This window comes from Lissotriton helveticus, chromosome 8, assembly GCF_964261635.1.
Source record: "Lissotriton helveticus chromosome 8, aLisHel1.1, whole genome shotgun sequence".
Taxonomy (NCBI): Eukaryota; Metazoa; Chordata; class Amphibia; order Caudata; family Salamandridae; genus Lissotriton; species Lissotriton helveticus.
This window is the reverse complement of record NC_136069.1, coordinates 1273094403-1273166491: the sequence shown is the minus strand read 5'-3', so window position 1 is coordinate 1273166491 and position 72089 is coordinate 1273094403.

The window sequence follows — 72089 nt, the reverse complement described above, 5'->3', positions numbered from 1 at the left end:
AGCCAAAAATGTCATATTCTGTTTTGTCACAAACCATACCATCATGTATAGAAACGGCTGTGATGTTCACCGATAACAAGTCTCTTGTTTCACGATGGGATGGTTTGTGTGGCTGGAGAAGTAAGTTTACTTTTTTACTTCCTGTGTCCATTTAAATATATCTTCCATTTATCAGCATACCCAGAGTTATTACTAGAGCTAACCAAAGTAGAAAGAAAAATATTGCCAAAACAATCCATAGTTCAATTCATGGGGAAACCAGATAAGTCTTTTTCAGAGGATGAAAAAAGTTTTTTGCTTGGTCTTTGAAAGATCTTTGTGCTGGCGTCGTTTAAGGTACGCTGGGATCCTCAGAAAATGTATCAAAGTTAATTAAATAGCCAGAGGCAGAACTGTCAATGCTTGGAATTGCATCAGGATTCGTTGAAATCGCTGGAACCACTTGATCACTTGTTACTTTGTTGTAGACAGGTGTGACGAACTGTTATTTGGGTCTCAAGAGGTACAAGTTCCATAGCTTTGTTGCTTAGTCCTTCATTTCTCACTGTAGAATCTTTAAATGTGATGAGTCTGTCAGTTTGAACCTCTTGGATTGTAGCTAGAGGAGTGCATCTGCTACATTGTCGGAGTCCACTTTGCCTACTGCTTATTATCGGCCACATAGTGTGGTTTGATTAGGTCGATGGATACAAATCTTTTCTCCTGTGTACCAGAAAGGGGAGGCACAAGTACTGTTCTTGATCTGTGTTTTGCTAGAACAGGTACTGGTTGTCTGTAAGAAGGCCAAATTTCTTCTTGTCCACGATCTTTTATCTGACTAGATTCCCAAGCTTTGGGATCCAGACAGGCCTTGCTGGGACGGCCGTATATTCACCAGTGGTGGTTGACTTCAGACACACATTGCTTTGTTTCGTTCTTAGTTCATTTAAGTCCTGTAAAACAGCCAAACGTCTATGATATCAAATTGCTTATTTTCCCCCACTGTTCCGTGGCAATCAAGGTCTGGTAACAAACATTCTTTTTTTTTTTTTTTTTGTAGAGTTTTACATAGCGCAAACTAGACCCGAACCGAATCAGGTATCAGAGCGCTTTACATAGCACAAGTTACGTTTTTTACATGAGGACACACACTTTCATTTTTTTTTAGATGATTCTAGTCCCAAATAGGACCTCATATGGAGTGACACCCCCTAGAGAACTTCTTGGCAAATTGTTTAATGCACGTTGGACTCCATAAAGATGTTTGACCCACCCATCACCCAAACCTACTACCCTAGCTGTTATAGACTGCTTTATGGCCCGGTGTTTTCTTTCCACAACAGAATTTCCCTGAGTATGGAATGGAGAAGAATACTGCAATGCTACGCCCAACCTGGCCATGGCCTCTTTGTCAGCTCGAGAGCTAAACGCAGGGCCCTGGTCATAGTGTAGTGTGCCTACTGCGTATGTGCCGATAAAGACTCGCAAATCTTTTATAACAGTTTGAGCGTCAGCCGAGCGCTGAGGCCTCATCCACAGGAAGCTTGAATTAGTGTTTGTGGGACTGCATTCGTCCAAAAGGACGCCTGCACGTAGATAATCTAATGCTGTCTAACAATGGCGTCTGTACTGGGCTGGCTAGGCTGTAGTCAGGTATCTGGTGGAGTTCTGTACTGAGATTTCTATTGCAGTCTTTGCAGGTATTGATGAAGATGTGAATCAGTGTATTCATCCCTGGCCACCAGTACATCTCTTTTAAAGTTAATATTGTTTTAGAGATCCCTGATGTATTAGACCCTCTCCCAGATGTGCTTCATAAATCAAAGCTTCTCTTCGTTCCATGTTTGGAATTACCCTATCCACCACTCCAGGAATTCGAGCAAACGGTACGCTGTTCGCATCTATTATATATGAGTATTTGAGTCGAAACTTTTTAGGTAACGCTACACCGCTGCCTTTGCTTGCAGCATTGACTGACAGTAATATTTCACTGTCTATTTTCGTTTTTGAACGAGTGATTGCAGCTACGGAAGCCGTTTGGACAGCTCCCTTCCCAGCTTCATCAGCCAATGAATTTCCTTCAACGTAAACGCCATCACGTTGATGACTCAGCGTGTGTATCACATGAGTGTTTTGTAGTTTGTCTCGCAACTGAACTACTTGTTCCCAAAGCATTTTGTGCTTGATTGTGCCACCTTTAGCATCTTTGAAACCGTTTTGAAGCTAATTCTGTAAATATTCATTATATGATTGAACACAGTAAAAAGAATCCCACACTATGAGCGATCCGTATTTTCAAGTTCCATTATGAATACTTGTAGTTCAGCTCACTGAGCTGTACAATCTCCTAGAGATTGCGTGTTTGTGACCATAGGTCTGAATTTGTTATCGCGCATACAACCTTTAACGATCGCGCATGCTGCACTATAAGCTTGTTTCCCCCCCAGTAGCGGGTTGCGTAGATCCGTCAATATAAATTATAAATTCATACTGGTCAAGAGGGAGAATCTCAGTAGGGAGAGGATGTATGAATGAAAATTGCATTTGTATAGCGCTAAACTACCCGGAGGCCTCGCAGCGCTTGTGACTGAATACTCAACGCGAGCCTCGGGCAGTTCAGCAGATTTTACTATACAGGTGCGTTTTCAGAGCTTTCATGAAGGACATGTGGTTAGTGTTACCTCGGAGAGATAAAGGGAGGGTGTTCCAGAGCTTACCAGCGGTATGGGAGAAGGAACGGCCGCCCCAGCGGGCTTTCCTGACTCTGGTGAGGGTGGCCAGCTGGAGCGTGCAGGAACGGAGGGAGCGGGACGGGACGTAGGGTGTAGCCAGAGGATGAAGAATTACGGGACCTGTACGATGAAAGACTTTGTGTAAGATACACATAGCCTTAAATTGTACTCTTGCTCCTATAGGGAGCCAGTGGAGCTCCTTTAGGGCATTCCTCGCTGACTGCCAGCGGGGGAGGTTATAGAGTAGACGGGCCGCACTGTTTTGTGTCACTTGGAGTTTCTGAGTGACGGAAATCGGAGCTCCTATATAAAGAGCATTTCCGTAGTCCAGGCGGGAGAGTATGAGGGCCTGGACCAGAACCCTCCTTGCCTGAAATGGGAGCAGGGGGAGCACCTTCCGCAGCATCCTCATAATCCCAAAGCAAGTACAGCGAGGATATTTGAGTTCGTATTGCGGGAATGCTTGTGTTTTCAAATAAGGATCAAAACATATTCAACATCAGTTGCAGCAGGAGAATTAACCCACTGTATCCATTTCGGATGTAAAGCTTTTGCGTTTGGAATGCTCACTTTTGTAACTGCCTCTAAAGCTCGTACAGGTGTCACAACCATTAAGCGTTTTTCCTGTGCTAGGGCTCTTTCTTATGCTACAGCGGTTTGAACTGCTGTCAGAATTTTTTCTGTTGATGTAAATTTAATTTCTGCTTGAGTGTACAAATGTGATTTGTAAGCAATTGGTACTTTTTCACCTTTTTTAAAAGTTAAGTAAGTGAATCTGCATTGACCCAGAATGATTCGGATCACTAAGTTGTGTACGTTTACGCGTATTTATAAGGGTTTAGTTGCTAACATGTCAGCTTGAAGTGAACGCAAAATTTCTGTGTGTTCTTGTTTCCAATTTATTGTTTTAAAATCAGGTTTGATTCATTCGTAGAGAGGTTTAATCCTTTTTGTGTAGTTTATAATGTAAGTTCTTCCAAAATTCAGGAAACCTGGTAGTGACTGTACGTTTTTCAGCGTTTTTGGAGGTTGGAGCAGCGCACACTTTCCAAAAAAGTTGCCTGCCAGGCTTTTGCCTTCACTTGATAGCTCATATCCTAGGAAAAGGACATTGAGATGGGAAAGATTTTTTTAATTGAATTTGTAACCCTCAGAGGCGAAGCTAAGTATGATGGTGTTCACCCTGTTGAAGTGCCTAGTCAGGTCATCATCTGTCAGATAGATATCATCGACATATGACAATGCCTCATCATCATAAGTTTGTAGTAACTCTGTTACCCTTGCTTAGAATAACCCTGGGCTGTTCTTGAATCCTTGAGGGAGTCGATGGAAGTGACCCTAGGTCCCCATTATTGAGAAAGCGGTCAAATACCTACTCTCAGGTGCAATGTTTTGACAAAAGAAACCGTTTGAAATATCTAATGTTGTTTTATATTTTTTACGCACAATGTAATTCATGAATGCTGTACTATGTGCCTTTTGCACTGCAAATGTTTTGCAACAAGAGTTTAGATGTCTGTAATCCAAAACTAGATGATATGTATTGTCTGGCTTGGAAACAGGGAACAAAGGATTGTTCATAGGTGAGGTGCATGTTCCAATCACCTCTTGGTATTCAAGTTGATCTAAGATCTCCCTGACCTGTTGTTTAGCTTCTTGCTTAATTGGGTACTGCCTTTGTGCAGTTGGTTGATTTTTTAACTGGATTTTGTGGTGAGGTGAATCCTCATCCCATCCGACATGATTTTTATATAATGCTGGGACTTGGGCTACTGCCCATTTCCCGGTATACGTATATTTTAAATGTACTGGAACATGGTTGGAGAAGGCTGGCATAATGATGCATTGGCTATGTGGGCACTCCCTGACAAATTCTGTTGGCCAGTCCTGTTCTGTTAGAAGTATATCATAACCCTTTGAAAGTTGCTTCCAAAAGAGTGCTTTTACTTTTCTTGGTATGTCTCCCTCCATCCGGAGTGTTATTTCATATAACCTATGTGGCGAACTAAGCCTGGTGTCTGCAGTCTCAACTTGAATGTCTTCATTCAAGTCCACTGTCTCCAGAAGTCCATTCAGGTTCTGGCGAGCTATTGTTCCTTCTGCTGCACTGTCCAGCATTTTCTGAGCCCATTCTCCGTTCTTGAGTTGTGTCCTCAGAATCCTCTGCATGTCTGATCTGCAGACCTGCTACCTTCTTTTTGGTGAATTGAGGTTTTGGTTTGTTTTTCTAAACGTGTTGATCGTTTTCGGACTTCACACTTTCTTCTTTGTGGTCTGACCGTCCTCTTCTTTCAGATGTCTGTGACGATATCTGAAAGGTACGAGAGGAACGTGTGTCAGTATCTTGTTACCTGTCAGGTTTTCTCAAATTATCCCTATTCCTGAGATTGTACCTACTCGGGAATGAGAACGTTTTTCTTTTGAATTTTGTTTGCTATTATCCCACTTCTTTTTAGAAGAGGAAGGAGTGTGTTTAACTGAGTCCTTCTCAGGACTTCCAGACAGTTGTGGTTTAACTGGTTTCCCACCAAAACTGTCTCTGCCTAATTCGTCATAGAATTTTTCAATTATTCTGGCTAGTGCTTGTTGTTGTTCTGTAACATTAAATTCCCTTAATTTCTGGTGGATCGCCACTGATGCTGCTTCTCCTTTGATATTAGATAATATTATTGTTGAGACCTGGTCGAAAGTTTTCAGCAACTTCATACCTAAATTCAGAGCAGGCTCTGCCCCGTATTCGTTTTTAATCTTTTTCAGGACATCAGGTATTAAGGCCATGGACAGAACACCATGTGTTTTAGTGTAGATTACAACAAAGACTGTACCCCAAGAGGTGCAATCTTCCAGATATGGTGTGATCCCCATTGGTAAGCAGATAGTTAAGATTCTGTGTTTCTCAAAAGGGCTAGTATCAGGAAATACAGCTCCGATTTGAGCAATTTTTTTAGCTATCCAGAATGAAATTTGTTCACGTTTTGCGGGCAATTTACCCATGACTGCGTGTAAAGTCTGTGAAGTGATTTTTAATGTATTCTCATGGTGAGAGGTTTGTTTTGGAATAACTGTTGGAGGTTGGACTCTGAAAGTCCGCATGACATATTGGACCAATTGTCTGTAGATTTTGATTAACTCTTTGAGCAAGTAATTCTACGTCGGTCATGTCTTCGATTTCAGGATGAGGTGTGTAACCTGCTAAAACCAGACCTGCTAAAACCAGCCATGTTGCTCTTGTTCTACCTAGTGGACTAAGCCTGGTAATGTGATTTAAATATTTTAGGGTACCTTTAAATTAGAGCTTATGCTCCTGGTATGTGAGTGGAATTTCAATATCCTCAAAAGGAATATATTCCTCTGGTGGATCATCTTCTTTGTAGAAGTGAAACATTTTAGTTACTGGATTTGATTCAGGGAATACTATCCATGAGTAGAATACCTCTGTCTGGTGAGATTCATGTGCCTCTATCACAAGAACTGCTCTACTACCTCTTGGTGTTAGACCATGCCTTATAAGTTTTAGAGTGATGGCTCTCCTTAAATTTTGAGGAATGATTATAGCATTCTCTTACATTCCATTAAAACCTGTAAAGTTAAAAGCTGCTGCTACATCGTCGGGTACAGCTCGACCGGTTTCGGGGCTGTTGCCGTTTTCGGTCACTGTTTAATGAAAAATGCAGAGCAAGTTTTAAGGGAACAAAGATAAGGTGCACAATATTTTGGAACACTGTATCCTTCAACGTTGAAAAAACCAAACAGCTAATACATAGGATTTTCATCCTTCTCAGCTATGGTGAATATCATCCCTACCCACTCCAGACGTCTTATGGAGTATTATGAGTAGAGGGTTTCTGAGAAAAGCACGACTGAGTTAATCCAGTATCTAGCGTTAAATTAGTGCCTTACCAGACCGATGGGTGCCATGTAGTGTATTTCCTATATCCCTAATAGGCTCTGCACATTGGAATAATATACACTATAGTTTTGACATAGGACAATTCCCTTTGCCCATATTTAGGCATAGAAATCCTACCCTTATTGAGGCATTATCTATGCTAACCAAATACAGGCATGGTCACCTATGTCAGTTTAATGTACCTCTATCGAGTACATTACGCTTAATTACTTGTGTGTGCCAGCTAACTCAGAGGTCACTAGAAACTTCTCGAATGAACAAGAAGGGATTAGTCTCTGACAACTGCATAAACATGACAACTTTGTTTACCTTAGAATCAGAATACGTCTCAGAATCGTGGAAACAATAGATAACAGTTTCACTCAGCTAATCATGCATGCTTCGTTTCTACAGAGTTACACAGAAATAGAGAGACGGGCATTTCAATAAAAAGGGTTTATTGAACAGTCTTATTTCTCGTGCAAGAGATATGAGCTGCTACAATTGTAAGGTAGAATGTATTTGGTTAGCATGGATAATGCATAAATAAGGGTAGGATTTCTATGCCGAAATATGGGCAAAGGGAATTGTGCCTATATAAGGACATAAATCGGGGAAACCTATATACGGTATCTAAATCGACACACAACAGTGGTGGGTTTGTGGGTGACACAGCTGAGTTGTCGGTAAGCTTACTGGGAGGTAGGGACCTTACAGGTTGCTTTTGTGCCTCATTAGTCTGGTGAAGTGTGTATGCATTGGCTAAGTTCATTACAGCACCTGCATGATGCTTACTATATTATCTAGATGGCTAAGGCATGTTACCTTGCTTTCCCCTCCTTAGACAAACAAACATGCCCCCGTGCAACATTGCTCCATCTTGGATGGATCTGTTGCTCGGATATTAATTTACCTTAAAGAAATGATGAGACAAGAGGCGTTTGGCAAAACAGGAGCAAGTTCATTTAATTAAACACAGCTGCCACGAGAGTCTTGACAGAATGCATCTGAGGAAAGTTTCTTGGTGTACAAAGTTTTGGCTGACATTATATAAATCTCGGGAGGTACAATAAAGCAATATTTGCACTCCTGAAAAAGGCATCTCAGTCATAAATGAACAAGTTTGGGCATCTAATAAGGACACAGATGACTCTTGACCTTGGGAAGAGCTTGTGTGGGCCAGTATGCATGTGTCCAGATGTCCGGCATGAGTAGCACATGATCACTATGTGTGATTTGCATTTTATGTCCAGATTGGCTGAGTGTTCCTCCACACATAGACTGTCGCCAATGTGACAAGGGCTCCGAAGGAGAATAAGCAGAGACTGAGGGAAAACAAGCAGAGTCCACTGGGCAACACAGACAGCCTGATGCCTGACCCTAAAATGGCCACCGTGGAGAGAGCAGGCTAAAAGTACAGGTTTGTTGAGCCGCAGATAAGCAGTAGGGCAGGTGCATGTCTTGCTGAACCCGGCGGGAGCTCAAGCATTGAGTGGCTACAAATGTAGGGCACTGCAGGGTGCGACAACCTGTGAGCCACATCAGAACAGCGTTCCCCACAAGGAAGCCAAGGGGGCCACCAAGAAGACCGTGTAGCTGCTGCGACTGGGGTCAGTGGAGTCCCCTTTGGGGGCAGAGAGGCGGCGTTGGGTCCTCACATATCCACGGATAATCCATACTGGTTCAGTGAGACAGGAGGGGCGGTCTAGGGGGAGGACTGCCCTGAGGTCTGGCTAGAGAGGGTCCATAAAGTGGGGCCATGACTATCTGGGGAGAACCAAAATCCTTGTGATGTTCTGACGAAATTCAGTTAGTGCAAAACTAAGGAACTGGTCCTACAAAAAGCGAGGATCACAGACAAGACCACTTTTCAGAATGCCACATGCGCACTTTACCAAGACGTGGCCCAAGCCACGCTCGTGCGACGCCAGCAATTCCAACCGGTCACCAACTTTCTAAGAGAGAGGAAAACCAGATACCGATGGATGTATCCCTTCAGCATTGCTTTCCAATGGGACAACAAACATCTTCACTGCATGGAACTGAAGGAGGCGGCGGACATGCTGGGAATTGAGATCTCCTCACCTAGCGACACAGCATCTTCAAAAAACACCGAGGGGGAGCGGCTGCGCAGGCGACAAGGCAGACGCACATGACGGACAGTGGCAAAAGGGATTGAAACCTATGAACTGTGGACCCTGCAGTTAAAAGGTATGCGTGCCTTGCTGAGCAAAATCTCCTGATCGCGATGTCGTCACTGAGAGGGTAGTTGGAGCTGAGCACTTGCTTCTATCTTGACTCTGGGTGTTGCACGATTGGAGGGTCCTATGACTGGACTACTTTTCAGATGGCAAGGTACCCTGACCCCCCACCCCAGGGGGGCATCCGGATGGGGTAGTGGAATGCTGGATGGAGCGGAGGACTTGCACTTCACAAGACAGTGGGGAACCTGTGGTCCAGTCAACTCTCCGTGGCCTTGGGTCAGATGCATGTGGTCTATCTGCCATATGCACGAGAGATGCTTGATGTATGCAAAGTTCATGGCTGCCTGTCACTGATGTGGTAAGGAGAAACCAAAGGGCGGGTGGTCGGAACAGAGGTCTGACAATCTTCGGGACACTAGTGGAGCCAGTGGATCTGACAGACTTGCGGCAGTAGGGGCAGGCAGTGCACATTTTCAGTTCTTTATGCACCAAATATGAGACAACCGGACATTATACTCTCCTTCCTTATGGACCTGGAGAACTTCATGCAGGGGTCATACTCTTAATGGGAGATTTTAACCTCATTTGGGATAAGGGACTCAGCACTACTCACCCACACAGGGCAGCGTGGTTGTTTTGGCCAGGCACTTAGATCGCAACTCCAACTCTTGGGCCTGGTGGATGTGTGGAGGGACAGTAATCCACAGTTCGTAACTATTCTTTCTTCTCCCACTCCCACAGGACGTACTCCCGCATCGATTACATATGTGCGAGACAATCTCTGCTCCCCTCAATACTACAAACACACTTCCACCTGATATGCCTGTCTGACCATGCCCATCTCGAGATGACCCTCACCCGGCCAAACCCACGCTCAAAACTCATGCGTTGGTACTTTCCCAACTTCCTCTGCAGGGACAGGTTATTGTGAGATGACCTTAGGCAAACCATTAAAGATTTTTTTGAGCATAATCATCCTGAACTTACCTCACATGCTACCACCTGGGATACACTCAAAGCTGTAGTCCAGGGTAAGTGCATCACATTGGCATTACCCTGAAAAAACAGCAACGAGAGGAGCGCCTCATGCTGGAAAGGGAACTACAGTCCACAGAACAGGTTCATAAGACTATACCCTCGGCTCCGGCGTTGAGGAAATGTTACTGCCCTCTAACGGAAGTTGCAGGCCATATACACTAACAGGGTGGAAAAAAATCTTACATCTAGAGACCAGGGGTTATGAGAGAGGGAACAAAGTGGAGTCTCTACTTGCACGCCAGCTCAGGGCCAAACAGGAAAGGGAATATATAAGACTCATAGTAGATGGCGTAGGCGTCTCACATAAGAAAGAAGAGGGGAAGACGCTGGCCTTTAAATAGTTTTACCGCTCCCTTTACACTTCAGAACACCCACTGGTGCAAGACCAAACGGGGTACCTGGAACCCTTAGATCTCCCACAGGTCCCATCCAACACCAACAACCGGGGCCATATGGGTTCACGGCGCACTTCTACTACACCTTCGCTCCGGAACTAGTCCCCTTTTCAACTACCTTATTTAACGTCATGGCCTCCACCCAGCAGGACACCCCCTGCATGGGAGAGGCGCTCATGGTGGTAATTCCCAAACCGTGGAAGGATCCTACAGCTTGTTCCTCTTACCGCCAGATCGCTCTTCTGAATCTCGACGCCAAGATTTATTCCAAAATCTTGGCTACTCGCCTCGAATCTGTGCTCCCAGGTCTTATTGAACGGGACCAATCAGGATTTATAAAGGACGGCAAACCCATGACAATTTGTGGCGCATCATCCATATAATCGAGAAGGCCCAGAAGAAAAACATTCCAGCAGCTCTTGTCTCGTTAGAATGCATTTGACCGCGTGGAATTGTCCTTTTTGTACCCAGTGCTTTGGATTTAACTAGGCCTTTATTTGGATGATTCTCACCAATTATCACTCTCCAAGCTCCTGGGTCCTGGTCAATGGAACTGCTTCCCCCTCTTTTAGCATGGCACGTGGAATGAGCCATGGATGCCCGCTGTCCCCCCTCCTTTTTGCTTTAAGCATAGACCCACTAGCGCATAACATTAGAGAAAACCTGGAAATTCGGGGAATGCAATTTGGCACAGATGATCATAAAATATCACTCTTTGCCGACGACGTGCTTCTCCCAGTCACAGAACCCTTGACCTCTCTCCCGGCTATTCAGGAGGAGCTGGCACTGTTTGAGCGGGCAGCGGGGTTTAAGATGGTTGTATGTCAATACAACGCGGTGTTTACACCGCACTACCATTACTACGCTGGTTTTACAGCTGTAGGGTGCTGGACTTAGTAATAGTAAGATTTACTATTCCAACACCAGCCTACGTACAGTAGAGAAGGTGTTGGAATAGTAAATCTACTATTCCTTAGCCTAGAGCGCCCTCCAGCGCAAGTTGTGGTAACGACTTGTGTTGTAAAACCATCGTTGTAAAGGTAGTGCGGTGTAAACACCGGGTCGTAATGGATGTTCCCCCCAGGCACTATTTCGCTGCACAGCTAAGAGATTACCTATTTAGGAATCAAACTCACGCCTGTATTTCAGACCTCTACAAGCCAATTTCCCTCCCCTGCTACGCCAATTGAAGAGTTATCTTGGCAAATGGAGTGCTGCATAGATCTCGTGGCTGGGCAGGATTAACACCATCAAAATGAACGCACTCCCTCAATTGCTTTATCTCTTTCAGGGGCTACCCATTCCAGTAGAAAAAGGCCTCTTTAAGGAGTTGCGACAAATAAATACTAAATTTATTTGGCTGGGGAAGAGAACCTGTTTGCCCTAACACCTGCTCACATGGCCACGCGGGGAGGAGGGGGGCTGGCGCTGCCGGATTTTCTGGGATACTATAGGGCGGCTCAGCTGCGCGTCATCACAGAATTGTTGTTACGTGCCTCTGAGAAGCATTGGCTTCATATGGACAGACAGATAATCGGCCGCACTATATAGGATTTATTGTGGAAGCCAAAACACAACAGACCGCCTAACGCCTACATCAGTATAGCCACATCCACCAGATTATGGATATGGGATGCCCTCACTAGGAGGATGCCGCTGACCACCTTTCCATCCCCCTGCACGCCCATACACTTTCATGCTGCCTTCGCCCCTGCACTCCAAGGGGGACCCTTCGAAGCTTGGCGGGTGGAGGGGTGTCTCACAATTGCCCACCTCTTTCACAAGGGAGAGATTCTCACCTTCCAAGAATGCATGAAACAATTCTTGCTAACTGCCAAGGATTAATTCCACTATTTGCAGCTTAAACATTGGGCACAGCAGCCCCTGGTGCAGCTGGCAGCCACCAGGGACCTGCTCCCCATAGAGAAATTGGCTCAATCCGGGTACTTCTCCAAGGGATGTATTTCCTTCGTGTACGCTCTCATACAAACTCTGAGCCCCAAGAAGACCCCGTGATTTGAACGCTTTTGGGATGCACTTCTAGATACTCCTTTGGTGGACAAACAGTGGGAGCATTTAAGTAGAGACATAGTGAAATGTAACTGCTCGATGTACCTAAGGGATGCGCACTACAAAATCAGGTATGACTGGTACCTGTATCCCCAGAAACTGTACAAGATCTTCCCAAACACCTTGGATAGATGCTGGAGGGGATGTGGTCTATTGGGCAACTTCCGTCACATCTGGTGGGACTACCCCTCCATACAGCTTTTTTGGAAAGAGATCTTGTCCCAAATTAAACTCATGTTAGGTTACCCAATTCCCCAGTCCCTGGAACACACTTTGTTGGGGGTGAGAGACACAACCCCGAAACGTCAGATGCAGAGTGATAGGTCTGTCATGTGGCACTGCCTGATGGCAGCTAAAATGACAGTAGCTGTTGCATGGAAAAAACAATAGGCACCGTCTTAAACCCAATGGCATGCGTGGCTATGGAGTGCGTTGGCTCTGAACCACACAGCTATCATTGTAGCCGATACCAGAAAAGTATTCAAATATATAAGGTCCCGCTAGTGAGGTTCTTGTCGGAAGGGCTCCCGCTGATGGCGTGCGCCTTACAGCTAAGGGCCCTTAATCTGTTTTATATTTAATGCCAAAGCTGCATGAGTGGCAGTTTGCAGCTTGGAGGAGGCCTTATCTTGGGCTCAGGCAATCATCTCTCATGACCACATCATTATTATTTGCACCATGACATCACGGTGTTGTTGTTTTTTCTTAGATATGTTACGTTTCTTTTCTATGGTCCTCTTCTTAGAGGGCGGATTGAATGTAACTTTCATTACGTTTTTTCATGCCACAGAACTCGTAAACATGCTGTAACATACATGTGATTTCTATAACTCTTGGCCTAGCTTGACAACTGTTGCATGTGTACTGCATTTCTGTATCAATCTAAAATCTCAATAAACAGAATTTGAAATCCATATGTGATAGCTGCAACAAAACAACCAGGCAGGTCTCATTTGGATTTAGCTAATACAATGAGATCACAGGGTTTACTTGTCTGTTCTGCACCTGGTAGTTCTGAATCTGAATTTAAATCACTTGTACTTATCTTAGAACTCCGGCTGGAGGAAAGACGTGGGTTTGGAATGTTAGGCAAACATATTTAATTTCTCTTTAACAAAGCAAAATAGTGTTTAATCTCATATCCCCCAAGAAATGTAGGCAAATTAAGTCTAAATAGTTGCCATAAGCTTAGTGGTTCCCTTTATTGCCAAGATCAGGTTCAGTCACCTGCATTTGGTCAGTGGAGAACATTTGGGAAGAGCTGGCTCCAACAGTAGGGTTGTGTTCTTCAGTAGGCACCAAGGTCAGCAAAGAATCTCACTTATGTAGTAAAATAGGTCTAAGTAAAAGGAGGGCACCCTATATTTAATCCAAGTGAGAACAGAAATTGTCAATAACCATGGAAGCTCTAGCTGTATAGAGTTGAAGTTGTCCTGTCCGTAAGAGCCTTTTCTTTCTGTTTGTCATTAGTATCTGCTCATAGAGTGCTAATACGGAAGTGTCTCTGGATCCAGGACTTGTCTTCAAAAATGAAACAGAAGAGTCATTATTGACAGACACAGTATTTGATTTACTAATTATTCTGGGGCTTTGTACCATGGGTTAATGATATATGTGAGTTAGTGAACACCATAATGTAATCATTTTTATTCACATGATTAGGCTCACCTACTCCTATGGTAGGTTACGTGCCAATGCGCATATTCTTATCCAATGTAGTTATAATTCTCATCCCTCCTTTTATTAGCCATCTACCAAATGGCACAGTGCATTAACATGGTAGCTCATTTGTGTGTGCCTGTTGAAAGCCCCGCCTCTTACAACTCTTCACTTGCACTCTTCTGACAAAAAGGCTGGGAACAGCTAGGCCAGTAGGAGTCCAAACACTCATGCCAAATGGTGAAATCAAAGGAGGAAAGCAAACAAATTCCACAAAGGGTGAACAGCTTTTCATATTTAGTGAGCAGTTGCCTTATTTATCCTGTGTCATACAATCTACACAGTGTGAGTAGCATTGCAGAAGTTATCTGGGTCCATATCTATGAAGGGGGTGAATATGCATCTAAGGGGCATGTGAAAGTCTAGCACATCACTTTTACTGCTGTTTATCTGCAATTCATTTTGCCCACCAAAAAGTGGTCTCACGCAGCTTCTACTTCCTCAGTAGGGACTGTTCATGTGTTGGACATGGTGCCAGACTGAGTCTTTGCATCCCCCAGGATATGTTGGCCTATTGTCCTGCTAGCTTACAGTGCAACCATAAGTACTCCTAAACCTACAAAGGTAACAAGTGGATTTTGCAACCTCATACCATGGCAAACCTGACTCCCCAAGGAATCTTAGTAACAGATCTAGAATCATTTCACTCAGTCTCTAGCGCATACCTCAAGAGATATACAAGAAATACACAAGCAAGCATTTCAATGCTTATTGAAGCATTGCGATTCTTGTATAAAATATATGTGCAGCAATGATTAATAGCCAGAAATAAATGAGAGTTATTAGCATCACAAGAACAGTGAAAAGGATAAACAATTCCACCATTGTGCTAAAACAATAAATATATGCTGGCATATAATTACTGTGTATAGTGTACTCCTACTATGCACTCCCTAAGGGTGGGTGAGCTGCTAAAATCCCCTCCTGGATGGTCTGACTCCCCATTACTTGAGGCTAAGTGTCTTCAGGGCCCCATCTTGGTCACAAGTTGGACATCCCTCCTCGCGGAGGGAACCAGGAACAGCTGGGGTGGTATTCTGACAAGCAGCAACTACAGAGGGACAGCAAAGTGCTCTTCTGATCTGAATACGGAAGTGCTCAGGTAAATAAAATAAACAGATCCATGCTCCTGTGCCAATACCTAGCCAGGCTGTCATTGTTTATTCTCTTATGATAGCTATGTCGCCTTCGGGATGATCAAGAAACAGGGGCATTTGCGCAATGAACTTTAATGTACTAGATATTCAAGGTGCCTTGTTAATGTGCCGATGAAGTTGAAATGTAAGCAAATGTGATTTCTAAGAACCATATCCTGCATGGTCATGCAAGCAAGTGTGTGTCAAGAAAAGAAAGCAACTTAAAAAATGTGTGTATGTGAAATGGTGTTGTTTCTCCCCCGGCCCAAACCAGTCAAGTGACAGGGGCAAAGATTAGACATCAGGAATACCTACTTAGGTGACAAATGAAAGGGAGCAATGTGCTCTAATGCCAGAGGTTGTGAGTTGAATTTAAATGTCACAATGTGTTCAAAACACTTCCCTGCCACAGTCAGATGTTGGCACACATGTTGAATACACAGTAGTTAAAACAGTAAAGAAATGAAAAAGAAGAACCACAACCTGATGTCCGGCTCCTGACACAGTTGGTAAAACACCGGGCACCAAACCACTCAGCCTTCTGAGATCTTCTAGACCCAAAGGTTCTTAACCTTTAGACTTCTGTGGCCCCCATTGAATCTCTCACGAAAGCCATTGGCTATCATCAAAGCACTTTCTACTATTTCAACCTCAAAACAGTACAATACAAAACAGAAACAAGCATACAGCAAATAAATAGACACATTATGAAATATTGTATTTAATTTACAAACAAAAATATATGCAAATTAAAATTTTAAGGGGGAGGCTGGAGCTTTTCAAAATGTGTTGTTATTTCTAAAAGACATAGTGATATGCTAGAATTTAGATTCCACTAGATTATTTTTGCTGTCTTTGAGCTTCCCCACTGAATCTAGCTAAGGACACCAATCTTACATTTTAGACTTACATTTCAAATTTCTTCTTATTTAACGAATATTTAAAATTGTATTATTAACTCTACATCTTACTTTTATTTAATTTTCTAAAGTGTCATGGAACCCCTAAGTAGGCGTTTTGCACCCACAGGGTCTATAGCCCTGGGTTAGGAACCGCTGTGCTAGAACAATCAGGAACCCCAGGTACTGCTCTCTGCTATGACCATAGCAGTCATTTGTGAATGGAGACAGGTAGCACTGGCAGTCAACAATAAACTTAGCTGAGCGCCAACATTCCAAAAGACTGGCATCAATAATTAGAACATTTTGATCAGCAGCAAGAATTGCTTGTGATCAGAAGCCACAAGTCTCTCTACAAACTCCAACAAGGGCACACATGCTGTCATGTTATGGACAGTGGCATAACAAAACCTTTGGGGGACCCCCACATTGTGGGGGCTATCATTACACCACTGCTTCTGGAACATGTTGCTAACTATGTGGACAAGGGCCTCCATCGAAGGTCTGCAAAGAACCATAGAGTCCATTTTGACACTCCGGCATTGCCCTGGTAGATTGCAAGTTGTCAGCAAGATGAGCTGCTATGACCCAGCCATGCCCCCTTAGGCCCATTCTACCCATGGCTTCCTGTGGTGTTGGACTGGTATGAACATTTTTTACATGGCGGATTTGGGTTCCCAGTCCGAATTTGCCTCTGCATAGCCGCCTCCCATCTTTCTTCACAGATGAAATATTTAAAAGATGTAATTACGGATTTTGTTTTTATCATTGTTACAATAAATGGGGTATTGCACTGTTCTAAAAATGAATATTCCAAACTTATTTGAAAATTAACATGAATAAAAAAAACAATATAACATAGATGCATGTGTTTGTTGGTGTTACAGTATGTGTGACATCTGGGTGGGTGAATAGTTTTAGTGTAACGTGGAAAGAAAGCATTTCATCTTAAGAGACACATACTAAAATCATAATTCAATCGCGAATTGCTTGATTGTGCTCATTATATTCAGGCTGAGCTAATTGTAATCAAGGTATGACCTGATTTCGAATTAAGCAAGTAAACCGACCTAATGCATAAAACCATTCCATTTTAAAAAAACACCACACATTCTAATTTGAAAATGCAACATGTGCTTGTTCACTTTATTCCTTGCACTATCACCTAAATAGCAACATTGTTTATTTAATGCAAACAAGGTAGCACTAATTACAGATTATCCGGTGGGCCACAGATAATCCTATGCTGGCAATGCTATCCATTTGTTAGCCTCCTCCGGGTTTTAGGAAAAGTAGTTCAAGTCTCAAAATGACAAAGCAAGAGCTTATATTAACTAATAGGCTGCCTTTGTCAAGTGTGGGCTGCCATGATTGTACTCCGGAATATAGAAGGCAGAACATAAACGGGCTACAATATCATGACAAGAATATAGATGGAAAACATAAGTACACAGAGGTAAGCATGAATTTCCTGTTCTTAACTCCATATTAACATATCTTGAAGGTATACATATCACCATACGTGAAGTTCAATCAATCAATCAATCATATGTGGAGTTAAGTATAGACATATACATAAATACCTTTTATTATTTTTGCCTTCCGTATTTTTGTCACTATATTCTGCCCCATCAATATTCTGCCTTTGATATTCATGACGTACACCTCCTGCTATAAAGTGTTTGACCCTTTTGGTAAAATAAATACATCAAGGAATGTATGTACATGAGAGTATTGTCTTGTAATCGTGAGACCCTATAATAAAACATTTATGGGAGGTGATGGAAAAATGTTTTACGAGATTTTTTCTGTGAAATCTAGAAGTGTTAAAATCATTGTTATGGATATATCAATAATAAATCCGGCTGACAACCATAATTAAGCATACAGACATATATGGTTTACTTGCAAACATTTACTTACATGTATTTTGGAATAATATTGAACTTATAATATGGGGCGTGGTCTGATCTCGAACAGAGATCGCCGCCTAACTCTGGAGCTCCATGCTGAGACGTGCCCTGGACAGCCGCAGCAGCATCTCCAGCGATGTAGAGGGTTTGTGTAATGTCTCCCTGTCTTGCAGACACGCCGTAGACCCGGATGCTAGTGTCCAGGCCTGATGGAAGCCTCCATCCCGGCCCCGCACTGCAGATCACGAGAAGGACCTGCAGCAAGACTAGCAGCCATGACAGGGAGGAGAGACGCCCGCCCGGATCAACTGGTGGTGTGGTGTCCAGCAGTGACCCACCCCTTCTCTCCCACTACCTATCCTGTGGACCATGAGGGGCCACGAGCTTGGTCCCCCAATCACCTCTCCTCCCACACATGGCACTGGGATCCACACGGCCTCTCCACCGCAGAGCTAAAAGAGGCACCAACTCGATTGGATGCGCCTGCAACTGGCAAACCACGACCGCTGCACTGACCGATCCTGGGAGGGCCTACCACACCAGAAGTGAAAGCACAGTCGGAGAGCCACACTGACCGGATACACTAACCTGCTGGGGGCTCTGCACTTACAGTCCCCATCCACCACCCACTGCTGCTGTGGGCCTGTGGAGGTCTCATGGCCTGCACGTTGTACCACACACATCACCAGCACAGGAATGCACAATCATCAAGCCCACTTTTGCCAGTGCCTTGACTACTTAGGCACCAGTGTTCACATGCACTATCTGCACCTGCGCTCCCCACATTTGCTGAGGCTTGATTCCAGATGGGTCAGCGCAGTAAAGAGGGGCCACGCCTGCAACAGAGCAACAAGCCTGAAGGGCTTCCCTTTCCTCTGGACCACTGCCTATATGGGAGGTTGGGGGCTCCGAGCCTTATTACTCCCAACCCCGCCTCCCAGCCAATTGCCACAAGACCCCGAACCGGACACTGCCAAACATACCTTGGCATACTACAAGCTGATGGCCCACGCACCTACTAGGGCCTGTTCCTGTGTGGTGCACTGGACAACCACAACCCCTACGCGGTGGGGATCTAGACTGACCCGAGGCACACTGCCTGATTGTGGTCTGTCTAACTATATAGAAGACTGGTTGCACCTCAGCCTCTGATCCTACCTGTGCCTATTTTTCATAGGCCCCACCCCTCTCTGCAGCCTGGACTGGGATCCATTTGAATCCTGTGGGCTCCTGCACTTGTTGCACTTCAGGGCATGCTCTTTGGAAACCGGAGCTGAGACTGTAATGGGGACAGTCAAGACCCTCCTCCCTGACTTGTGGACCATACATGTGGTCTGGGGATGTCTCCTGGCAAGACTACGGGTAAGCCAGCTGTTAAACAGGGACACACCACGAACAGCACCCAGTAAGCAAACCTCATCTGAGTCCGGTCATTCTCCACCCATCATGGACCCCGCACTGGAGGCCACAATGGAGCGAATCCTGCAAAAATTCTCCACCGTGGGCCGACGGCTGGAGAGCATGTTGGCCATCATCTGTTCCCTGGCCAAAGAGACCAGGTCCATCTGTACAGATATAGTCAGTTTCCAGAACCGCATGGATGGCTTGGCCCAGCGTGTTTTTCTTGTTGGATGACCACCTCAACACCATACCGGAACGAGACCAAGAACTCTTATTTGTATGCAGCAAATTCATAGACTTGGAAGATTTGGAAGACAGGAGCTGCCGAGACAATGCCTGCTCTTTTGTATTTCCAGAAAACGTCGAATGTCCTGACGTCAAATAATTCCTTGGGGCCACACTTCTGAAACTCACAGATCTGGTCATTGACCCCCACTTTGAGATGCAGAGGACCCATCGCATTGAACTGACGGGGCGCGTCCGTATACCCACTACCGCATATTGTCTGTTTCCTATGCCACAAACAGACCTGGCAACTGCTAATTGCAGCCCACACCCATGACCAGTACGCATTTGAGGGGCATGAGATCTGAATAGAAGCAGACTTTTTCAAGGAAACCAACAAACACCGTAAGGCCTTCCTCTCCCTTAGGGCCCTCCTCTGGCAACTAGACTATAAATATAGCCTCTTCAAACCCACTCGCCTCTGCGGATCACCACGGATGGCATCTCAAAAGAATTTTTTAACCCAGAGAACCGTACACACAAGAATGCCATATACTACATACCACTCACTATTTCCTAGGTCTACACACACATCCAGTCACTTATACTCTTAGTTACTCATCAATACAGTACTATAATATGCACTCATACATCTATACATGCAGTCACACTCTGCCACTCATCCATAGTTACTCAAAAACCTAGTTATTAAAGCAAAGAATCAATCACAAACCCATTTACTCATGTATACAGTTATACACTCCAACTTTGTTATTTTTAGACCTTTTCATCACTTATTTATACAGTTACTAACACATATTTACTGTCTTATACAATCATTGATAGAAGCAGACACTTATTTATCCACACACTCTTCAAATATCTTAGTGTCACGTATACTCATTTATATGCTCCAACACTCACATATAGTGTCTTAAAACATATGTAGTTAGTCACGGATATACCACTGAGACATTCATTCACTCACCAACACACCCATACACACACTAACTCACCCATACAGTCCTTCCCACTTTTTAGTCTATACAACCACTGAATCACCCACTCAGACATCTATGCACAGACTCATACACCCCCCCACACACCCACCCACACAGACACTCAGGGACTCATACAGATACTCAGACAACAAATCAATAACTTATATAGACACTCATGTAGTTAGCATTCAGCAACCCATGCAGTTGCTTACACACCAACGGAGAGACTAAAACAGACTTTTACACTTTTTAGTCACTAACCCATGCATTCAGTAAGACACGTTCAATCACTCACTTATACAGTCAGTCACGCACCAACGAAATAATCTCTTAAGGCATTTGTAAATGCATTCATTCTTCAATACACCTTGGCATATATATATAAAACATATTTAACCTTTACAGAAACACACAGTCACTGGATGATGTCATCAGTGATGTCATCAATGATGTCATTTTAGATGTCAATCAGTGATGTCACTGACCCTGTCATGAGTGATGTATTATGTGACATCATGAGCAGTGAATTGAGGGCGCGACAGTTATAGTTAGCTCAACTAATATAACAGGCGAATTTCTCTGGTTTTATATGAGCCAAATGTTCAACTAACTATAACGTCCCTGAAACCTATGTTTTTTTTCAGTGAATTTCTAAAGTTTTTTAAATGCTAATTCCTAACTATAACGTCTGTAAAACCCATGGTTTTTTCAGTGAATATATATATATATATATATATATATATATCTGGGGAAATTGGAACCAAATGATTTCATAACAAAGACAAGAAAGGAAATACAGGACCGTTTGGCCAAACAAGAGGAAAAAATAAAACAACGCAAAGTTTTTAAATTTTCTCGGGACCTAGCCGATTATGAGCAAGGATGCATTTATACATTTGCGCGCAAGTATGTTACAGCCAAAAAGCTTAAATTAAATCCTATGTTGGCAACCACAAAGCAATTACAACCACAAGCAGGATGCTCCACAGTGCCAAACTCAGAAACGAGTTCAGTAGCCAGTGAGACTGGCTCAGAATATAGCAACAGGAGCAGGTCAGATGACAATGTGGATATAAGGAGATTGGACTTAGGGGAGGAAATCGATTTTTTAGTCGAGGACCGGCGCAACACCTTATGGCCATGGAAACCGACACAGCCTCCTGCAAACGCAGAAATGCCAAAAGGCGAGACAGGCATAAAAAAGTCCCACTCAAAACCAAAAAGAAAATACTGGCGCAAAAAAATGAAATAACCAAAGATGACAAAACCATCATAAATTTGACGAACATGGAACTAACAGAAAAAGAAAAACAAATACTCAAGTTAGGTCTCTCGTATTGCCCACTCAGCGTTTTTAACTATGCCTAAACCAGGATTGATATTTTCAGCTATATTCGCAAACTGAAACTGATCAGATTTTTCACAGTCAAAAATGGTTTAGCGAATAAAAAAACAGAAGCGCCCAAAAAACAACAGCAGGGAAGCAATATGTTAGTTACTGATATCCCGGTTCTACTGGCCGCACAATCCATGTCATTGGAACCATCTATCGGGAATGACGATAATGACACAAACATATCAACACAACAACAACTACAACACGCAGCCATATCGCAAAGAGGTGCTGGGAGCAGTCCTTTCAGAAATAAATCCACTTTTGTTCCGCAAATGCCATAAAGACTCAATTGACATTTTTCACGAAAGAGTAACAGATGATATTAAACAACTATACCATTGACTCACCCACAACCAAAGTAAAAAATGTCACAATGAAAAAGAATACATCAATCTCATGGACACACTAAGTAAAAATATTGAAGTGATATAAAATCATCTGACAAGGGAGGCAACATACTTCTCTGGCCCCAAAAAGACTATCTTAAGGAAGCCCATCATCAGCTCTCAGATGAAGCATGCTACAAACATTCAAACATGAAAGAGTATACTAATGCCACAGAGAGACTCAAGAAACACCTATCCCGATTCAAATGTGATGGTATGATTTCTACTGAGGAGTTTACATTTCTATGGATTGAACATCCAATAATCCCCTCGATTTATTTTGTACCAAAAACCCACATAAACAACTGTTCCATTCCTGGACGACCCATCATATCTGCCATCAACAGTGTTGGGGAACACTTATCTCAGTATGGCGATCCCTATATACAAGATCTAGTTAAAGACCTCCTGACATACGTCAAAGATACAGGGGATTTCCTTAACAAAATGAAGGAAATAAAATGGGAATCCAACATGAGACATAACTCTTGACATCGAATCACTATATACATGTATTGATCATAATGTGTGGCTCAAAACAATCAAACATTTTCTAGGTTTTAAACCAGTTGAATGTTAGGAGCATAACAAGATCATACTGAAATGTATAGAATGGGGTCTAAATAATAATTACTTCATGTTTGGCGCACAGATGTACAAACAATTACGGGGAGTAACAATGGGATCCTGCTTCTACCCCAGCTATGCCTGTTTAACAGTAGGCTGGTGGGAGGAGCAGATCCTAAAAAAGGGACATCATGAACAATTCATGAACAATTCACCAGACATGTCAGACAATGTATTTGTCAATAACATCAATGACAATACTGTAAATTTAAAATTTACTTCTCACATCAGTGATATGGAAGTTTATTTCCTTGATGTAAAGGTATATGTTGAGGCAGACAAAAACAACACCACCCTCCACAGAAAAGAAACAGCAGGCAACTCAACGCTTCATGCATCGAGTGCCCATCCCCAACATCTAGTCGAAAGCATACTGTATGGTGAACTGATAAGAATTAAATGAATATGCAGCACCATAGGTCAACAAGAGGTATGCACAAGGGAAGCACTCAAAATATTCAGACTGAGAGGCTATAGTACATACTCCCTTAATCAAGCCCTGTCTAAGGTCATCTCTAGACCAAGAGAATCACTATTAGAACCCACCAATGCCACTGCTGAACTAATCGATGAAACCAATACACCAAGACTCATCCTTACTTTTAACAAGCAGGAACGCCAAATTCGATCTATCATCCATCATAAGTGGCCTATAGTCCTGATGGATGCAGTTCTAGCCCCAGACTTACCCTAGCACCCTACCATCACATTTCGTAGAGGGACCTCTATGAGATCTCAAATTGTCATAAAAAATCCAGAAACCCTTAATTAGAAAACCACATGGCTACAACCTACACAGGGTTTCTACAAATGCTCATCATGTAGGGCATACAAAATTGGCATTTCCGCCACCAAATATATGACCCCTTTTAGCCCAAATGAAATCAAGATTCAAGGCAACTACAACTGCAAAACCGAGTATGCTGTGTATGTTCTGACATGCACCTGTGGCCTAAGATATGTAGGCAGTATCAAGTTACAGGTGCATGTCAGAATCCTACAACATCTCAGAGCAATAGTCAACAACGACACAGGGTACCCGGTTGCCAGGCACTTCAGAGCAATGCATGGCAATGATCTAAAATGCTCCAATACCTTGTTATCTCAGCCATCCCGAAATGCCCAAGAGGAGGCAACAGGGAAAGAGCTTTGAAACAACTGGAGACCAAAATCATTCTGGAATTGGACAGTAAGCAACCTAAATGGCGAAATAACACAGAAGATCTCCACAACTTTCTTTAGAGTTCGCATATAGTGCAATATCTGAATCTGAATATAGCATATTTTATCCCTCAGCTGCTGAAGCATATCCCCCCATTTTTTCCTGTTTTTATATATATATATATATATATATATATATATATATATATATATATATATATATATATATATATATATATATATATATATATATATATATATATATATATATATATATTATTTTGCCACACCGCCCTCGTCACCGCCGTCGCTCCTCCTAGGTCCCGGGTGCTTGTATCCTGCGGTGGTGAGCCGCGATCAATTTCCACAACAATTCAGCTTATTTCAAAAACACCGAAAGAAGACAGCACTCTGGTCATCCGTTTAGTATGTGATTTATTGGCAGAACCCCTGCCCCCTCCAAAAGACGCGTTTCGCCTCACGGCTTCGTCAGTGTCGGTGAGTGTGTCTAAAGGAAACCATTATATCGTCCACCATGCCCACACCTCTCTGTGTCCCTAGTGGTGGCCATCTTACAGTGTGTTTCAACAGTGGGACATCGGATATGTTCTTACATAAAAACAATGGTTTCAAAGTGCAAGTGCAGTTTAAAAACAATTTTTTCCTCACACAAATCATATTATAAAAGTGAGAAAATTCCATTTCACTTCGGCAGAATTGTACAAAATTCATAAAGACAAAATTGTCTAATTCGAATGCATCGCTTATTCTTTGAAACCTATATAAACCTCTTTGAAATCTCTATAAATACGAATAGAAGCGGCAGTAGCTTATGAAAATGTATAGACACTCATAGTACTATCAATTGGAGCACCATATAGGTTCTACTCTACTAAAGCAAAATCTTGCAAAGGGCATGATTCCTCCCTTGGTGCTTGTTTAATCATTAGGGCAGACTGTCCAGCTCAAACTAACATATGCCCTTTCACTGGTTCTAGTCTGGAAATGCCTATTAGTTTAACTGGGCTATGTACTCCCTCAGAGACAGGAACGGACGGGGGCGCTAGGGCAATTCCTGTGAATAATATTCCGTTATCTGTGGACGGTGGCCCCAAGGGTGGACACTAATTTCCTGGAACATTGCAGGCGTAGGCGCTAAGGTGTCATCACCGGAATGGTTAGCGGTCATTGGTGGGTATGATGTCTGCCTCTTCCAGGAGACTTGGCTACTCCAGCTGCTTTTTTGCCCTGGCTTTTTAAACTTCTTTGTCCCTGCGACAAAAGGGGTTAAGGGGCGTCTAATGGGTTGGCTATCTATTTGGGTGCGGCAGCAACTCCCTGTAGCCATCAACGAACTATCCTCAAGGAGTAAAGATATTCAAATCCTAAGACTGGACTTAGGCTCCATGGGATTTTTGGATATTTATAATGTCTATTTGAGGGGGGTCCGTGGGGGGAGTTCACAGGCTACTATTGAGCCCTTGGTAGCTACTGATTTGTATCCAGCTGACGAAGATGAAGATAGCCAGTGTGGGGTACCTAACGTAGATCTTGAACCTGTCAAGAAGTGGTCAGAGGTAGTCATACAGATCAATACAGTCTGTTATGAAAGGGGTATTAGGGCACTTAGGCTTGGGGCTGCTACATTTGATAATGGGCGTAGCAAAAGTAGAATTGAGTACGTCCTTTGTAGCCTGAAGTTCTGGCATACGATTGCCGATATGGTGGTTAAAGACTGTATGAAAAGCGACCATAATCCCCTGTATGTCGTACATGACTGTTGGAAGCAGGACCTACCTCAAGAAGAAAATGTTGAGCCTTATCCCCCTACTATTGTTCCCACCAACGATATGAGGCGTCTTAATTGTTGAAACCTAGTCTCAAAATCAGAGGTTTTAAATAAAATAGCTAAAGAGGCAGACCGTCCTCTATTGTCATTTGAAGAGGCAACTGTCAATGCTGATTTGAGTGGTGTTACCTAATCCACGATAGCCTGTTTAAGTCCATTAGCGCCCATTTTTTACTAACTGTCAAATCCAAGAAAGCAGCTACCCCAAAAGCACTAAGGTGGTATAATGACGAATGCAGGAAATCTAGAGCCAACTTGGGAAAGGCCGTAAGGGATGGCAACCTGGATGCTGTCCGTTGTGGCAGACAGATGTATAAAAGAGCTATTCTTAAGGCCAAAAGACAATGGGATGAGCGCCGATGGGTGGACCTTAAAGAAGCTAGGGTCAACAAGAATTCCAAATTATTTTGGAATATTATCAAGTGGGGTAGAGGGGGCAAGTCGGAACGGTCGGAAAATTTTGTTTCTCAAGAAGGCTGGATTGATTATTTCAGACCGCAGTATGCTTCCAATCCTGTAGGAAATCAAGTGGAGGATTTAAATTTTGTTTTCTTCATAGAAGGTGCTTTTAGTATTAACAATGTTTTAATTGCCCTTAATGTTGTGGCAGGAGGTAGAGCTCCAGGGCCCAATGGAGTCCCTGACGATGTCTTTTTTTATGATAAGACTTGCTGGGTAAATATATACTGCTGCTGGCAAATGCTATAGCACAAGGTGCCCCGGTCCCGGCCTCCTGGAAAGGGGCGGTGATAATTCCTGTGTATAAAAAGGGTGACAAGACCCAACCTGGAAACTACAGACCTATTAGTCTGATAGACACAATTAAAAAAATAATCGGGAGGATGACACTGAACAAGATTTTGCACTGCATCAGAGAGAATAATGTACTGTCCCCCTTCCAAGCGGGTTTTAGAAAATATACCAGTCCTGTCGATCAAGTCTTTCGATTTACTCTCCTCTATTGGAAGTCTGTGACTCTGGGCAAAGGTAGTCTTTATGCTGCCTTTGTTGACCTCCGTACAGCCTTCGACCTTGTCCCTCGCGCACAGCTACGGATGACTTTAAAGCAACTAGGCCTCCCTGTGGAGATCTTAACCATGGTGATGCGGCTGCATCTGAAATGGAGCAACACTGATTCATCCACTATGGCGGGGGTCTTTATAGGGGCGGAATTGGTGCCCAAACTTGAATCCTATTGGGACACAATTACAAAGCCTGGGGATAGGAAGCTCTATTTTCAGCTTAGAGCTGGTTCCTTGCCCCTGAAGGCACTAACCTCTAGATGGTCTCCTGCAAATACGAACATCTGCCCGGCCTGTGGGAACCATATGGAAACCCTTGCACATCTTCTTTTTGTCTGCCCAGTCTATACGATTGGGCACCAATAGAAGCTCTGTAGCGGAGAGGCTGATACGCACTCACACCACACCACTCATTTCAATAGCAGTAGCTAAATACTTGGGCTGGGTATGGGTTCTAAGGCAGAATGCAATCCAAGGCCAATTGATTGTTACTGAATAATGTATTATCAATGTATTTGACTATGTTTCGACTATTTGTTAATTGATTTTATCTCTTTTTAAGCTCCAAGCAAATGATTCTAATTATTGTATTTTATGAAATTGTTTTTTTATCTCCTCCACTTGTTGTTCCCAATTTTCTTTTTAAATTGTCATTTTTTTTCTCTTTCTTCATCTTATTTTTTAATCCAGATCCATTTAATCATGTTCATACTATGGATGATTTGTTCTGCTTTTATGAGTTTTTATATCGAATAAAGCTAATTTTATGCTGATATATATATATATGTATATGTATATATATATATAATTGGCATACATTTACCTTTAGTGGGCTCTTCTGTTAACAGGCGACTTTCGTTGGATTTATATATATATATATATATATATATTTTTTTTTTTCACAAAAGATGCGGCACTCTTTTGATGGTATTGCGCTTATTTTATTGATAAGCCTTCACCCCACCAACGTGTTTCAGCCACACTAGGCTTTTTACACGGTCAGTAAGTCAGAATTTCGTTGCGCGCAATGCATTCCCAAATGCAATGCAGTGCGCACAATGAAATTTGTTTGATTTATTTAAATGTTTACTTACCTGCAAACCTCCATTATCCATACATTACTAACCCACACCCTGCCCCTCCCCCTCCCCACATCACCGCCCCAGTAGGTACTCCCCTACCGACCGCGGCTGTGTATAGTTTAATTTGATCGATCCCGCACCTTACTGCCTCAATAGGATTTCTCCCCTTTATGATACACACTATAATAGACCTGGCATCTCTTGCCAGTATTCCCTGTCTTTTTACTTTCGTACCTCTTGTTTTTTATGGAATTCTGGGCTTTATTTTTGCTTGTTTAGTGTCTCGGTGCACTTTCTCACTGCTATTCAGTGCTAAAGTGCAAGTGCTTCTACTGTAAAAAGTGTTATGATTATTGTTCCATGATTGACATATTTGATTTACTAGTAAGTCCCTAGTACAGTGCACTGTGGGTGTCCAGCGCCTTTAAATCAAATGCTACTAGTGAGTCTGCAGCACTGATTGTGCCACCCACACAAGTAGCCTTTCATAGGTGTTTCAGACCTGCCACTGCAGTGTCTGGGTGCAGTTTTAACTGTCATGTTGGACTGGCAAGGGCACCCACTTGCCAGGTCTTAACCTTCCCTCTTACTACATGTTGGCCCATAGTACCCCCATGGGCAAGATGCAGTGCATGCAAAAGGTAGGACATTCTCCTGGTGTGTTTTGCATGTTCTCAAAGTGAAATATAGCCAATTTCATGTTTCACTATTTATTGGCTGTCTTTCCCATAGTTGAGCATTGGAGCTCCCTTGTAAGATTTTACAAGTGTACATTTCTATTGAGAAAGAATTTGATTTTAAGTTTCCCTGAGCTCAGAATTCAATAATACATATTTTAGTAAAGGTGGTTTTTAAATTGCATGTTTCAAAATGCGTCTTTTAGAAAGTGTGAAAGATAGAGGGTTAGGTCCAAAGGACGAGGACTTGACAGGGCCGTATTGCTATATGAAGAAAGAAATGATTAGCCTGTACCTCAAATTATTTAGAAGCATTTACAGTTTCTGATTAATGGCCAAACACATTTCTTTAGGTTTGTACCGGTATTTTATTTATACCTTTTACTTTTCATTTTTATATTTCTCATGAAATCATTTCATTATGAAAAAGAGAATTGTCCAATCATTTGTACATTCCATATATAAACATTTGACAAAATATTTCAAATCTGCATAAATGATAAAACGTACTATACATAATACATCACAATACACATTTTTACACAAAAAGACTGAAAAAAACAAAACATAGAAGCATCCAATACTCATATCTTTCTCCACCAATTATGGTGGACAAGTCAATGATCCTAGACTTTTTTTAAAGTCTATAACTGGTATCCGTAGTTGCACAGGGAAACTATACTTTCAGTAAGTGGGCATTTTCTTGCTTAACCATCATGTGTGCCTCTGCCTGCTAGCGGATTCCCCGTCTGGGTTTAGACTGACAGGCTGTTTGTGCATTCGCTCCAGATACTCACACAAAAGAAAGTTGAGGTGTGTCCTGCATATGCTGATGGGTCATCCTGGGATAGAGTGGTGGAAGGAGTTGTCACTGCCACCTGAATAGGCTTTGGCTGCTCTGCACAATGCTGTCTCTACCTCTGCCTGATTGTGGATTTCCTGTATGGGTTTAGGCCGACCCTAGAACTTTAGAACTCTTTTGGACTAAGGACCTGCCAAGAAGAAGAGCTGTAAGAGCTGCCATGACAAGTACTGCACATTTGCTGTGTGTTACTTTGTTGTGTTGGCCTGCAAACGCTGCTTCTGTCTTGGGCAGTGAAAGGTCTGGACTGAGCTTTCTGCAACTTATTTCCTGACTTTCTCCAAGGGCTTGAGGTAGAGATTTTCCCCTGTTCAAGGCGTCTCAGGAACATGAAAGACTTCAGGTTCATCTGCCCACAGCACTGAGAACTGTGTGTTTTGTGCTGCAACAGAAGAAAAAGCACTCCGAAACCGTCAACGATGCTGCTACCAGCTCAGTGACCTGAAGGCACTGGAGAGAGCATAAACCGGCTTTTCACCACAACCCTGGTATCATCAATGATGCCACCCAAAGCCACCACCAAGCCTCTGCATGCACCATGAACTAAGCACCACCTTTCACTTCACACAACCCCCCTGTTATCCCAGACGACGATGCTTCATACCGATATCGATGCCACTTCCTGCACTGTGGACTGGATGCACCACTCGTATGTTACTCTGTGCACTGCCCCGTCCCACACTGCAGCCGTGGCGCAGCAATGCTGGCATCATCGACTCCAGATCGTCAACTGATGTAGCTGTTTGCACCACGACCTGTGGGCCCCTCACACCGCATTGCTCCATCTAACAACGCAGCCTTGGATTTGCCGATGACAACGCTTCAGCAACCAACTTGCGGCTGCCTACCCCGTGACCTGCAAGGACCGCAATGAGCACCCCTCCACTTTGCACTACAGCCCTAGTCTTACCGATGCTTCAGGAGCACTGTCACCGAGCCACTGCCTACACCGCAACCAGAGGGCACTGCCAGCCTCTTCGGAGGTCATCGCAAGGTCCATGATGTCCTGCAGTTCCAAGATACTGTTGGCTGGTCTTGCTGACACCGTAGCTGGCTATCTCACGGTCGGCCTGAACTGTTGAATTTATTTGTTCACACCCCAGACAGAGCCATCTACTTTAAGGAACTTTATTTTAGGTCTATTTTTTCAATGTTTGTATTTTGATTATGGTATGTTGAATTTTTATTGTTTTGTCTTTATTTCGCACAGATAAATATTGCCTATTTTTCTAAAACTGCTGTTGTGTTTTTTTGTAGTGTTTTTACTGTATTTGTGTGCAAATGCTTTACACATTGCCTCTGATGTAAGCCTGACTGCTCATGCCAAGCAACCAAGGGGGTGGGCAGGGGTTCCTTTAGAAGTTTATTCCTACTTAACCTGACTAGAAAGAAGCGTTCCTACTTGGACGGGGTACAAACCTGCCAACCAGAGACCCCCACTTCTAACACACTATCAGCAAATTTGGAACAAAGCTTGGAGCTTTAACTCCTGAACCTGTGAAGTTTTTACAATTGTTTGCTGAAACAGAAGAATGTGACTTTAAAGACGTAGAAAAATACCCTGTGTGTGTGTGAAAAATGAGTTCTGACTGTCACACATTTGACGATTATCAGTACGTACAGTGAGTTCAAGTGGTCAGTCCTGCTAAGTGGCCTTCCACCAGTTTCATATTCTGTGCGTAGACACATTAAAAGAACATTCTACATGATCAGAAGATATGTACATTTTTTGGATCATGCAAATGTAAAGAAAGATCAATGTGAACTTGGTTGGGAAGATATTGATGGGGTGCTAAAACCTACGAAAATTCTAAAGCCTCTACCTACAGAACTTATACGTACATGCACTTTCAAAACATGTGCTACAAAAAGATGTCCCTGTCGTTTTGCTCTTCTCAAATGTTCAACTTTCTGGAAATGTACCATGAGCGATTGCCAAAATAAAAAAAATAAAGTGAACAATGAAAATGTGTCTAAAACAGGAAAAACTTTATTTGTTTTTCGTATTCAGACCATAAACATTGTTTGGTGTATACATAAAAGGATTAAAACCAATTATTATTTGTTTCATTTCTATAGATGTGTCTTCTTCCTCTATTATAGTTGCCGTTTTGGAAAATGGTGGAAGTATTGCTCTGAGGAGTTATTTCCTGCCTCATTAAGACTACTTGACCCCAAAAACCTATGTTTTGACACCAAAATGAAGTATATAGGTCTCATGGTTCCTCAAATATTACGTAAGTATGTAACAAAGAACTAGAGAGAAAGGGAGAAGAAATCACTCTTCTTCCCCTGATAAATACTCGCAATCAACAAAAGAGTGACGACTAATGTAAAATAGTTAACACAATAACCAAGTGTGGGGCAAGTTTGGGGGGGAAAAACCTCTGTTTTCTAAAAGAACCCTTACTCACCAACCTAGTTGGTGACATGCTTCATCATTGGGTTCCCACCAGGGAGACCGAGTGCCTCCCTGGTGTACTACGACGCCTGAACTACAGCGGAGCGGGATTTTGTTGGACAGTGTGTCAGTGCAAAGGGTGGTGCAAATTTAAAAGATGTCAATCTTTACCAAGAAATAATTTTAATAACAGGGCAACCTACAATCATTAAAATCAAGTGAGGCGGACAAGTGCTGGCTTTTAGAGGGAGCCAACTATGTCCTAGGTTTAAAATGAATATGTGGTCGACATGTTTCTGCTTGTAAATGCTAATTTAGCTAAGCTTTCATCAGAACCAAGACCTCCCCGGCGGTATACGCATGCTAAGGTGTACCCTAACCTGAGGAGTGTGTGTGTGTGCAGTAAAACTCACTGTTTTACCAAACGCGAACTCCTGGGATTTCCAAGGGCCCAATTCCGAAAGAAAAAACAGACAAGAGACAAAGCATGAAAGAATCCATCGTTATACATATTCTCTTATGGTTATTGAGGTAAATTTCCTTCAGTGATCCCGTGTCTTCAGGTTCTACACGAGTGTGGGCTAAACATTAGCAAGAGCAGAGGCGCAACTTGTGCTCCACTCACGTAGTCTCTGCTCATTTGTGCTGATCCCTCGATTAAAAAGATTTAGTTAAGTAACGTTGCCTTAACTTTACACACTTTTGGAAAGAAGTGTGTACCGCAGCATGGAAGAATTCGGAAAAACAAAGGCTTACGTGAAGACTGAAATGGGTCATGGGACAAGCGGCGGACGTTTGTTTGCCATGTAGCATCATAAACAAGAAAAATTAAATTAAAATTACTCTGTTGTTCTGGTGGGACACTGTCATTTGATGTGACGGCTCAGTTTAACACTTCCAGGCATACAAACACTTACTTGTTTTACGGAGCAATCCCTCTCTTTGACCTGTATTACGGTCGTCCGCGGCCCGAATGTTGCCGTGTAGACGCCAATAGCCTTTGAAAAGCCGTTCTGGAGTCACGTGGTAACTACGCAAAGAGCGAAAAAGACGTGACGTGCAAGCTACCCAAAAAACACTAGTATGTGTTAATCTGAGGTAACTTTAGTAATGTTTGTGGAACGGACAAAGAAAGTACGGTAATGTAAAATGTATTTATTTATTTAAGCATTTATAGAGCGCTCTGCAACCCCATGGGCATCCTGGCGCTGAGTACATATAGCTGAAGGACCTGTGCAACAGAAGAGGACATTGGTCTAACGTTCTGAACGATTAGATTTTTGGGAAGAGCCATGTTTTGACCTTTTTCCGTAAGGCCATCAGTTCGTTTGTTTTTCTGATGTCAGTAGGAAGGTTGTTCCACAAATGAGCTGCAGCTATACTAAAATCTCTTCCACCACAGGTGGCTTTCTTGATCCTGGGTATGCTGATAAGGTTTAAGGATGAGGATCGAAGAGACCGGGTAGGCTCATACCAGTTAAGTTTATTTTGGAGTGGTCGGGGACCTAGCCCATGAACTGCCCTGAAGACAATACATAGGGATTTGAAACAAATCCTCTGGTGTATAGGCAGCCAGTGAAGGTCGGCCAAGGCGAGAGTGGTGGAGGATCTTCGTTCTCGAGAGAGTGCCAGTTTAGCTGCAGCCGCCTGGATACTTTGAAGTCTGGAAATAAGATAGGCAGGGGATTCCAGTAGAAGGGCGTTGCAGTAATCCAGGCGGCTGAGGATGGTACTGCTGACTATGTTGGCTCTGGCCTGTGAAGGCAGGAGAGGTAGCAGCTTTCTCAATCCTCGCAGTAAGGCAAGGCAGCTGCTAACCTGCTTGTTGACGTTGGTCTCTAGGCTCAGACTGTTGTTAATAGTAACTCTGAGATTCCTAACTGATTTCACTGGGGTAGGCGAGTCTCCTAACAGCCGAGGCCAGAAGTCTGTAGGCAAACTTTTGGGAATTCTTCCTACCATACAGTGCAATATTTCAGTCTTGTCACTGTTAAATTGAAGTGAATTCTGGTTTAACCAGAGTGACATTTCCAGCATGCAGGTATGGAAGGTCTCAAGAGAGTCTGCATGGGCTCCATCAAGAGAGATCATCAGCTGTGTGTGTCATCAGCTTAATTAGTCACGCTAATGCCGTGACTTTTGATGATGCTCATCAGGGGTTGCATATATATATTGAAGAGTATAGGGCTGATTGCAGACCCCTGTGGGACTCCATGTGGAACCTTGGCAAACTCTGATTGATATGGGGGGATAGCTACTGCCTGCCATCTATCCGTCAGGTAGGAGCGGAACCAGTCGAGCGCGACTCCTCCGACTCCAATGTTCTTCAATCTTTTTATCAGGATGTCGTGGCTCACCGTATCAAATGCGGCGGACAGGTCCAGCAAAATTAGGATTGCTGATTCTCCCCTGTCCGCCCTCATTCGTAGGTCATCTAGAACTGTCAGCAAAGCTGATTCAGTTCCATGAACTGGTCTGAACCCAAACTGCTCCTCTTCCAGGATGTTGTTGGTTTCTAGGAAGAGGGCTAAGGATCTACTGACCCATCGCTCTATGATCTTTATCGGGTATGGTAGGAGCGATATAGGTCGGTAGTTCTTTATCAACATAGTTTGTGAATGGTACTTAACCACATTTTAAGAGACCCGGCGTTTGGATAGTATCCGGGGCAGATAGTCCGTACAGTTTTCCAACACTAATGTGGTAGATTTTTAAAGGGAATCCCAACATTTGAAAGGAAAAAATGGGTAAAGTTATTAAGACCCCGCAGTCAAACGGGCACCCAGAGGGGTAGCATAAAGTGCATATTAGTAAGTTCAATACCTGTCCCTGTGACTTAGTATGTGGCTGATAAACAAATAAACAGTCCGCTAAGTGTGTACTATAAGTCGGGCCAGTAAACAAAATGCTGGTGGGAGTCCTGTTTTTTAACAAAACAGAATGAATGTTGGTTTGGACATCTAATGAGACATAGTTCACTGCCCAAAATGCCAAATGGTTGGGGTGGGTCATAGTATAAACAGTACACATGCCTAAAGGTCTATTCAATGCACTACTCAGAAAGTCTGTGTTATTTAGATAAATTAGCGTCACATCACTGAGCCCCAAGGTATGTTATCATTCAACCCGGTTTGATGTGTGGACAAACAATATATCCATCGTTGCTCCTTCTCAAAGAGTACATGTTGTGTCCCAGGGCTAAGTTGTGGTTGCTCAATGATTGTCCACCTGAGATCATGAGGGGTGTGGTTCAGTTGCAAAAAATGATCAGTCAGTTTGGTTGTGCTTTTCCGACACCTGATGTTGCTGCGGTGTTCGCAAATTTGTTGTTTTATCTTCCGTGAGGTCATACCCCCATACCTGAGTCCGCACGGGCAGTTTATCTGGTATATTACGCTGGTCGAATTACAGTTCGTGTGGGTACGTTGTAGCCATTGTTTACCAGGTTCTAATCCCAGAAATTTGGTAGCGGTAGTCAGGTGGCAAACACTACAACCACCACAGGGGAAGTGACCTATAACTGGGGGGAGCACCCAGGTATTGATAATAGTTTGGTTCTCCTCTCTCATTTAGTATTGAGGGCGTGTGTGACCTAGGGAGCCCTTTAAACTCCTGGCACGTTTGAATGAGAACAAAGGTTTTTCCCAATCATGTTTGTTGCTTTCCAATATCTTCCAATGTTTTCTGATGGATCGACTCACAGCATTGGATGCTGTATTATACGTAATTACGCATGTGAAAAGTAAATTTTTCGACCCTGTTTTGGGGTTATTTTCCAGTAGGGCGTCTCTGTGCTGGTTCCTGACTCTTTTGCAACTTTTTCTAAGGATTCGGTTGGGATATCCTTGTTTCTGCAGCTTGTTGTTTAGGTCCTGTGAATGTGTTTTGTAGTCTGTCAACTCGCTGCAATTGCGTCTTATGCGCAAGTACTTACCAAAGGGAAGGTTCTCCCGTAATGGGTGGGGATGGAAGCTCATGAAGTGCAATAAATTATTTTTAGCTGTAGGCTTGTGATGAGTTTTGGTCTTCAGGTGGTTCCCAAACCTGCTGATGACAACATCGAGAAAAATCATCTCATCTTTGTTGTAGGAGTGGGTAAACCGCAGGTTGGGGTCACATGTGTTGATCCACTCAAAACATTCCAGAAGGGAGTTCTCTGTACCTTTCCAGTTGACAAGTACATCATCTATGTACCTCTGCCAAAAGGTTACATAGGATGCAAAAGGGTTGAGAGCCGAAAGGATATATTTACATTCAAAGTCATACACGTACAGTTCAGCTACACTAGGGGCAAATGGGCTGAAATATTGCATCATCACTGCAAAACATTTGCCACTTTTAAAAATGTCATCCAGAAAAATTTGGCCCGGATCAGCAATGTCTACCCAAGCTAAATTACTTTTCTAATGATCCAAAAACACAAATCAAATATAAAAATCTCTGGACCACTATTTTTTATGGAGGTATATCTGGGGGCTGGGATTTTGAGTATCATCCTATAGGTACAGCAATATCTCTGTACTTTTCTTACAGTGCTTACTTGTCGAAAAGGATTTTATGTTGTTAAATATTTGATGAGGAAACTGAAAAAGTACCAATGCCACTTTTGTGCAGGTGATGGGGCACGGTCCTTGGTGACTGGCTGCCGGATGACAGTTTCTGCTATACAATTTTCTTTGGATACAGCAAACCAAGTGTAAGAAAGGCAATATTTTAATACTCATGCTCGGAATTCATTGTCCATGTCTGACAATGCTCATCACTACAAAAAGGAATTGTATTTAGGGACTGAAGCAGTGCCAACCTTTGCATAATATCAATCTGAGAAGTATTCAAAGCATTTTGAATATATCATCATTTTACTCTATCTTTTAGTGTGAAAAACGCCCTCACATCAGTTTTTGAAGCAAGAGTACATTTAACAAAGATACCGCGAACAACAGCCACTCGCGTTCTGTTGTTACTGTGCATTCATGGTAAATGATACATTTTGCTGTAAATTTTAACTGTGAATAGCACATTATTACACAAACCGACATAATGGCAACATTTCAAATAAAAAGAGTAAAGCAAAATTCCTGAAAATATGTGATTTACGCCGGAGTAATTTATATTTCATCCAGGAATAATAATACGCTGTGGATAACCATCTCCAAGATTTATCTGCAATTAAACGTGAATCTCTCAGTTTCAAAAACCTATATGCTGCAACTAGGTCCAGCAGAACACATTTGCAACTGGGCAACTGGAACGTCCATCATAGAGGCTTTTTCACTAGCACTGACTTACAGAAGATTTTGAACTTGTCTTACATCTGCGTGCATTCAGATGCACACCAAATCTACAACAAGATGGCGCCTCTGGCACTCGTCCACCTGCTTCGTCAAATTCCTTAACTCTTAAAGTGATGCCAGGCCCGAATACGTAAGGACTGCGACAAGGAAACCACCAATTGGAGAAACTGGTAGGCGCGGTGCGTCCATTGGGGCGTAGGGGCGTAGCCCCACTAAGCCCCATGGACCTACCGCGTCGTCACTAGAAGCAAATACAAATATTTTAAAAAATCGCACTATCTGCCGGCTGGGAAACCGGGAGACGCCCGACTTTCCCGGAGTGTGCAGGGGAGGGGGGCAAGGATGGGCCTGCTGCAGCTGCGCAAGTGTATTTTTGGGCACAAACATGCCCGCGCATGCGCAGATTGTTTTTCTGTAAATTCCCCCTTAGAGAGAGGACCAGGGGGCGGGCCGCAGCCCCCGGGGTTACACAGGGGGACTGGGCGAGGAGTCATGGTGCCCCCCCAGCCAATCCTGGCGCTGCATACAGCGCAAGGATTGGCTGGTCAATACATAACCCCTGACGGTTAGGCGGCCGACTTTGGTGCTGGGAAACCAGGTTCGAGCCTCTTATCGAACCATAAAAATGTATACATGACTTACTTTGGTGTTAAATAAATAGATATTTTAAAAACAAATAAAAATGATGTTCCGACTAAGATGTGAAATTGGTGTCGAATAAATACATGTTTTAAAAACAATTAATATTAATCATGTATCATTGGTGCTGGAGTACAAGGTTCGAGACTGGTATTGAACACTGACAAGCTGTGTGCAAGTTATATGGTCATAAAAATACATGAATGATGGATGCAGGATGGGTGGATGGATGGGTGGATGCATGAATGGGTGCAGGATGAATGATGGGTGGATGAATGGATGGGTGGATGCATGAATGAATGATTGATGCAGGATGGATGCAGGATGGGTGGATGGGTAGATGAATGAATGATGGATGCAGGATGGATGCCGGGTGGATGGATGGATTGGGTGCATGAATGAATGATGGATGCAGGATGGATGGATGGATGAATGGATGGGTGAATGGATGAATGGATGCAGGAATGGATGCAGGATGGATGATGGATGGGTGGATGGATGGATGGGTGGATGAATGAATTATGGATGCAGGATGGATGGGTGGATGCATGAATGAATGATGGATGCAGGATGGATGGTGGATGGATGGGTGGATGAATGAATGATGGATGCAGGATGGATGGGTGGATGGGTGGATGCATGAATGAATGATGGATGCAGGATGGATGGGTGGATGCATGAATGAATGATGGATGCATGATGGATGCAGGATGGATGGGTGGATGCATGAATGAATGATGGATGCAGGATGGATGCAGAATTGATGGATGGATGGATGGGTGGATGCATGAATGAATGATGGATGCAGGATGGATGGGTGGGTGGATGCATGAATGAATGATGGATGCAGGATGGATGGGTGGATGGATGGGTGGATGCATGAATGAATGATGTATGGATGCAGGATGGGTGGGTGGGTGGATGGATGGATGGGTGCATGAATGAATGATGGATGCAGGATGGATGGGTGGATGGATGGGTGGATGCATGAATGAATGATGGATGCAGGATGGATGCAGGATGGATGGATGGATGGGTGGATGCATGAATGAATGATGGATGCAGGATGGATGCAGAATTGATGGATGGATGGATGGATGGGTGGATGCATGAATGAATGATGGATGCAGGATGCGTGCAGGATGGATGGGTGGGTGGATGCATGAATGAATGATGGATGCAGGATGGATGGGTGGATCGATGGATGGGTGGATGCATGAATGAATGATGTATGGATGCAGGATGGGTGGGTGGGTGGATGGATGGATGGGTGGATGCATGAATGATGTATGGATGGATGCAAGGTGGTTCGGGCTCGCTCGCTGCGCTCGCTCGCTGCAGTGCAATATGCAAATTAGTTTACACCCACCACTTTCAAATGTCACCAGCCGCCCCTGGAAACTGGACCGATACTAGTAGAGAGTTCCATAAAATTAGGCCAAAAATCGACTTACTTTCAAAGAAAACATATTCAGATATTTTAAAATGCCTCATTTTATGACACTGTTCCCTGGAGGCACGCAGACCTTCCGTGGCAATAGGAACTGTAATGCAGAAGGCACTTCAGTTGTAGCATAACTCCTCATTGATAGGCATCGTCCACGGAGCCACTGGGGCTGGGCCCTAGCTATTCAAAAGGCGACTGGGATTTTTGTGGGTAAAATTTGAACATTTGACCCAACATTCATTTTCACAAAACAAGATGAGGACAAGCGATTAATGCAAATAAAACCAATAGGAAAAAAGAACATCAACAAGTAAGCTATGTGTTTCTTGTGCACAGCAGCGTCGGCTCTAGGGGAGCACAGGCGCTTTTCTGTTTGCCAATTAAAATCAAGACGGAAAGGTTGTATAATTATCCACTCATGATGAAAAAGAAGGGCTCTCCCATTAATCTGTTTCCTTTGCATGTTTTCATCAAATAGATTTGATTTTGGCTCCAGGCGTGTCCATATGCCAGCCTGGTTGTCCCTGGTGCTTCACATGAAGCCTGCATTATTTTCTGCTGCGCGGGAGAGGCCTTGCTTGCTTTCACCTGCGCGGCCCTGATTAGCGAGGAGGCTCCGAAAACGCAAAACAGCTGGGCATCTATACGGTCTTGAGGAGGCACAAATGTTAACTTTTCGAATAAAGCAACCCGCTTATAGGAACAGTGCGACATGATAAATTTCAAGATACTTTTCAGCCTCTCCAGATGCATCGCGCCATCTTTACGTAAACATTCTGCTAAGCCTCACTTAAAACAAAGGGCTTTCGCGTGCATTGGCGTAGGCAGAGTGTGTTCGTTTTGCAGAGAGATGTGCATGCATTATGCTGCATTGCGTGCCAGCTTTCCAAACCGACTGTCTTTTCGCTTTGTTCATTGCAGAATCCAATCAAATTACAATGTCACGAAATAATCTCAATTCTTTAAGGTTTACCCGCCAATTGTTGTACGTCTTCTCTCGTCTTTGGATCATAGACACACTTCTAAGCGTGTTCAATTGTTATGGAGCGTAATAAGATGCTAATTAGGGTACATTTTACTAATTACTTTTGAGCCGGCACCCATGGAGAATTTACTTTTAATACTTCTTCAGGCAATTTTGCTGTGACATTTTTATGCCTCATTGTTAGTTAGTGTCATTGTCAATACATACACGGTGGCATCGGAATGGATAATTGGCTTCTCGACACTTAAAGTTGAATGTGAAAAATAGGTATATTTCGCTTTGATGTAATATTGCGGAATATGTGTTCATGTCCATTATTTGTCATTCCTGTTTGACTTCACAAAAAAAAAAAAATTAAGTGGCAGATTTACAAGCCCATTGTGCCTCCTTGCGCGGCCATTGCGGTACAATCAATGCCGCCAATTTACAACGTGACGCATATAGGGGTAGTTGTGTCGCGTAGGTTTGATAAGAATTGTACTTCTGCATTAAAATCCCTAAAAAAGGCCCTACATGCCATTCCTAGATCCTTAAAGGATATTAGACAGGCTAGACACCAATATCGCGTTGCGATTAAGAGTAGGGAAAAAACTTTGAAACAAGAGGCTTGGGAAGCCTTAATTGTTTCTTCAAAAAATAAAGATCCAGCTGCCTTCTGGAAGGCTGTTAACGCACCTTTTCTACGAGGAAATCGACCGGAGATGCTGGATTCAGCAATAAATGGGGATACTTGGGTTGCCCATTTTCAAAATCTGTATGGTAACCCTGAACCTCCCTTTTCAGCTACCACGGGCAATATTACATCTCCCTATAAAAGTGGATCCTCCGTGAGTAACCTCCCGTTGGACATTGCTTTTACCTGCGAGGAGATGATTCTGGCCATAAGAGAAAGCCCATCTGGTAAGGCACCGGGCCCGGACGCAATACCAATTGATGTATTTAAAGCTGAAATTGATCTCTGGGCCCCTTTATTAACTATAGTAATGAATTGTGCTAATACCCATGGATTAATATCAACGTGGTCAGAAGCGATAGTAGTCCCCATATTTAAAAAGGGGGACAGGCATGATCCATCTTGCTATCGCCCAATTTCTCTTATTGATGCCTTAATGAAGGTTGCAGGACGTATTATTTTAAAGCGTGTCCAAAAATGGATCGAGGAGGCCAACATCCTCTCGATCTTTCAATATGGATTTAGACAAGGTATGGAGACGGTGGAGCAGAGTCTTAATTTATATTTTTTAATTTCCAAATACATCGAAGCCAAAAAGGGGAACCTTTTTATAACTTTTATCGACTTGAGTTCAGCCTTCGATTGTGTTGATCACAATCAGTTATGGGCCACGTTAAAGGATCTTGGTCTGGACCCTTCAATCCTTAATTTCATCAAGGAAATATATAGGGATGCAGGAGCAAGGGTGCGTTTTGGTCAACGAGGGGAGTGCTCGCCAAGATTCTCTATTAGAAGGGGGTGAGACAGGGGTGCATCTTAGCCCCCCTACTCTTCTCCCTCTATATAAATGCGATTGGCGACCATCTTAAGAGCTTTCAATATGATTAGCCCTAAGTCCAGGGCCGCCCTGTTCCCATCCTTTTATACGCGGACGATGCCGCGATTATGTCCCAGACCAGCTTGGGCCTACAAAGGGCCGTCTCAAAGTTCACACTTTTTATGAGGGATAAGGGACTTAAGGTTAATATTTCAAAATCCTTTTCCATGTCTTGCAGACAAGGAACAAAAAAAATACCCTGTCCCATTTTAATAGAAGGCAGAAAGATTGAGACAATAGATAATTTTCCCTATCTTGGGATCTCTTTCCACAGGAAATGCTCCTGGCAAACTGCAATTAAAGCCAGAAGATTAGCATTTTCGAAAGCAATTGGAGCGCTGAAGAATTTTGCGATTAAAATTGGGGGTAGACCCGTTAAGGAGCTGATTGTTATTTATAAGGCAAAATGTGTTGCCACGGCCCCCTATGGTTCTGGTATCTGGGGATTGAGTCTTCAGTTCTCATTCAACAGGCTGAGAATCGCTTCCTCAGATACCTCCTGGGGGTCCCTAAATCAACACCTAATTATTTTATACATATAGAACTGGGCCTCCCCTACATCTCCAACATCATATTGATTGAGCCCATTCTGCTATGGCATAAGGTATGGCTAACCCCAGAGACAGTCTTTAATCGTAACACCATATCTGACTGTTTACATCTTGATGGTGTAAAACGTATTAAATGGCTGTCTGCGGTGGAAAAAATGTTGAATGATATTGGCCACCCTGAGTTTTTTAAAAATCCACCTAGTATGAAATCAATATCAAGGAAAGTGTTAAGCAAAATGGCTATGGAACATCTAGCGAACAAAAGATGGACCTTTGAAAAACTGAAAAAATCAGTCCTAGCCTATCAACAAATTACAACGGAACAGGGTTTGCAATTGTACCTTGTTAGTGACACTAATTCCTATGCCAGAATGCTCCTTTCAAGGCTTAGATTGGGTTCTTTCTTTCGTTTAATTACATTTCCAAAATGTAATGATTGGTCGAGAGAATTGTCGCCTTGTCCTTGTGACGATCTTGCCCCTCAATCTAATCTGCATTGCACTTTATTTTGTAAATGTTATCAGGTCCCTGGAAGGATCCTTCTTAAACCTATTCTTAGGGAGTGGGGTCTCCGATCATGTAGAGACGCGTTTTTAAGACTAAAAAGGATGGAAAACTTGGAAGTGATCTACATTTTAGCTAAATTTCTGAAACTTCTGGTAAAATTTAGGAATTTGATGTAATATATAAACTGTTTATATGAATTATAGAAACTTTTAAATATACAAGATTTTAAGGGTAAAAAAGTTTTTAACTCTGATTGTATATACATGTAAAAATGATTTTCCTATACTTCCCCTGTATTTTTTAAATGGACAATTCACGGGCTTTTTCTGACTTATATTTGTTTTGTGTTATGTATCTTTTTCTTTCTCAACAAATGTATGCTTTTATGATATCACAGATCATATTGAAATAAAGCTTTTTTTGAATTTGAATTTGAATTTGTGTCGCGTTGTAAAGCCCTGTGTCACATTATACCTGTGCCAGGTATAATGTATGCAGGGTGGGCGTTCCCACGCTGAAAGCCATGTAGAACTGATGCAGTGAAATTTATAACATTTCACTGTGTCACTCTACGCCTTCACTGCCTCAAAAACATTATTCCTGCTCAGACCAGGCGCAGCCGCGGGCGCTGCAGGTAAGAGCGGTCGGCGGTGGGGCGAGGTGAAGGGGAATTTCCAGAGACGACCATGAGGGAAAATTAAATAAATAATACATTTTCCTTCCTGGTCATCTCTCGAAATACCCCCTCACTTGGCCCCATTGCTCTTCCCTGCAGCGACCACGGCTGACCAGGCGTAAGGATTGACGCAGGCCTTTTTGTATGGGACTCACCTATCTGTTGTAGTGCATTGCTGGAGTTGCGTCACTTTCATGAGCAACTCTAGCAATGCGTCACCTTTGGCCCAACAGATGCGTCAGAATTACTGACACATCTGTTAATCTTTGCACCATGGAGCACTGTATTGTAAATACAGTGCATCCAGGGTGGAGCAAAGACATTTGGCGCTGGCACAAGGAAACTGACACATCTATGCAGATGCGTCAGTTCCTTGTAAATCTGCCCCAGAATGTTTTAATTGGGCATAATTATATTTAACTGTGTTTACTTTGACATACCTGTCGGCATAAGTGTTTCTGTAAAGGTATGCACAGAATAGTAAATAATGCCAGAACTAAATCAATTTTAGAAGCGGATCAAAAACGTTAAGAATATCAGGTAAAAGATTTGCATTTTTTTGATCTCCAAACATTTTGTGTACCTAGAGGAGCACTGAGATCTCTAAAGATTCTCTCTTTTGTGCTGATGCGTATTACATTAGAGACATCCATAGCAGGGTCTAGCAAAAAATTAAAATCCCCAACCAGGATAACCTCCTCAGGGAGGGAACACAAGGACCATGTCAGATTATTAAAATGGCTAGGATCGTCGCTGACTTAACCATAATTGCTTCCCAAATTAATCCTGCATGCCCTCACCACTATGGGTAAAATGGCCTATTACCCCACAGAGTCTTTGGTTGTCTTGTAACACTTTACTTGTAGTTCTTCCGTAACCAAAATAGCAACTCCCATTTCCGTCGTACTTGTAGAAGAGAATATATCCCATTCCGCCACATGTCTCACTTTCTCGTTCTCCATCCCCCGACACCCAGTGAGTCTCCTGTATCAGAACAATACTGGGTTTATACTGTTTCAGCCAAGCAAATACCGCTGCCCACTTGACCTTTTGGTTCAGACTGTTAGCATTGATGCTAACCGGTGTTAGGTTAGACATTACCTGGGCCAGGTTCACATCCCTTCTGTGAGCCCAATGCCAACACCTCCTTCTTCAAAATACTGCCCGCTCGGGACCCAGAATGAAAGCAAAAACATTCTCCTGTCTCATACTCTCTTTCCTCTCACCCTCTCTGCTCTAATACCTCAGAGTTACCTTTTCCTTTTCTTCTGCACCCCCTCCTCTCTGCCTCCACCCCCTACCTGATTCTTGAGTCCGTCTGGCTGCAGAGCGGACCCTCCTCACCCTACCTACATGAATGGGATATATAGCACTCTTGTACATCATTGAGTGGTACCCCCTTACACAACCTGTGCGAGCGTGAAAAAAGGAAAGAAAAAGAGAAAATTAACAGGTTTGTTGTTATATCCAAGACACCACGATGTAGTCATCCACTAATTAGCCTACCCCTCACAGCAATATAACTGTTAGTATCTCAGGCATTCCCAAGGCACATTAATCAAGGACTCTGACCCTTTCCTCACAATTCAGGGACTCCCTTTCCTGCCAGGGAAGTCTTACGAGCAGAGATAAAGTCTCAAACCTCATTTGAGTCTGGAACGTCTTGGAAGTTCCCTCTCCAAATGATCCTTAAATTTGCTCAACGAATAGAGGCAAGAATGGCTAACATCTTAAATTCTGCAGCAGGGTGATAAACTCTGCCTTCTAGCTTTCTCCCAGGCTTAATCCGGAAGATTGAAAACATTCGGCCTCTATCCGGGGAAGTGTGGTTTCTTGCTACGGTGACACTCAGAACTGACTTCTTTATACAGCAGTCCCCAAAGTAAGCAATGATTTGCCACAACCATCTACCTGCCTTAGTGGTGCCTTTTGGGGCCCATTAGGCCCTTGCTATGAACAAATCTTGAGCTGGCAGATCTTCAATCTCTGCCCCTAAGGACTGCCTTAATAGATGCACGAGCCATGTTTCCATGCTTGGCTGCGATGACTCGGATCCCTCAGGGACTATTACGACCCACACATTGGACTGGCTGGACTGATTCTCCAAATTCCTTGCACTTTCTCAACAGGAACCTAATTTGTTGGCTCATACCAGTAGTATTGGTAGCATTGTATTTTGCATGCTCCTCCAGAATCAGCAAACTTTTTTCCAGCGGCAGTGTATTCATGAAACACATTGTCATCTGCTTCAGCTGCCGGAAAGGTGACCCAAGAGTAAAAGACTTCGAACGGATCCGCAGGATCCGCTTTGACTACAAAAAATAAAAGACACCCCCGCATCAGAGACACCATAATTTCTTAAGAAGTCCCAGAGCAGGGCACAATTGGGTGCGGCAATGTTATGCCCCATAACGAAAGAAGGAAGTTCAACTTAACATCATGCAGCACATCAAGAGAGTAACCTTTTTTTATATAACTTCAAGCTTGAAAAGAACCTATAAAAATGTCAATATAGGAGGTTGTCCCGTCACAGCCGCCTTCAGAGGCAGACGTGAGGGTATTGTGGACAAGCACAAGCACTACTCAAGCATTTACAGATAAGAACCAGACCAAACGTTGGTGGCGCCATGTTGCGGGGATTCTGCACATATACAGAACTATGCACAGTAAAACAGGACCTCAAAACCAACTTACCACATTCGTACCCAAAATCTCAAACCGACTAGCTATAGTGTCTCATTCGTTCTCCATCTACAGCGAATCTACCAATGATTAGACAACCCAGAACATTTCACTCTATCTTGGGACTCACGAGAGACACTCTTTCGCTTACTCACTCAACCCTGTCCACAATATGAGTAATCTGAGATGCGGTATAGTTTAAAATGTTTATTTCAACTAACGCGCTCTATGGTGGAGTACACTAACCAATACTAGCAGCTAAATGCATAAACACAATACAGTTAGCATTGTTATTACAATACCATACAATACAAACGGGGATAGCATGTTATAAAAAACTGTGGAAAAGGGCTGAATGACCTAACCACCCCCGCAAGAGATAGTTTATTATAAAAAAGGAAAACCCCTGGGCTTTGCCAGCAGACCCCATACCTCAAGGCCTAGATGCAATGTTCACATCGCAGGACAAGCACAGCTCTTCTTTCCAGAAAAGTGTCTCCAAGTGTGTCAAAAACAGGTTGGGGAAGCAATATTTAAGTACACGATTTCCAGGAGTGCAGCTGTGTATAGCATGTTATGTCAAGGTGCATTGGACTGATCAGAACAGAATATCAAGGGGCATTGTTGTTTAACCTTGAACATCGTGTGCAGACTAAACCTCAGAGCACAGCAAAGAACTTGCAAGGTAGACAGTTCTAATGTGAAAGGGGCACAAACAGAGTCTTGTGAAATATATTCATGCAGTGTCCTGTGTAAAAGCAGCCTCATGGCAGCGAAGCTCATGCTAACTTAGCAAATGTCGACAATGGACCTATAAGCCTTACTAGAGCCTGAACCTAGAAGGAATCCTTGACCTTGCCCTCGAGCAAAGGCTGCTGAAAGTGCTGTCTTTACTTAATCACACAGTCATAGGTTTCCCTACTAGAGTGAGTCCTCTACTTTAATGACTTTTGAGTGTTATAGTAAAAACCATTGTGGGAGTACTTATTGCAGATCACAATTCATGATGGGTTCTTAATTCCTTTCTGCATCTTAGATGCATCCTTAAGACTGTCCCAGAGAAACATCCTATCATCTTACTCAGAGCACGCTTGCCATACACTCTGGCACAACCAGAACCTGACAACTCAAGCACCTAGAAGTAGAAAGGAGCCTCCCTCATTGAGTACCTTTTTCTCTCTTCCTATCCCCTCTTCCACTGGATTGGAAACAATCAATACTCATTGAACTAATTGAGTGCTGGGGGTTGACAGTTAGGGGTTTGGGTGGAATATTTGCACTTTCCCAGATTGATGGCACTATCATTTAGCATCTCTAGCGATACAGGTATGTCATCTGTCAGAGAAGTCCTCTAGCTTCGACAATTTGGTTATTTTCCAGAATGCTGAACGTTGTCAAATTCCCTGACATTTTCTGGTGTGTGAAATCCCCTGAACTTCCAAAATAAAGAAATATATAAAACGATACCCCCTCTTGATGTTATGTAGGAAGAAGATTTTTTCGATGGAAGGCACACTCAATATTAATGCTGAAATGCTGTTAGTCTTCTGTAGTTTTATGTTGCTTGTATTAACAAAGAAAATCATATGTAAATGGGCTGACTCAGGCATAACTAACGTGGGGAACATCTTTGAGGGCTTTAGGTTTAACTCCCCACAGATTTTGTTTCCGGGTAGAACACTGTACAGCCAGCAGTATTTTGTTTTATTTAAACCCAAATAAGAGCAACACTAGCTTATAATAAGGGGATTGTAAAATATATGTTTCGGAGGGGATGGAGTTAATCTCTCTGTTGGATTTTGAAACTAGGCTCTAACCCCTGAACAGATGCGGTTAATAGAAGCAGCAAGAACCAAACTCATGCACTATATGGGGATCGATATTAGTAGTCAACAATGGGAGAGGCACTTTAGTTTGAGTTTCACCTATTTCAGGGGATGAATTTCCAGCAGGTGCTTTTTTCAATTGGTGGATGCCTTATTTAACGCCACATGCTCTGAACAAGATGTTTCCCTCAATTGTTCAGAGGTAGGTGCCTAAGACGCAATTCTGAGGGAGATTGGCTCCACAAGTTTTGGTCCTGCGGCACACTTACACTTTTTTTGGGTGAGGGTATTCAACGCAGTAAGTTGGGCCGTTCAAGGAAATATTTATCCCTCGCCAAGAGTGACACTTTTTTGGTCTGGCAGATCACTATTCTTTTGAAAACCTTGATAGCTGGGAAATGTATTTTTATAGCAACACTGATTGCGCGGTCTTTAATTAATACCCACCTGAAGTCCTCTGCAAGGCCCAATTTTGAGTAATGGGAGACGAAAATGAGGAAAGTCAACCAATGGGAAGCCTGGCACTAAGCTAGGATGAATAAGTCTAGTATTTATAAAGGAAATTGGAAAGACTGGGCTACTAACCTATAGGAGAATTAAGGGCAGATATCTGTACAGGGGGGGAAACAGGGACGCTTCTTCATGATTAGGGAATACCAGCTGGGCCAAGGGCTTATCCCTGGAGGTGTTATGTTAAGTAAGCATATTCACACATAAATAGTAAATAATATGTCTAAGCACCTAATTTATGAAGAAAATCTGATTGCAAGTTCTTGACACATATAGTGCTACTGATGGCCCCTGAAGCCTTGCAATCTGAGCAGTTAATACAGTCTTAATGTCCTATTACTTACCGGTAATCTTCATTACTCCGGGTCCCGTTGTCCTCGTCCCCTTCATTCATAACACATGAGATTAACCATCTCTCAGACAAAAAAAAGAAAGCAGGAATGCTGGTACGCCCCTCCCTCTCCCTATAGGGAGTACATAAGGGTACAGTACCCAGCATGCCTCCTGAACCACCAAGCCCAAGATGAGGGCCGGAAAGCCCGGGAGGGAGGGAGGGATGTAATGAAGGGGACGAGGACAACGGGACCCGGAGTAATGAAGATTACCGGTTAGTAATAGGACATTACCCCCAGGTCCCTCCTGTCCTCGTCCCCTTCATTCATAACACATGAGAATACCCAAGCAGCAACCGGCCATCATCAAACAACAAACCACCAGGACACAGCAGAACAGCAAAACCCAGCAATTTATTGAAAACAACAGCACAGCACAAAGGAAAACAAGGGGAATCAGGAACACACAGCCCGAAGAGCCCCCAAACCAAAGTTAGTGTCATCCCCCAGAACATTCTGGATACGGTAATGCCTAACAAAGGTATTAGCAGAAGCCCAAGTGGCGGCCCTACAAATTTCAGAAAGGGATACCCCACGAACCTCCGCCCAGGAAGCAGCCATCCCGCTAGTAGAACGCCCCTGAACCCCAGCAGGGGGAGGGGAACCTGAAAGGGAATAGGCTAGAACAATAACCTGCTTCAACCAACACCCAATGGAAGAAAAAGAAGCACGGCAACCCCTGGAGACAGCACCAAAAGAAACAAACAGGGAGTCAGAAAGCCGAAAGTCACGGGTCCGATCCAAATAAACCCGCAAAGCCCGGCAAACATTCAGCAAGGACCAAGGGAGGTCGTCCCCGTCCACCGGAGCCGAAAGCAAAGCAGGCAGGACCAGCTCCTGAGAGCGATGGAATTGGGAGGAAACCTTAGGAACGAAGGAGGAATCCAAACGAAGAACCACCCCGTCAGCAGAAAAGGACAGAAAGGGCTCCCTAGCCATCAAAGCACCCAGCTCCCCCAGGCGATGAGCAGAAGTGATAGCCACCAAAAAAACAACCTTCAGGGTGACAAACTTCATATCGACCTCCTCCAAAGGTTCAAAGGGAGCGGCAACAAGAACCCTTAAAACCAAGGGAAGATCCCAGAGAGGAAAAGAAGGACGCACCACAGGGCGGGAATTAGAAAAACTACGCAACAGACGGGAAACCAGACCATCCACATCCGGCAGATTCCCCCAAGGAGCCCGAAAAGCCCCGATAGTAGCCCACTGAGCTCGGAGAGTAGAAACAGACAAACGCTTCTCGAACCCATCCCAAAGGAACTGGAGAACATCCGGCAAAGGACAAACCAAGGGCGACAAAGCCAGGCCAAGACACCAACGCTCAAAGTTGCCCCAATGCCTGCCATAGGACTGAAGGGTAGAAGGCTTCCGAGACCGCTGAATAGCCAAGGCTAAATGCTCCGGGAGACCCCTATTCCGCCACCCCTGCCTCTCAACCGCCAAACCGACAGCCGAAGCCGCCGCAGGGGCATCATCGGAGAGGACCGTAACGGAGACAGAGGGAAGGGGAAGAGAACAGGAGGCATGCTGGGTACTGTACCCTTATGTACTCCCTATAGGGAGAGGGAGGGGCGTACCAGCATTCCTGCTTTCTTTTTTCTGTCTGAGAGATGGTTAATCTCATGTGTTATGAATGAAGGGGACGAGGACAGGAGGGACCTGGGGGTAATGAGCAGACAGTAGTTCATTAAACCACACAATGCGTGACTGTGAAATTCAATTGGTAACGATAGAAACATGGAATCAATTTGCCAAAATGCTAGAGGCAGTGGAGTGACATAATGTACTCTGCGACTCCCGATGACCTTAGATCACCACTTGTTGCACATCTTATAGGTAGTGACTTTGGGTTTATCAAATGTATTCTCCATAGTCGCGTGTTTCCATTCTCCACCAGCTATATTGGACCAATAAACCCTGTTATGTTATTGATGCGTTGATGGTTTTAGAAACTATGAATTGCCTTTCCACACGTTAAGTCACTTCTTCATATGCCACAATGGCACTTTGGACGCTGTGACCTTGTTGATGCAATTTGCCCTTATAGTAGTGATGCAGCGTAAAAGCTATTCATTTTTTACACACAACATAAAAAATGAGTTTGACAATGAAACTCTAATTGTGCACCTTGCACACGTCTAGTAAATAACATTGAATCTGAGAAAAGTAAAGTACCAGCACTGCAAAGTTTGCTTGGATTTGAATATTAGAATAATGGATTTAAGATGTTTCTTAACTGATTACCTTATCCCTTTAAGAGTCGTTATGAAAGATTATTGTAAAGATTTCTATGATGCAAAATAATACAAATTATTAATGTGAAGCAGTATATCTATGTAAAAAATGAGATTCACACACAATTGCACACATATTAGTGATGAAACTTAACATCTCTATTGCCTTCATTGTAATGCACCATAGCAAACAAAAAAAGGTACAAATCAAAATTGTTAAATTGTATATAATTGAACTTTCAGCATAAATGCTTGATATTATTAGAGTCTTAGTTTTCCCAAAATTATTTTCTTCTAATGGTTTTTATAATTAGTTTACATTATGTACGTTTAAAATTGTAGTAGGCCCTATTTAGAGTTAAACATTTCTATGCAATAATCACTGACACATGTTACAATTATTTCTTTATGTGATATGCTTGATTTATTTCATTATTCTTAAACTTAATTATGATTGTATTCTACTAAATAAATAGGTATGATAATCCTTGTGTGTGATAATCCTTTTGTTTATTACAATTTGATAGTGGGTATTCGGAGGTTGATTGGCGTGCAGCAAAGTATCGCCTCTAATCCTGGACATGTATTAACGCAACAACTGTTGCGCTTTCCCTCTGGGAAGCATCTCATTAGTGCACTGCTGAGTTCACAAATAGAAAATGTTATCATTTTAATTCTGAGTCGACTTGCAATTGCATTTGAAATTCTTTATTTGTCTTCAAAATGAATGTTTTTCATGTTGTAGTTGTCCACATCACTCATGTGAAAACATGAGCCATATGCATCAATGATGCACAGCAATCGAAGGTTACAAATATCCCCAATGCATTTCGGGCGTATTGCTGCCCTTCATCAGGGGCCTGTTTCTGAAAAACAATAGACCAAGCGAAAATGAAATGACTGGTAGGGCTGTGGGCAACCCACTCCCCCAGGTGTCCGATCTTATGTACCAATTACAGTGATAACAGTAGTGTGCGTAGACACAGCCTCGTCTTATATGAAGTAAGAAAAATCGTGAAACATACTAGTGACTGCCTCATGTGTGATTCCGAAATAATACGGTCGTGTCATATGTGAAAAGCATGCTCTAATTGTTACGGTATAGAGATACACATGTCAAAGAGTTGACACATACTGCTGCTTTTAAATGTTCACAACTACCAGCGAACCATAATTAGTACCAATATTGTTCTTGGTGTCAACTATAGGGGCCTGCTGTATAAAATGTTTAGATCTTATTGTGGTGCAATGATGAACAGATTCTCCCATTTGTCTATGGGAGCTTGTGCTACAGCCGGTTTACAGCTGCAGCACAAGCTCTCATAGACCAATAGGAGTATGCGATTGCACCATGTGCGGTAGCATTGTAATTACGGTGTCTGGACTGCTGACTGGAGGTCTGACGGTCCCGAGACTTCAGCTGTGTTTGGCAAACATAAGTCTGCCTGACATTGTGACTAGGCCAATAATGTACACACGTTTTTCCCGTTTGTAATGTTCTCTTATAGATATCAAGATTGGTTTTATACGGATTCAGAAGTTTATCTGCTGCATCAAGGCCTAGCTGAAGCTGTGACGTGCAGCTTGAAGATACTTCAAAGAATGATCTGTTACTCTACAACTTCTACCGAATGGTGGATAGGATATCATATGTTTACATGACTTAACTGTTCTTAAATATGCTTTGCATGATTCCTATGTCCCGAACTATCAGTGCAAGAAAATCATGATTTGATGAAATACACACACGTAGGTTTAAATCTTGCATTTTCTCTTTACTTTGCTGTATTAACACCTTTCATGCTGCTGTCGGCCATTGGCCGACGGCAGCACTACCTCGCTGGTACTGCCTTCGGCCAAGGCCGACGTGGCCCCGCCCGTTGTTTTTAAACGGCCGCACTGCCGCGAAATCGCGGAAGCAGCCAACGGGTTAGGGGCAGAACGATTGTAAAGAGTATAGATAGAAATGTCACATATACATGAAAAACACAGGCTATTATGGACCAGCACTGAATCAGCCATCACCCCATACTTTATAAAGATGACGATGAAGAAGAACCAACATTTCAATGGGGTTTGCCGTGCCGATTTTAAGATCACCTTGAGAACATTCCACCCAAAGAATTCTTGCAAAAAATACCAATTTTCTTGTGCAGCAAGTTAGAATATGAAAATCAATTTAACACCTGTTCCTTCACCTAATCAGTGAATCTCAGAATTGTTTCAAGGACACCACACAAAACAAAAAATGTCGAGGTAATGATTGCTGGAGAGAAATGAGCCCCTGAATACTCATTTAAGGAGGCAAAGAAAAGTGGTTTTGGCTTTCAAAATGGGAATGTAACTGTGCTAAACTAGGATTTCTGATGAGGACTGTTTTGGCCCAAGGTCAGACTGACCTACAGGCCAAAGAGAGGTCAGTGTGTGGCTGTTTTTGGCTAGTTGTGGGTCTCTTTAATGGTTTACTTAGTTACTTTTACTGTTATATCGCCAGCTATGTAAACAGACATTGCCTGTAGAAAGTGCAAATCCATGCAGTCTTTACATCGTGTCTTTACAAGTTCAAAATTGCCCCAGTTTGCAAACATGGGCCACCTTCTTTAGCTATCTAACTCACTAATGTAGAACACTTTTATTTTGGTATCTGGGCCTTTTTTTCTGTCCCAGTTTGACCCTGTTTTGGCCACAAACATCATTAAATATTTAATCACACTTAGGGGCCAGTTACAATGTCGGTCAGAAAGCCTCCAAGCTAGTTTGCGGTCTGACCGGCGAATATGATGTTGGAGGTAGGAACGTAAACCAGCCGGTCATTCCGACTCGGTTCTGGACGGCTCTCGGAGTCTTCAGGTCAGTCAGAACCGCACTGTAATCCCCTATGGATGGCGTTTCTGGCATAGGGATCATGATCTCAGTTGCCGGCCTTTCCGACATGGAAAGGCTGTCGGAAAGCGTCTTTGGGGATCCTTGCCTCCGCTGCCTATGGTTGGTGGTCGAGGGAGTACTTATGGTACCCCGCTGTAAAACGCTGCAATGTTTGGTATGCACCATGCGGTGCCTGCCACAGGGTGCAGGGTTTTACACACACTCCCATTTCTCTATAGGAGCCTGTATTACAGCTGGTTTATCACCGTAACACTAGCTCCCATAGAGAAAAGTGAGAATGCAACCCAACAGTGTTCGGTCGCATCCTAATCAGTTAATTGGAACCGCCGATAGGAGGTCGGTCGGTCCCTAGATGTAACGGTGTGGGTCGGAGGCAACTCCGACCAACATCGTAATCGGCTCCTAAGTTTGTCGTTATTGTGGCAATCAGGATAATTAATCGTTTTAGAAGTCCTTTCATTTCTGAGTTTCTGCTTAGTGTCGGGACACACCTTTGGAGTAACCAGGCGCTCTACAAATGATGATGATGATGATATGCTTCCTGAATGAAAGATATACACCATAAAAATAAATATCTATCATTGAAATTCATAGCTTTTATGTCAGAAATTCTTCAGAAAGAAGCCTAATATCATAGTTATGTTTGGTCCTCAAAGATGAACACCACCAGCTATTGATAAAATTGGAACCAAATTCAGGTCCCATATAAAATACATTTAAGTATACATAATATATAAGTCAAGGGGTTCTCTATTCTCCCAGTATTGCTATACTCTGAGCACCCAGTGGGTATCCTAAGTGCCAGGCCCCAGTGATATCTGGAGGAGCACCAGAATTGTTGGTATTTACCTGGACGCCCTCTCCCTTCATAAATTACCTTCTTGTTCTCCAAATTTTGGTCCATGCCGATTCTCTGTGTAGCTTTGGTGCTTTTTGCTTTCTTTTCCTAATCTCATTATATCTCTCTTTGCTATCATTAGCACTAGATTGCAAAAATGTGTCAGCAAGTCCACGTCTTTCAGCACCCAACTATGTCAAAGTGCAGAATTATGGGGGCCTCCAATCCTAGGACCACATCAGTACCTTTTTTTATTTCAATGTAAAAACACCTGCACATTGCTGCAGCTCCATGTAGTTTGAATGAATAATGCCTCAGCCGTCATTAGTGGAGTCCAACCACATACAGAACAAGCATGTCCTGGTGTAGTATGACCTAAGTGATACTTTTAGCTGCATAAGCCCAACATTGACCCTGGTAACTTCCTCCCTGGGATGCCACAACACATTGTTCAAGTCCTGGTCTTCTAGAATTTCCAGGCTTCTTTCACATTTGGCTATAATCCCTTTTGGATGCCATTGACTTTTATGAGTGTTTTCTAGATGTGAGAATTTGCTGCTTTACCTAAGTCCTGTGTCAAATGTTTACCCTCTGGTTGGGATACTTCCGGGATAGAAGCCCCATCATCCTGAGAATACTTAGAGCTGGTTTGAGATGCAGGTACCTATAGCACTGCTTGGAATGTAGATCAAATACTTCCTGTACTTGGGTGCAGTCTTTCACTCCTTATCTCCGAATAAATCCCCTATTATGGATATGTGTATGGTACCAGCACATCACAGGAACCCATCAAAATGCACGGTATCTGCGTCCTCTTTTCCCATTCACAAATGGTTCCTTCTAGTCATTGTATCCTTCCTGCCCAGTTCTTTTGTGATGATCTGCCATACGTTAATGACTGCCTTTTCTGTCTGTGGAAAAGATCCCATTCCAGTGCCCCATAGAAGTAATATGTACATTTTCTGACTATTATCACCTGTTAGTCCAGCCTGATTGCTGGTTCCTACTGTTTTGTGAAGGACCAGCCATTGGCCACCCTTCACTGCGAGGCCTTGAAAAAGATGGATCATTAGTCCATATATATTGTCCTGGTCAGTGTGAACAAATGTGTACGGGCTATCCCGCAGTCCCTTAGAAGTACCCTCAATTTGTTCTCTTGTTGCTGGAAGAATATCTCTGCGATTTAGTATGGGGTATTTTATGTGCCATATATGAGCTGGGATAGAGACAGATCATCCTAAATAGCACGGTTCCCTCCATCCATGACAGCACCAGGATGCACTAGTTTTTCAGATTTTCCCTGAAATTGTCTAGAGCTGGATTCCAATTATATTTAAAAAATGACTCTCTCTCCTGTTTCACCTTAACTTCTAGGCAATTGAGCCCATCTATAAAGACAATTAATTTGGGCATCTGGTGTTCCATCACTTAACATTTGTGTACCCAGAACACCATGTACTTCTGAAAAGAGTAGTGACAGGGGACACCCATGCCTTGTTTCTCACTCTAATCTGAATGCGTGTAACATCATGCTCTTAAACTTGACGTCTGCCTTGGGGTTAATTTATAGTAATCGGACCCATGCTTGGTATTCTCATCCAATGCCTAACTTTTCTAGTGTTGTAAACAAGTACCCCCACCTAATTGAGTCAAAGATCTGTTCAGCATCCAAAATATAACTGCTGGGGGGCCCATCTGTCCGTTTGGTTATGCAGCATTTGAAGGGTCAGCTGGGTGCATCGCCTGAAAATGAACCCTGATTGGCTGGATAGAAGAGCGGTTGCTTGATCTTGATTAGTCCATTTGTTAGAAAAATGGCTAAAATCTTAATTTTCATATTTATCAGGGATATTCCTTGAAAGAAGAAGCCCACTTCTCTCAGCTTTTCTTCTTTATGAAGGTTCCCAAGCGTTACCTGTTTAAAGTTAGACAGCCACCGGCCTCCACAATTATGTTTAGAAAGTGAGTCCCTCTCAGTAATGTTAGTTACCCTAAGGACATTCTCCTAGCAGTCCATTGGGACTAGGGGCTTTCTCAGTTCTAATTTGAGTAATGCATTTTCCTACCTCCTCTGCCATTTTTTGTCTTTCAAATGGTGACAGATTCTCTTCTGTTAGTCTCATGAGGTTTCAAATGGTGACTGATCCTCCTCTGTTAGTATCATGAGGTTTCAATATCCTGAGCGAGCTTAAGAAGGCCTCCTTTTGTTCTCTTCACCCATCACTGTAGACCTTCTTACAGCAAGCAGCAACGTTTTGGGCAATACATTTGGTGAGTTTGGTCCATGCAGAGTTCTTGACTTACTCCACCTATCCTTCCTGCTGAGACCGGTCAGTAGTCTCTCCACGTTGTTCCTTATTTTTATTTACATTTCTGACTGGCTAAAAATGTATTTGTGGTCCTTCATTTAGTAAGTACTCTGTGGTGCTATGCATGCAAACATATTGCTTGCCTCAACTTTAGGGGTTGTGATAGGTTACCCAATTCTCTTCCTCACTCCAGCCCCTCTCCTTCCAGATTACTGCCCATTTCCAATCTTTTCTGTCTCTTCAGGTGGATTGAAATTATGGTATGCTCTCTAAAGGCTGATTTACAGCATTCCAACTGGGTATTAGACAGACTCCCCTTTCCCCCATTGTTTCTTCAAAATACCATGTGGGAGCCTCTCAAAGGCTATCTATGAGTTCATTGTGCCTAAGGTCCCTTGTATTTCATCTCCATTCCTACTTATTGCTCACAGTTCCCCTACATACTGTAATGATCAGTGGCATGTGGTATTTGTTCTTTACAATCTTTGGAAGTTCTTTCCCTGAGAGGAACACATTGAATAACCTAGAAAATGTGTGGCACACCCCCTGAGAAAAATGAGTAGCAATATTCATCGATATTGTAATTTCCTGACATGTCTACCAGGGGATCTTTCAGCCAAATCATGCAAGTCCTGTTTCTGTCCTCGCCTGTTTTTTTTCCTTCACTCTGCCCATCTGTACTTCCATTGCATCTTTGAAATCTTCTCCAGTGAGGTTCATCAATTTTGGGTTGTCCAGGAAAAGTGGATCGAAATCATTCAATGCAACCACTTGGAGCTTGGGTGGGGGGTGGTGAAAACACTAAGCAAGGCAATTTTTAGGCCAGATAACATTTTCGTTACACCAGTGTAGTCCCACATAATTGCAGCATTTTGTGTAACACTTGTTACTCGAAATTCCCAAAAAGGTGGCATTATGTCGTATTGCATGATTTTAAGTGTGTTGCAGTGTACATCTTATTGCAGACAAAAGAAAGTGGAGCTTGTTCATGGCACCTGTGTTTTCTGCACTATGAATTAGCTTAAAATGAGTTCTTGCTTCCAAAATGGACCCGAGGGCACATTTTCTACTTAATTATAGTGCTAAATGCCTGCTATGCATTCCACATATTTTCACAATATTTTTCTGCAATTCTATGAATTTTACACACACCCTCAAATATTTATTGCTCCACCAAATCTGCATGGTTGGTGTGTGGCAGCTGCTTGGTCCTGGCGATGCCTTGTCTACCAGGAAGTGCAGTGATTTTCTCATCATTATCATCATTCCCTTTGATCCCCTGGTGTATCCCCACTGGCCAGTGAATTACATTTGCCATTAAGTGAAAATTGCCACACCTCTTCCATTAAGTGTTTCTCTTAAAGGAGCCACATTTGTGGATTAAACTGTGTTAGGCATAGTGCTACCATTCCCCTTTTGATCCTATCACCCAGCCTAAAAACATGTCATGTCATTATCTTAAAAGAGTCTTCCCTAATTGTCATCATGTCACTGCTGGTGATCTATTTTGGCATACACTGCAAAAGCCTCTGTATATACATTTTCTGTCTTCTTGCCTTCCATTTTACCTAGTGATGACTTCGTACATTGCCTCTGTCAAATCCTAAATATCCTCTAATTTTCCCCCTCCTAACACTACCATTCCGTTGACCTACAACTCCTCCCCCCCAGAAAATGTGCCTGTTCCCCGCCCCCAAACTGGCTATGTCAGGCGCAAGTAAGCTCATTTGATCACCTCCCTAATCCTCTTTTACCTCAAGTGTATGGTCAGGAAGTCCTTCTTGATTTCAGCTAGGAGTGCAGAGGAAATTTTCAGAATTGTATGTCTACACTCATTCTTAATTCTCTACCAGTCTCTCAACCTGGGACTGTGGGGCATTTTTATACTCTGTACTTTGAGTTTGGCTCCACAGTCCTTACTGATTGTCATACCTTCTACCCTCTCCCTAAGGAATTTGGTAATGTCTCTTTTTTTCCATCACGGAATCCTTTGAGTTGAATATAACTTTCAATTTGGATGCACGGTTCTGAGCTGCTTTTTCATGTCATTTACAAAACTCCTCCCCTTTAACGCCTGTTTAGTAGAATCTGGGAAGAACACGTGAGCTGAGTCAAACATTTCTTTCCCAGCACCACTCACATGAGTGGTCATTGTCTCTTTTTTTTTTTTTTGCCATAATCAGAAGTCCACCAGGCGTTCGGTGATAGTCTGGGGGCTAGGGCCCTATGTACACATTCCACCACGAAGTAGTCAGAAGTCAAATCTTTCAGTACCATTGTCTTCAGCCAGTTCTCCAGGAAGAGTTTTGGTTTTGATTCCTCCATTTTGACTAGAATTCCAACTATGTATCTAGTTCTTTATTCTGCATCCTGTTATTTATCTTCCAGTCTTTTAGTGGTTGCCGTTAGCCGCATCGCCTTTATTTGCAGGTCTCCAATCAAGTCTTCTTGATCAGATACCCTCTGATCTGTAGCCGTGCCTCGGTTGACAATGTTGATGTACCAATATTATGACCCTGACTCACCAATCTCATTCCCCACAGTCAAATCAAGCAACATTGATTGAGTGCAATATAGTATCTCTGGATGAGTCTGCTGTCTTTGATTCACTTGTTAAAGCTGGTTCTGTCAAGATGGCCGCGTAGGCTCCCGGCTCCGCCGACCTCTGACTCCCGCCGGAATATCCTGTCATTTATCCTGTCCTTACGCCCAGCCACAGTGTGTATGAACCTGCCATGAGATTAATGGTGCTATCCCGGGATCTCTACTTGCTTGGCTGATGAAGATATGTTGAGTGGAAGTTTGCGGCCTAGATCTGCCCGGAAGCCGGGGTCTCGAGTACTGGCCCATCCGGGTTTCAGTTAAACAATATCGGCTGTGGTGGTGTGATTGGGTCCGGTCTATCGACGTGGGAAATTATTATTATTATTTTTTTGCTTTTTCGGATTGATGTGGATGACGTTTGGCTGCCTTGGTGAAAGTCGGAGGAGGGGTGACAGCTCAACACTTGCAGCTGTGGACGGGGGTCCTGCCCGGTGACCCGGTAACGGCCCCGCTGGTGTTCGCTGGGTTGGGATCTCCGCCTGCGGTGGCGGATCTAGGATATCATCGGAACAGTTAATAAGTCTCCCCCTGCAGTCGGCCGTTCCCTCTTCGCCCTCCCCCCTCTGAGAGATCGAGCTTGCTGGGGTAAGCAATCATGACAGACACCGATCGAAGAGTGGTGGAGCAGACTGTGAGTGACCCGTCGCTACGAACTGTGTTGGCAGCCATTGGGTCAATTCATGTGTATGTTGAAGGCCACTTTCAGATGATGGTGGCGCGCTTGGCTGAGATGGTACGAATTGGACTGGACCCTACTCCACTACAAGAAACGGTGACAACCGAGATACCCAAGATGGCCACTCTGATGAAGGGAGTAGACCCCGTATTGTGTGAGATATCGGAGCCTTTGACCAGTGTTCTGGACGATGAGAACAAGCTCGATGCCACCAATGGATTGTTAAGCCTACGATCGTTGCCGACTATGGAAGGACTAATTGATGTTCCCACTCCAGAAACTTTTGATGAGAATTGTTATCGGAACAAAACTGCGTCACTTTCCTATACATCGGAGCCGCTAAGATGGTGGACGAATCAACGCTGGGAGTTCATAATGGGGAAGGGAGTCTCTGGACCTGACGATGTTCATGGCACTTTCGTTCTTCTACTTTGTCATGCATTGAGTTCTATTACAGTCTCTTCGTACTCGGACTGTCCTGTGGAAGAGGTGGTTTGTCCGGAGGGGACTCATGCGTCTGATCGGAAGGGGCAGGGATGAGATTGAAAGACTGGGTTTGACTCAAGTATCTATGGGCAGGGGATATGCTAAACTTATGCTTTAGGAAGGCTGGGCGGTGTTTGAAGTTTCCCTTGTTGAGATACATATTTGTTGTCCGATAGATTTCTTGACTTCAATCTGAGGATTCTTGGTTCTGGCGGGGGGGAGGGATGACCGGGAGCCCGTACGAATATGCCCTCCCCCACTTCTCTTCTCTACTTCGGTAGATTTCCTAATTTAGAACCTTGTTAGTTGGGGCGACAGGCACGCTGCCACTGGGGGTTAGGCGATAGCCGTTTGCAGGAGTGCAGGGTGGGGGGATGGGTTTATTGTTTTCTTTTTGTTATCGCCCATATGGTTTTTTTCTCTTTTTCAATTTTTTCTCAGTCTTTCCTTCACTCGTAATATTGGCGAAATATCCTGTCTTTAATCCTTAACTTCTAGTATCTGGTTGCCATGACTCTCCTGCTGTTTTGATTTTATGGGTGGGAGGGTTTTGAGGATACGCATCTAAACTCTTTATCGATTATACTGATGCAAATTTTATTTTGTGCTTAATAGTGCGGGCATCTCGAATCTTTTTGCTACTCTACGTCTATCCTGTTTTTGTACCAATTCACCCTGTTATCATTGGATGTATGTATGGCACCGGATATGTCTTTTTTTTTGCTTTAAAATAATAAAAAGATTTACAAAAAAAACAAAAAAGCTGGTTCTGTCAGCCTAATTAGCAAACGGGAGAGTGCACTCTAAACAGATGGTCGGGCACACCTATCTTTGCTTTTCTTCCACGTGTGCTTCTTTTCCCTGTCTTTCACCAAAACAGAGTTTTCTAAGCACAGCTCTTACTCCACTTTAGTTTCTGTATTGTAGCTGCTACAAGTTGATGCTGAGACCATCCATTTTCTTTTACAGGTTTAGTCATCTCGCTCCCATAGTCCATCAATCCCTCTCATTGTGGCCCACCCAAGGCCATTGCTCTGTCTTCTGAATCCTCATGTTATGAGAGTTATTTCATTTTCTTAAGTTCTCAGCTGTTCATGTACCCTAGGTCTCCATATATGGTGGGCAGATCACAGACAGGTTTTGGCATGCTCTGCTCCTTACCACTCTGGTGACTTGGTGGTGGCATTTGAATTATTAGGGGTAGCTTTCCTACAGAAGCTTTGCTAGGCTAGAGTTTCTGATGTAGAGTTCTTTACCTACAACATTCATGTTTCCTTTTTGTGACTATGAATCACATTTATTATTCCTTGACTCAGTGAAAATGTCCTGTTGAATGCCTTTTTGTTTCTAGGAGTTATTGCAATTGTCTTACCCCCCTTTTAAGTATGTTACCTTTCTTTGTTTTGCCCCTTCAGTTCACCCCTTATCAAATAGGGTACTGACTGTCACTCTTGTCACTTATTTGAATAGATTGCAATTATTTCTGGGCTACTCACAGTGGATTTATCCACTGTGTCTTCATTGAGGCTAAAGTAGTTTGTGCAAATCAGTCAGAAGCAGCTGTATCAAGGTGTGACTTTTACACCTTGTTGGGCCCACTAGTAGTGTGTTAGCCATTTTTGCTTTTGCTGCTAAGTGTGTCGCCTCAGCATATGATCTGTTACATGCCCTCATGTTATGTTGTAGCCTGGGGGTTCCAATTCTTGGTCACAGTCTTTCCTTTCTGTATGCAGCTCCGCCACATTTTGCTGATTCTTCTGCTCCCAGTCACTGCCTGATCACCTCTGAAGAGTCAGTCGAATACCTGTGTTCAGTACTCCACCTGAGGTGGTTCTATGACATTTTACCCCCAAGCTGATTTAACCTTTTTTGCTGGTACAAAAGGCGCATGTCATTTAAAAAAAATATATAATACTTCTTTAACCTTTTCCTTTAAGTGGAAAGGATCCACTTGTCTGGCAGGCTCAACAGACTCTTCTGATATATCAAATCTCTTTGTTAAAAGTATTGAATGCTATCATGGTATGAACATAAAGATCTTTCCAAACCATTTTGGCATTTCTCCTTTTTGTTGCTATGAAGACACTAGTATAAACTGAATTTAAAATTAATTAAAAGCTATGGGGCAGGGACATTAAAATCTCAACTTACTTTTCTGTTTCAAGAGGTTTCTATAACATGGCTTCCAAATAAGTGGTCATATGTTGGATAGGATTTCACTCAGTGGAACTGGCAAGAGAAGCGTCAGTCAGTTAAAACAATGAGTATCATGATAATCCATGATCTCAATGTTTTGGACACTAGCACGTGTACAACAAGAGAGGCGTTTGCCCAACAAGGAGCAGAAATTGGTTCCCATTCATCATCATCCTGTGGAAAAAGAATCAGGTCAGAGCATCCCAACACAGTATGAAAACTGGCATTAGTATCAGAAGAAATGGATAAAACATTTTTCCTAGTTTGCTTGTTAAATTCATAATAAGTCTTAGAAAATAAAACTGACTTCTCAATTGCTTTATTGTTTTACATTTTGCCCCTAGAGCTAACCACCAACTTATTACATTGGCTCTAATGACCTCTCCATATTTATCACAGCCAAATTGCTTCAGCTAATATCAATTGCTCTTCATGCTGCAGAGGATGTAGTCTCTTTCCAGAATCTTTATTAAGTCTATCTAGGTATTTAAGATCCTTTTGACATTGACACTGCCATAGTATTCAACCTATAAACTTATAGATGCATGCACCATTGATACGTTTTTAACTTACGGCATTCTTTAATTGCCACTATTGTCTATGCATTCTCCACATTCATGAAGGAGCCACTACAAAAAATGAATCCCGTTTTCCTGGAAAGGTAGCAAAGGCAAGACAAGCTCAGAGTACGTTGCTTTCCATAATGACAATAGTTGGAAATTCCCCATCCATATGTGCACCAAACCACAATGCTGGGGCACAAAAGGCCCATCAACTCTCCTACTACGGCAGTGTACCAGGTGCTGAGCAAGTTGAAAACACAAGCAGCAGGAATGTTCATAGGAAATTGAATATGAGGTCATAATAAAGATACTGGGCTCACCAGAAAATCACTGATGATTCCCATATGTTCATCCGTTCCCTGGCCCGGAGTGTTAATTTTAATGTTATGTTACACTGCATTTCTAAAGTGCACAGCTACTCAGAGTATCCCCGCGCTGCTACCCTGAGCCCCCACCACTAGCTGAACAGAAAGAGCCTCTAAAAGAATGGACTCAGAACAAAAGTGTTTTTAGATTCTTTTTAAAGATAACCGGATCAGAAATCCTCCTGAGGGCGAGAGGAAGCTCATTCCAGGCTATGCCAGACTTACGGGTGAAAGAGCAGCCACCTAGCCTATGGCGTGAGAAGCGCGGGTTCTGAATAAGGAGTTGGTCCGAAGACCGCAAAGTCCTGGAAGGAATATAGAAAGAAAAGCGCTTCTGCAGGTAGAGTGGGCCCAAGCCATACAAAGCCCGATGGACAATGGCCAGCATTTTGAATTTCAAGCTAGCCTCCACTGGGAGCCAGTGAAGGTGGCGGAGATGGACCCGCACGCTCTGCCTGGAAGAGAGAACCAGAAGGAGACGAGCAGCCGCATTTTGGACTACCTGTAATTTTTTATCAGATAGCCTGGGCATCCCACTAAGAGTGCGTTAGAATAATCCAGTGCAAGAGGAATGTGGTTAAAAGGTGAACCATTAAATGTAAAATGCTAGAAGAATTATACACGGGCGTGGCCAGGACATGAATGGAGTGAGACGTGCGTTGCTGTGTCTCCGCTCCACCGTGGCCTGTAAAAGCTTAATGCCCCGGTCGCCGGACCTGCTTGCCACCTCTGAGTGCCCAGTCTGGTGTTGGGACAGGGGCAGGAGCCGCAACCTACCTGAAGAACTGCTCCGTAGGCATCCGGGGCTCACAAACTGTCATCGCCATGAGCTGCGGCTGAATCCACTGCCACCATCTTGCAGCCAAGGTGAGGAAGAGAAAACCTTGCCCCCGGCCTTCCCTCAGGCCACTGACTCGCTGCATGGTGCTGGGGACCTCTTGGTGGAGACCACTCCCCGGGTAAGCCTCTGCGCCCCCAGACCCGGGCCTGGGGATCTACACGTTGGGGGCAGAGTGAACCGAGCAACGCATTGGGGCCACCTCCTGGGCTGCCTTCCGCGCACTGGAGCTGGATGACCGGTTTGCGAAGGCAAGGAGGTCGGCGCCGGGTGCCCGGCTCACTGAAGTAGTGGTGGTGGGTGCCTCCTTATGCCCTGGGCCTGCTGCAAGATCTGCTATGTTACTGCGGCTCGCCACTGAGGAGAGACAGCTCCTGGGAGCATAGCCGCCATCTTGTCTTGGATGCGGTGCCTGGAAGCTTTCCTCCGGCCCTAATTCCTGTCCCATCAGCACACTGCCTTACCTATAGAGTCCCTCGGGTGGGGCTGAGCACCAAGGGGATATTTGATCCTGTCAACCCAGACTGTGAGACTCCATCTCCTAACAGCAGCCGAGACTGAGGAGGATTGCTGCAGGCAGCTGCTGGGCTTCCTCCCTTGCAAGCAGGGCTGTGGCTGTGGGGGATAATCCTTGGACAGATCCTTGACACAGCAGCCCTCTTGGGTGGCCTCGACCCTCTGAAGATACCTCTCAGCGTGGAGAATCACCCTCTGATCTCCCAGTGAATTGGAACTACGTACTTGAGGCCAGTAGGACAAAAATTATGCACAAGGTACCCAGTTACACACCCACGGGGCTGACATTTGATTGTGACTTGAGCCCACTTACCTGGAGGTGGTAGCGGCCCAATTGGTTCTTGAACTGTTGCTGAAGGGGCCTGTTTGGATCCAGGTTAGCTTCAGTAGCTGAACCCAGTGCCCCGGGGAGGTTCACGGCTACAGCGGAGGTCTGGCCTTGGACTGTTATGGCTCGAGAATCTGGGATCCCCCACTCCCATTGACTCCCTCAGTCTCCTGCCTACGGTTCCCTCGTGGACCTTTCCCCGGGGTCGGGAGACTGCATTTACTAATCTGTCCCAGACGCGACGTTTACCATACCTATGGTCGGTTTGGCATTGCCCTGGTGATTAATTGTGCCTACCTGTTGAAGTGGCAGTGGGGAGACCTGGGCTCAGCAGTCTTTCTTTGGGGACAGGCCTTCATTCTCTCCCAACCTGCCTCTGGTCCCCTCCCTGAAAGTCTTTCACCCGCCTGGTCCACTCCTCACCTGAACCTGACACATATTTTGCTACATTGTCTCAGTGCTGAAGCAATACCTAACTTGTAGTTGCCGGGGCGCTGCCAGAGAGCAACCTCCAACCATGCCTAGAACCAAAGCATACAAGGGGCCGGACCCTCCTTATCCTGAGATAACCCAGTGACCTCCCAATAGTTAAAATCCAACTCGCAGTCACAGCCTGCACCCGACTCCCCTGACCAAGTGCAGAATAAAGACCAAGATGGACTACTGATTATGCAGGCTTTCATAAACTCTTTCCTTCAAGAAATTAAGTCCGAAATAGGGTTGCTTAAGCAAGACTTTAAGTTCACTTTGCAGGATATCCGGAGGGATGTCACGGAGATCGGGAGACGGGTTGAAGACCTTGAGCATACCATGGATGCAAGGACGGAGGACCACGACAGCCTATGGCGAAGGATGGCAGAACTGGAAGATCAAAACATAAATCTACAGTTCAAGCAGGAGGATCTAGAAAATCGGAGCCTGCGTAACAACCTACACATCAGAGGAGTCCCCCCCTGGAGCAGAAGGCAAAGACATCATGGCCTTTACCGGAGACCTCCTTCAGGTGATTCGCGAGAACTTGGGGGCATCTCTGCCTGCCCTGGACAGAGTGCATCGAGTTCCGGGTACCAGGGGCCATCCAGATTTCATTCTAAACATTCTTACGCAGGTCCACTTCTTTGGGAAAGAAGCTATCCTGAAAAAGATCTGGGGTGCCACATCCCGGTCGTACAATGACTACTCAATACAAACCTTTCAGGAAATAGCCCCTGCCAACCTCGGGAGGCGTGAAGAATGTAAACCAATCATGGATAAGATGCGGGAGCTTAATATTGAGTATCAGTCGGGTCATCCATTCACTCTGGTTTTCTCCTCGGAGGGCAAACAACGGGTTCTCCGATCACTGCTTGAAACTAAACAGCTCTTCTGCCTCCTATTGAACTCTGGGGATGGGGGCTCCCCTCTTCTGCATGGGCTCTCTGGAGGTTGTTACCGTCTAGAGTGGTCCACTGTCCCGCCTCCAGGACGTGGGAGGCGCCTCTAAGAGCGGGACTCCTCCCAGGCTAAGCAGGATATCATTAGCCATGTTCCGACCCTGAATGACTCTCCCCCACAATCTCAATCTCCTGACCAAAAGGAATGATTCACGCAGGGAAACTTCCAAGTCCTAAAACACTCAAGCTTTGACGTGGATCCCGGAAACCCCGATATGCTGTAGGAGTACCAACTAACTTCAACGAACCTAAGCAGCCTGGAACACTGAGTGGGCGGAGACCCCCAGGGGTGAACTTATGGGTGGGACTGGTGATGACCTAAGGCCCCCAACATCACCCTATGTGTCTTGATAGCGGCTCCTGGTTCTCTCAGAGACAGCCCGGCAGCCGGAACTACCGGCGGTGCTTGCTGAAGCAGGAAGTGGGGACTTGAGGACCTGTTTGTGCCTGCCACCTCCCCCACATTTGCAGTGTTCCTTTGAATAGGCACTTCTTCAGAATGGCCCGTCCTTTGGACTATAAGCAAATCCTTGGAGACATTGTCCTTGTTTGGCCCTGTTGGCCACCTCCAGTTGAGAATATCTCCCTCACCTTTTCCTTCCCTCTCTGCCCATATATTATTTGAATGAGTCTAACTTAAAGTGGATATGGGTGGATTCTTGCAACCTCGAGAGACTGACCACTCCTCTGGGGAACCCTCTCGCTCACCCTGCCTTACATATGCCCCTACTCATCCATCCTTATCAAGTCCCCCCTGGACGGGTGGTTGGGTTCACATAGGTACTCCTGATACACTCATTGCGTAGAAACCACTATAAGACCATCAAAGACAAACCTATTTAAACTCGTTTCGTTAAACTTACGGGGACTTAACTCCTCTAATAAGAGACGTCAGATCTGGTGCTATTTGTTCCTCCAGGACCCTGGTATTATTTTTCTTCCGGAAACCCACCTCCTGGTTAAAATCCAACTCGCAGTCACGGCCTACACCCGAGTCCCCGGACCAAGATGGACTACTGATTATGCAGGCTTTCATGAACTCTTTTCTTCAAGAAATTAAGTACGAAATAGGGTTGCTTAAGCAAGACTTTAGGTTCGCCTTGCAGGATATCCTGAGGGATGTCAAGGAGATCGGGAGACAGGTTGATGACCTCGAGCATACAATGGATGCAAGTACGGAGGACCACGACAGCCTATGGAGAAGGATGTCGGAACTGGAAGATCAAAACATAAATCTACAGCTCAAGTAGGAGGATCTCGGAAATTGGAGCCAGCGTCGCTCCCCACGCCGCACGGCTCCTCCTGATTGCCCGAGTCTCTGCCCCACTGCTCCGCCGCTGCCGAGGGTTCACCCCTGGTAACTGGTAACTGTGTTTTTTACCCTCTGTACTGACAACTTCTCCTTTGCTGAGTACTGTACTTGCATTTTTTGTATTTATATTTTTAGGCGCTCCTTTACGCCCCTGCCCTCTGTGCCCCCCCGCTTCCCGCCGCTGCTCCCCCGCGGCCTGACCCCTTTTTCCTTCTGTATCCCCTGCCCTCGCCCATTGCCCGCCCCGCTCCCGCCTCCCAGCTGCTCCTCCCTCCCACTTGGCCTCTTATGGAGGCCGCGCGGCGAAGGTGAGTGTGAACTGACCCCAGGTCGCTCCCCACGCTGCACAGCTCCTCCTGATTGCCCAAATCTCTGCCCCACTGCTCCGCCGCTGCCGAGAGTTCACCCCTGGTAACTGGTAACTGTGTTTTAACCCTCTGTACTGCCAACCTTCTCCTTTGCTGTGTACTGTACTTGCATTTTTTGTATTTATATTTTTAGGTGCTCCTTTACGCCCCGGCCCTCTGTGCCCCCCCTCCCCGCTTCCCGCCGCTGCTCCCCTGCGGCCCTGCCCCCTTTTTAGGTCTCGCCTGTCGATGCGCATGCGCATCGAGCAAGCGAGACTATGGGGGCTTATCCACTCTTTATCCACTGCAAGGAATCGTGGCGATTCCTTGCAGTGCCCGTGACTTTTAAGCTCAATGCGCATGCGCATTGAGCTTAAAAGCGCGTGCACGTCCGTCTTGTTTTACCCGCTCCGCCCCCTCCCCTTCCCGCTGTGTACCATTTCTCCTCCCCCCTCCCCTCTCCTCCGTCCGTCTTGTTTGTTTAATTTAACCCGCTCCGCCCCCTCCCCTTCCCGCCGTGTCGCATTTCTCCTCCCCCCTCCCCTCTCTTCCCTCCGTCTCGTTTGTTTAATTTAACCCGCTCCGCCCCCTCCCCTTCCCGCCGTGTCGCATTTCTCCTCCCCCCTCCCCTCTCTTCCCTCCGTCTCGTTTGTTTAATTTAACCCGCTCCGCCCCCTCCCCTTCCCGCCGTGTCGCATTTCTCCTCCCCCCTCCCCTCTCTTCCCTCCGTCTCGTTTGTTTATTTTACCCGCTCCGCCCCCTCCCGAGTTAGCCCACTGCTCTCTTCCCAGCTCTGAAGATCATCCTCGGCAAAAGAGCCGCCGACCCGCAGCCAGCATCAATGCGGTACAGACCTAGGACTATGCTGGTAAGTACTGGCCTCCGGTGCAAATGCTTGTTAAATTTCTAATAAATAGCATCCGAAATATGTGTTTTTGTGAAAAATTGCAGCTTCTAGACCACGAGAGGATGAATTGTTTGTTTAGCAAGCGCTTTCACTTTTGAATTACAGAGCTGGGAGTGGCAGAGCTGACTGCTGAGCATAAGAAGTGAGATCTCGCCTTCTTTTCATTAACACAGGATTCACGTCAGAAACACCCCCTCACCTCCACTCCCATCCCTTGCCTCACGTCTCCCAGCACTGCAAGTACGGCTAGGGCTCGGTCCCCTTCCTGTTGTGCTCATCCTGATGCTTAGCTCCACTGCCTTCACACACCCACCACCATGTTGCTTTTACTTTAACCCACACGCTGACCCTCGTGTTGTTTCTATATCCCCCCCCCACCCCCCCCCCCGAACAATGCTGTAAATAATAAAAGGAAACCGTGATCTAAATTAACCTTTTGGCTGCAAGGCATTGCGTTATTTAATCCTTTATTTCATTACAGCTAAATTGTCATGTTCATAAAACAGGAACCTCGACCCCATAACGAGCCAAGCTTCCATCATGTGGGTTCTGCCTCCCTCTAAACGCGATGTGGTGTTTCAGCCCGATCTGCAGTCTTTGGAACTCGGGAACCCGGTTCCAATCTCAGTTTTGGCTCAAACTCTTGAGATTCTGGGCAAATCCCCTAATTTCCTGATGCCTTGAACAATGCATGTGGCCTAGTGTAATGTAACTCTCGCTTACGCAAAGTGCTCTGATCCCTTCTGATCGAATTCACGCTATATTCTACAAACTGCAGAAGACTGCACTAAGGGGTAAAAAAAAAAAAACAAAGCCTCAACATAAGAAAACACGAATAAACACTCGTTGACTGGCCGATTTGTACACAGTGGACCCAGGAAATCGGGACAAATCACAGCTTCCCTACTTAAATTTATAATTTTCAACAGATATTTTGTGTCAGAAACTCCTCCTTTTCCTGCATTAGGTGGAGCCACGCACGTCCAGTGAGAGCCTTCCTGTTGCGCCCTCCCTGCCAATCCTTTCCTTGTCGCAGCCCCCCATGTCCCCCCGTCTCAGCAGCTTGAGCTACGGCAGCAACTTTAAATACTTGCCACACAAGTAGGAAGAGCAGGCCGCATTCCTCCCCCTCACCCCCTCACCCTCACTCACTCACCCTCACCCCCTCACTCACCCTCACTCTCACTCATCCTCACTCAACCACCCTCAACCTCACTCACCCTCAACCCCTCACACTCACTCACCCTCAACCCCTCACCCTCACTCACTCACCCTCAACCCCTCACCCTCAAACCCTCACCCTCACTCACCCACCCTCAACCCCTCACCCTCACTCACCCTCAACCCCTCACCCTCACTCACTCACCCTCACTCACCCTCAACCCCTCCCCCTCGACCCCTCCCCCTCAACCCCTCACCCTCACTCACCCTCCCTCACCCTCAACCCCTCACCCTCAAACCCTCACTCACCCTCAACCCCTCACCCTCACTCACTCACCCTCAACCCCTCACCCTCACTCACTCACCCTCAACCCCTCACCCTCAACCTCAACCCCTCACTCACCCTCACTCTCACTCACCCTCACTCAGCCTCAACTACTCCCCCTCACCCTCACTCACCCAAAACCCCTCACTCACCCTCACCCTCACTCACCCTCAACACCTCACTCACCCTCACCCTCACTCACCTTCACTCACCCTCAACACCTCACCCTCAACCTCAACCCCTCACCCTCACTCACCCTCACTCACCCTCACTCACCCTCAACCCCTCACCCTCACTCACCCTCACTCACCCTCACCCTCACTCACCCTCACTCACCCTCACCCTCACTCACCCTCACCCTCACACAGTGCAATAGTTCTCAGACCATTTCAGTTAGAGCTTTTAGAAATGTTTATGGCTTTTTTTATTTGTAATACTTTAGCATTGGCTACAGGACACAAAAATGCTAAACATTTACAAAAAAAAACCATAAACAATTCTAAAAACACTAACTCTAATGGTGCGAGACCTATTGCATTTCCAATGCTTGTTCCTTCTGTATCCCCTGCCCTCACCCATTGCCCCCCGCTCCCGCCTCCCAGCAGCTCCTCCCTCCCACTTCGCCTCTTATGCAGTCCGCGC